This window comes from Arachis hypogaea, chromosome 20 (assembly GCF_003086295.3).
Source record: "Arachis hypogaea cultivar Tifrunner chromosome 20, arahy.Tifrunner.gnm2.J5K5, whole genome shotgun sequence".
In the NCBI taxonomy this organism is placed as follows: Eukaryota; Viridiplantae; Streptophyta; class Magnoliopsida; order Fabales; family Fabaceae; genus Arachis; species Arachis hypogaea.
In genome coordinates this window covers 61,613,733-61,685,821 of record NC_092055.1, presented here as the reverse complement: position 1 = coordinate 61,685,821, position 72,089 = coordinate 61,613,733, and the positions used below count along the sequence as shown (strand labels likewise).

Sequence of the window (72,089 nt, the reverse complement as noted above, 5' to 3'; positions counted from 1 at the left end):
TCTTAATTGGTCTAACTTCTGCCACGCATCACAATCCATACAATAGACAGAGCTCCTAACTTTAACAGTGGAGGTTTAGCTGCTCATGGTTCAGAGAGAAAACTAGGATTCAGTAAAAACGGTAAAGTGCGGAATGAGCCCTGAGAGAAGAGATTGGCTCGAAGGGCTGAATCTTTTCCCTTTTATATCTAATCCTATAATGTAAAAATTTATTTTTTAAAACTAAATAATATCTTTTCCAAATTCTAAATAAAATAAAAGTTTAAATCAAAATTTAATAATTTATTCGTGCAAGCCTTTGGACGAATGGGGAACCACCTAGTTTGTAAGGGTTGGCGCCAATCTTGAGTAAACTCAAGTTTGGCTTGAAGTTGTATGCATGCATTCTTTGGAAGTCTTGGTTGTGGCGCCAAACCTGAGCTTCCTCAGGTTTGGTGTGAAGTGGTCCGAATGCATTCCTTGGAGGTCTTGATTATGGCGGCAAACTTGAGCTTCCTCAAGTTTGGTGTGAAGTCGTCTGCAAGTACTCCTGGGAAATTCCTTGCTGGTGCCAAACTTGAGCTTTCTCAAGTTTGGCTTGGATGAGCCCGTGTGCAACCCCTTGAGTGTAATGAGTGTGGCGCAAAACTTGAGCTTCTTCAAGTTTGGCACTATTGAGGCCGAAGGCAATAGAACTTGTAGTGCTTCCTGGCGCCAAACTTGGAGAGTCCAAGTTTGGCTTCAAGTCCTTATTCTGCTGTAGCTTCGTTTCTTCACGAAAACTCTGTCAAATTTGTCCAAAATGCTACCTGAAATAAATAGAATTGCATAAGACTCAAAGTAGTGTTCATAGTGGCTAAAACATATTTAAATCTTGATTAAACTTAACAATTCAAATGTAAATTTAGTAGGAAAAGATAGAGAACATGCTCACACATCACAACACCAAACTTGAATTGTTGCTTGTCCTCAAGCAACCAAAATTAATACATAATTAAGATGTGAATTTGCATGAGAAGTGAGAGTTTAATTAGGCTCATGTCTCTTCTTGAAGTGGGATTTATCTATTGTAATACTGAACAGTTTTGGCATTTCACTCTCTTTTGAATAAGAGGAATGACACTGTTATTCGGAATTAGAATCCAGATAATATTATGAATTCTCTGATCTTTATACTTCAGTTTAATCCTTGAACACAGCAGATATCCTTTAATTCTCTTTTAATTGGTGCTTTGTACCTTGAGCCTAGCCGTGACTTTAAATGTTCTGTCTCAAGGGTTAATTGACACAAGAATACCACTAGCACTTAACTGGAGAACTCTCTTGAAGTTCTGATCTTTTTTTCAGCTATTCCCAGACAGTGGTGCTCATTGCTCAAAGCCTTTGTCATACTCTGCTAAATGCACTTGGTCTTGACTCTAAGTGTTCTGTCTCAAGGATCACTTGACACAAAAATACCACAAGCATATGACTAGGGAAACAACTCTTTGAGCTTTTAATCATGTCTGACCTCCCTATTCATTGATGCTCAGAGCCTTGGACCTTGTTTTTTATTTTTCCTTTGCTGTTTTTTTTTTCTTCAAGGATTAGGCTTTCACTAATTTTAGAGAATTCATAATAGTTCTCTAAATTCCTGTTCCTTATACATCAACATCCCTTGATTCAAATTCAAATATGCACAGTTCATGTCATGCATTCAGAATCACAAAGAATACCACCACATTTCGGTAATTAAGACTACTCTTTGTTATAACTCTTTTTCTCATGCAATACATCTTTTTCTTCTTCCTTTTTCTTTTGAATTCAAACTCAGTGAGCAATACATGAGACCTTTTTATAAATAAAGACAAATAACAGAATCAAAGCAAAAAATTAAACTAAAACATAGGAATTGAAATAACAAATGATCATGCAATAACTAAAACAAAACAGCAGAAAATAGGAACCTAATCCTAAAAATAGCAGAATAATATGGAAAGTGAAAAGGAACTAAGCCACCTTAGTCTCCTTGGCGGGGATCTCTCTCCTTAAGCTGTGCTCCGTATGGTCCTCTCAAGCGGCTATAATCCTGTCTCAACTGATGAATTTCCTACCTCTGAAAGTCCTGAACAGCTCTCATCTCATCAAGGGTGGTACAAAGATGCTCCCAACGGCTGTTCTGTTTTGCCCTCATCTCCTTTATAGACGTAGTGTACTGCTGCCAGCGGCTATTCTGCGTGATCCTCATCTGCTCAATGGAGGAGGTGAGCTGCTACCAATATTCTTGCGGTGGGAAGTAGTATCCTTGAGGTAGTGGTGGCTACTCCTGTTGAGCTTCTTCTTCAGCCTGTTCAATTCTGGGGAGTCTCTGATATTCCCTGATCAGTTCGATAGTCTTCTTTGTGATAGGTTTCTTGACTGGAATAGGGAAATCATTCTCTATCTTGACCATGGTGGCCTCACAGAGGCGGTAGATGAGATGTGGAAAACCCAACCTGGCATTCGGAATGGTGCTAGTGGCGACATGATAGATCTGCTAGGCAATGACTTCCTCCACCTCCATTACCTCTCCTCTCATAATACAGTGAATCCCAGTCCACAGTGCATTTGGACCGGTTACTTGTGGGCATGATAGACCGGCGAATAAAGTGGAGCCATCCCCTAGCCAAAGGAGTCAAGTCACTGCTCTAGAGATGGCACGGTGATGAACGGATTTTTGACTGTATAGAATTCACAATAAATTCTCATTGTAAGTATAGTTTCCAAACCAACAAATAATCCTTTCATACAAAAATTTGGTTGTCACAAGTCACAAACCCCTAAAAATAATAACCGAAGTATTCAAACCTCGGGTCGTTCTCCCTAGGAATTGCAATAAAGTGTTCTTGTTATTGGCTATGAAGTATGTTTTGGGGTTTTTGAATTAAGAGACAAGAAATGTAAATGGAAAAAGAAATAAACTAACAACTAGAAAAGCTCTTGGCAAGGTGTGAGAACTAGAAGTCCTATCCTAGCTATCCTTATCAATTGTGATGAGAATTGTCCATTGCTCCCACTTAGTTAACCTCTAACCATGGAGGAAAGTCAAGTGGATGGATCAACTTGATTCCACAAGTCCTAGCCTAATCATAATGAAAGACTGGCTTTAGTGGCATTCAAGTTAATTAGCAACTTCTAATTATCAATCAACAAAAGAATTAGATAACTCAAGAGCCACTAATTACTCCACCTAGGCCAAGAGGAACAAAATCTATACTAAAATCCAACCAAGCATTTTATCAAACACTTAGAAGGCATAAAAGGAAAGTAAAATCAAATTGCAAGAAAAGTAAATCTACACTAAAGCAAATCAACAATAAAGAATTAAATGCTAAACAAAAGTGCATCAACATAAAAGTAGAGAATTACAAGAATTAAATGCTAAACTAGAGAGAAGAGAAGTAGAGGAACAAGAATTGATAAAGGAAAAGTAAATCAAAGCATGAAATTAACCTAGATCTAAGAAATCCTAATCTACCTCTAACCTAATACTAGAGAGAAGAGAGAGCTTCTCTTACTAGAAACTAACTTTCCCTCCAAAACTTAAACTAAACTAAACTAAGACTAAAACTCTTATGTGTGTTAACTCCCCCTTGAATTCTGCCTTAAATAGGCTTAGAATTGAGTTGGATCTGGGTCTGGGAAGCCCAGAATTCGCCGTTAGCATTTTGCCTTTAAGTGAGTCACGTGCGAGTATTGACGCGTATGCGCCATGCACGCGAACGCGTCGCTTGACAATTTCCTATCAATGCGTACGCGTTAGGTACGCGTACATGTCGCCATGCGACGTCACATTCCACGTGTGCACATTTGCTGCGCGTGTGCGTCGATCTCAGCATCCCAAATCCTTGTTACTTCATCAGTTCTCTTGATAAACCACTATTTTATGATTTATCTTGTGCTCAATTGAGTGATTTTTATCAAATCTTTGCTCACTTATTCACATTATTTGCATGGTTTTACAATTCCTTCCTTATTCTGTGATATATGTGAAAACATGTTTCCTAGGCCTTAAAACTGTTGATTTTAATTATCCTTTATTACCATTCGATGCCGTGATCTGTGGATCAAGTATTTTTCAGGCTTTATAGGACAGGAATGGCTTAGACGTCAGAAAGTAAACATGCAAAAATGGAAGGAACGCGAGAAAATGATGTTTTGAGAAACTAGCAATGACACCCATGCATGGACGACGGAGACGCGTGCCTCGCGTAGAACACAAGCAACGCGTACGCGTGACTGACACGTATGCGTGGGAAGAAAAATCGCCAAATGACGCGCACGCGTGACAGGCACCACATGCTGAAAGTTGCAGAAAATTCTCTCAGCGATTTCTGGGCCCTTTTTCGGCCCAAATCCAACCCCAGAAACACAGAATAGAGGATGGAGAATGAGGGAATCAAATCATTCATCAATCATACATTCATAATTCAGAATTTTAGGTTTTAGATGTAGTTTTCTAGAGAGGGAGGCTCTCTCCTCTCTCTTAGGTTTTAGGATTAGGATTTCTCTTAGGTTAGGTTTTCTTCTTCTTTATTCTAGGTTCAATGTTCCTTTAACTTCAGTTTTTCTTCTACTTTTATTTATTCTATGACTTTAGTTTGTCTATTTTCCCAATTTGATTTATGAACTCCATGTTAGATTTGATTTCTTTATTTAATGCAATTTGAGGTATTTTAGATTTATGATTGTTTTCTTCTATTTATGATATAAAAAATTTGGATTTTTCCCCTTTTGACTTTGGTTGAGTAATTAGTGACACTTGAGTTATCAAACTCCTTGTTGATTGAAAATTGGAATTTGTTTATTGATTTGGATCCCTCTAAAGCTAGTCTTTCCGTAGCAATTGACTAGGACTTGAGGATTCAAATTGATTAGTCCAATTGAGTTTCCTTTATTTAGTAAGGGTTAACTAAGTGGGAGCAATATACAATTCTCATCATAATTGATAAGGATAACCAGGATAGGATTTCCAGTTCTCATACCTTGCCAAGAGTTTTTCATGATAATTAATTTACTTTCTTGCCAATTTATTTCTTTGTTCCCTATTTTGAAAACCCAAAAAGATACTTTTTTCATAACCAATAATAAATCATACTTCCCTGCAATTCCTTGAGAGACGACCCGAGGTTTAAATACTTCGGTTATAAATTTTATTGGGTTTTGTTACTTGTGACAACCAAACTTTTGTACGAAAGGATTCTCTGTTGGTTTAGAAACTATACCTATAACGTGATTATTTTTATAAAGTTCTTTACTATCAGAAAATCCAATCGTCAAAATGGCGCCATTGCCAGGGTGTTGCAATTGTGTTCCTTATTATTGGTTATTGTAAATATTTGCTTTTTGCTTGTTTATTTGTTTTTATTTTTGTTTTTAATTTTTATTAGCTACTACGAATTCTCACCCCTGTCGCTTTGAGTTTGGTTCCAATGTTGTTGTAAGGAATGGAAGCTATAACAGGAACATGCATCAAGGTCGAAATAATCAAAGATGGAAGGAGCCACGAGGATTTGATCAACCCTTTCAGCAACAACGCCTTCCAAAAGTACCATGGACAATGACCATTCTACGATGCATTCCAAGACAATAGTTATGGTAGACCTTTTTGTGACAACCAACCTCCACCAAATTACTATGGTCAAGAGCCATTTCGAGGTGTGTGCCAAGATGATAGATATGGTGGACCCCCTTGTAGTTACCAACAAGCTCCATCATATGCCTATGAACCACCTCCTCAACATAGCTTTAAACTACCATACTCACAAGCCACCCACAACCATCCACTTCCATATGACCCTAACCCTTATCCACCCCAATTCCAATCCCATTACTCCCAAGAACCACCACTTCCATATGCACTATGCCCATACCCAATAGAACAAGAATCAAACGATTGTCTCAAGGAAACAGTAGATCAATTTCATGTAATCCTTCATCAATTGGAGCAAGTGATAAATCGATTAGCCCCCAGTACGAAGGAGACACTAGAAGCTCCGGTGGACAGTAAGGAGCATGACTTTGTACTGGAACAAGTGGAGGAAGCTGGAATTATCGAAGAAGAAGAATTGGTTGAAGACTTAGGAGACGCTGAACCTCTATGGGAATCAAGAGTTATAGAGGATTCCACCAAGAAATTTGCAATTGATGCTGAGGAGGATAGTGCACAACCCCCAAAGCATGTACCTTATGAAGAATTGGATGGAACAGATAAAGAAGCAAGTTTCCTTGGTAATGATGATCATGAATCAAGCTCTCCTAATGATGAACTTGCATCTGCAATTGAATTCTTTGACATTGAAGAACCTTCCCCAAGTGAATATGAAGAGGATGTGGAGGTAGACTTTTCTCAAACTCCAACTTATGACCTGAGTGATGAGGAAGAAATCGAAGACTTTGATCAAGACGTGGTTGCAATTGAAGAGGTTTGTAAGGAAGTGAAAGAATTCACAGAAGAATATAAGGGAGTGGAGCCTGATAGATCACTGGAAACACCTCTCCCAAGGCCATTACCACCCAATACAAACTTCAAGTAGGTAAAATCCTTAGCCTTTATCTTCACCTTCCCACTTGAATATGGTTTACTTGAAACCGATGGCTAGGTTAGAGCTCTTTGTGGCTTTAAGAGTAAGAGGGAGATGGTTAGCAATAGGAGTCGGCATCCAAGGTTCAATACGGTTCCACGCTCCAAATTGAAGTGCAAGGATTGGTATAGAGCTCAATTCAATGGATTTCAAAAGATGTTTAGGTGTCTCAGTGAAAATACAGGTTGTGTACTGCCCGGTTGGAACAATATAGATCAAGACGAAGACGGATACAAATGCAAGGTTTGGGATCCCGGAATTTACTCTGATAATCAACACCCCTGGAGCCTAATCACCTGCTTTAACTTACTCAAAGGATTTGCGTGCCTAGTTTGGGACCCCAGAGGCTATTGGAATTGCAAGCATTGGTGGAGATATCTGGATGAGTTCAAACACAAGCCACCATAACAAGGAGCTCATCAATTGTCCAACTTAAGGACTTTAACTAAAAGTGCTAGGTGGGAGACAACCAACCGTGGTATGATCGTTCTTTTTTAGTATTTGTTCAATTTTTCTTTTGCTTTATTCTTATTTTATTATTCTTTTTTTCTTAGTGTTCATACATAGCATCAGCATCTGCATTTTGCATTCTGAAAAAAAATGGTTCATACCACGCGGGCCCGTAGGCCACGCGTGGGCGTCGATTCCAAATCGGCGTCACTATCCAACGCCCAGAAAGTTGGGCTGGAATCGTGTGACTGGTGTGCGTTAGGCACAATTTAGCCTACGCGTGCGAATCCATGACACGTTCGCGTCAATTACATTCTGGCACATCACGCGTGGGAGTGGGCGACGTGCACGCGTCGCTTGAAAATTTTTGCCTCCTCAAATAAAATAGAGAATTGCGCCAAAACGACGCTACATTCGTGCGTTTAGCACGATTCTGGTCGACGCGTACACGTGCTTCAGCATACGCGTCATCTCTTCACGCGTTCGCGTCAATGATGCTTCCGTGTCGTTTCAATTTTACCTCATCGACGCGCACCCGTGACCCACGCGTACGCGTGGATTTAAATTCACTAAAGCCAGATGACACCGAAACCCTAGCTCCAGTGTCATTTTTTCCCCCACCCTTCCTTAACTTTCCATCTCCACTCTCCTTCCCTCCCTTTCCCCCAAACCCGCCGCAACCCACCGCCACCACCACAGCACCGCCGTCGCCGCTCTTAGCCGCACCGCCCTCACTCTCCCCTCTTCCCCCTTCTCTTCCTCTTCACCTCCTACCCCCCTCCTTCACCCACTGCCCCGTAGCCAACCCCAAACCCGCCGCCATGCCACCACAGAATCACCGGCCACCACCACCCCAATGCCACCACTAGCGCCGCCACACCGCCACCACCAACGCCACCATACACCCCCTCCTCTTGATTTCAAATTCTTTTACTGCGCACCCCAGGTTTCACTACGCTCCAATTTCTTTTCTGTTCAAGTTAGTTAGTTTGCATATTTCAATTCTGTTCAATTTAGGCTAGTTAGATATGCATGTTCGTAGTAGATTCTAGGTGGTTAGATAGCTAGGATGTGGTTAGTGGATTTAGGTCTGATTAGTGCTCTGTTCCTCCTATTTGAATTTTCTGATTTTCAATTTGCTTGGCTGCCGATATTGATGCTATTCCAATCCTATTTAATGCTGCTCTGCTTAATGCCATCATTTCATATGCGTTGCAATTATTACTACTAGTTGCATTTGTTGCTCTGAGTTCTTATCACATGTTGATTGCTTTATTCTTTTCTGAACCGCTTTGACTCCATGAGAACTTATTTGTTGCTTGTTCTAATTTGGGAACGCCTGATTTACTACCAAGATGCTGCTAAATTTTCAAAAAAAGTTTTTGATGCTAAGTTATTCAACCGTGAATTATGAGTTGAATCTGGCACTGTTTTTACCTTGTACCCATTTCTTTTAGCCCAGTTCAATTCATATTTCATTAGACCAGCATCTCCGTCCTACTTTTGGTTCCCTCTCATGTGCATTCATCATTACCAGGATCAAGGAACTAATTGACAAAATTCTGAGTCAATTAGCCCCTTGTTGACCAACCTTTGCTGCATCAATGCCATGTTTCAACCATTAATTTGTTCATCGCTCAAGGAAAGCTTGCTGCATGTGTTTAATTGTTTATTGAATTATTACTTATGGCTACTTTCTTGGCTCAATTATTTAATTCTTAGGAAGTTACATATGGTTTTCGTGTTTTTCATTGTTGATAAATTCTTAGAAAACCCAAATTGTGTTTTTGCTTAATGTTACCTGCATCATGAGACTTACCATGTTCTTCATGATAATTTCCAACTGCTGCACTACAAATGAATTTGACTTGTTGATTCTGCTATTTGTTTTTCCCGGGAACGTTCCTTTTACTGCCGGAATGCTGCCCGATTTTTCTGCAAATTGTTTCACTCAACTCCCATTCATGAATTGGCTTTGGTACTTTTGAATTCTGCACTAATTGGTTTCAACCAAGCCAATTCATGGACGGATGGGCTAGCATTCCTACTCCCTCTGGTTCCCTTCTTAGTTAAATCACATTATTGATGATTTTGTTCATTTTTTGCGCTTCTTTTATCACACGGTTTATCATCAATAATCTGCATTGTATGCTTGAATGTGAGCCTGCTTGTTCCTAAACCTTTTGCACTTCTAGGAACTACATTATCCTACCACTAATTCTAACCTACTTCTTTGGTCTTTAACTTAACTGACTATTAAACTAACTGACTTTTAACCCCTTTCAAGGCAAGTTAATTGTTGTTTCCTGACAAACAAGCATTCTGCATCTTATAGTTTTTGGATTGTAATTTTTAATTAAATTTTATGAATTTTCTCTTGCATTCAGTCCAATATTCTATATCTTTCTGACTTATTTTATGCTTATATTGCTATTTTATTCCTATTCTGCACATCTATGCTTATATTGCTTGAATCCTATTTGCCTTCTTATTTTCCTGCTTTAAGTTGATAAATTATATATCCTAGGAACTCTATTTTTCAGGATGTCTGACCCTAAAGGGTAAGGAAAAGCTAAAGCAAGCACGGGTAAAAGGAAAAGAGGAGAGCCCTCTATGGCTCTGTTAGATATACTGCATGATGATTCCTGGTGTGAGAAGAACTTTACTCCACAGGAAAAAGCAAATCAATTAGTGCCTGCAACTGATCCACTCAAGTTGCAAATCGATACTATGAACTAAAATATCCGGTCTTTGCAAATACAAGACACCTATATCTAGAAAAAACCCTCAAAATTCCGGCTGAATTACAACAGTACACCACCGAGCAGATCAAACAAAGAGGCTGGTTCTTTCTGGAAAGGAATTTGACTGAGATTAATGCATCCTGGGACAGGGAATTCTACTGCAACTATTATAAGATGACCCTGGATGTAGTACAACTCAGAGGGAAATAGATTTTAGTTACTGAGGAGGCCATTGAGGATATCCTCAATTTCCAGTCTAAATCAGATCAGCCAGATGGCTACTAGCATGCTGAAGAAGATATGAGGTTTATGCATTTTGATTGGGAAGCAGTGAAGCACACCATAGCTATCGATCCTGCTGTCCCATGGGTTATGGATAAGTCGACAGTAAACCCTAAAGGCATCAAGATCATTTATCTGAATGATGAGGCTCGGCTATGGCAATAAATTCTGAGCAACTATATGATGCCGAGCACTAACTAGACTGAGGTGCCAGCTGCCACGATAACCCTCGTCTGGTATGTTATGGAAGGCAAGGACCTGTACCTTCCACGGTTCATCAGGCACTCCATGGCTAAAGTTCATGTTAGAGGCACTCTGCCATTCCCTTATCTGATTACCTAGTTGGGCCGCCGAGCTGAGGCACCCTCGGAGCTTATGGATGAGAAGCCACCAGCCGCCGACTACAAAAAGATCATCCCACATGGTAGGAAGTTCGCGGCTCTGGGCTACAGACCACCTTCCCTTACTGCCTCCGCTGACGCAGCCACATCTTCTGCTACCCCTTCAGCTCCTGCTGCACCACCCACACCCAATGCACCCACACCCGCTTCCCAGCCCATCTACCACCTAGTGCACTGACTCTTTGAGCGCTAGGATCAGATAGAGCACCGCAACAAGCGGCGTTATGAGCATCTGAAGCTGATGATCCGGTCAGGACACACTGACAACCCTTCCGAGCCTGACACACCATCGGAGCCATCTGAGAAGGAGGAGGATGAGCAGGAGCAGGACGCACAGGCAGGATCCTAGCAGGAAGAGCCCCGGCAGGCAACACCTCAGCAGGCAGAGCCCCAGCACGAGATGCCTCAGCAAACACAGCCAGCAGATCCCCAGGCCCCCATACAGGTAGACCTTTAGGCACCTTTACAGCTAGAGCCCATAGAGACAGCATCAGTACACCCTTCAGGAGGTGACAACACTTCACACCCAGCTTGACTGAGCATCGAGGACGATGCTATTATATAAGTGTGGGGAGGTCGCCATCCCTGGCAGACGTTATTTTGGTGAACTATTTTCAAACCCTTTTATCCTATCTTTGCTTTATTTGGTACTTTTGTTTTATTTTATTTTATTTTATTTTATTTTGCCTTTTCGTACTTGCACATTTTCTTTTACTGTACTTTTGCTTATTTATACTTTATCACATTTTGCACTTTGGGCTATATATATCTTAGATATTTAGCTTGATTTACACTCTTAGCTTAGTAGTTATGATATAGAAACATATGGATTATTAAGTTTAGTTTACCCCTTTTCATTCTATATGTCCACTATTTGGTGTATTTACATGCTTGCATATGATTGAGGCCATTACTTGTTTTTGCTCACTTATCCTAAATAAGCCTACCCTTGTATGTCACCCTTGTTAGCCACTTTGAGCCTTTTAATCCCCTTCTGTTCAATAACCACATCACTAGCCTTAAGCAGATAAACAAATTAAATACCCCAAATTGGATCTTTGGTTATCTTAAGATAGAGATTGTGTATCCGCTAAGTGTGGGGAAACTATGGGAACAATGGTTGATAGGAAGGTATTAAATTGATAAATTATTTAAAATTTGGGTGCATGCTCATGTGAGACCAAAATAATTAAAATACCATGTGCATTGATATGTTGTGTTTATCTTTCTAAAATAAATAAATAAATAAATAAATAAATAAATAAATAAATAAATAAGGGGACGAAATTACCCCAATATTAAATTTAGAAAAAGATCAATGCACATGTGATGAAATTAAAGATAACTTGGTACATGAGTATGTGATACAAAAGTGGAAGAATTGGGAAGCCAGACATATGATACGTAAAAAAAATTTTATTTCACGTAATTGCTGGCAAGTATACCGGGTCATATCAAGTAATAAAACTCACTAAGAGTGAGGTCGATCCCACGGAGATTGGTAGATTAAGAAACTTTAGTTAAATGGTAGATTTAGTCAAGCAAACATGATTTTGATTTCATGAGATTTGTGATTTTTGAACATAATTGCAAAAATTTAAATGGCAAGGAATTTAAAGAACTAGAAGAGAGAAAGAAGATGAAAGTAAATAACTGAAACTTAAAATGCAAGAAACTTAAATGATATTAAAGATAAATTGCAAGAAAGTAAAGATTGCAGAATTTTAAAGAGCATAAGAGTAAATAGCAAGAAATATAGAAACAGAATGTAAATGACAAGAATAATGAATTGCAAGAATATAGAAGGGAATTGGGTAATGGGTATTCAAACAACTAAAGAGCAAAAGAAATGAGAATTAATGATGGAAAGGATCATTAAGGATCGGAGATGCAAATTCTCATGAATTGATGTTGATCAATTTCTTCTCAATCATGGGTATAGATCCATGGCAAATTGTGGGTAATTGAGTCCCAATCTCTTGGTAACTCAATTTCTCTCAACACAACCAATTGCCACTCTCGTGATCTAATTGTTCATGAGAAGAGATGAAGTTCAATTTCTAATCCAAGCCACACAACTTCCAGAATCTCAACTATGGGAGGTTATATCTCACATACCAACCAAAGTGTATTGATTAAGGAAATCATGAAAGGATGAACTCTAAACTGAATTATGTGACTCATTTGTCAAACTCACCACATAATTCATATAGATTAATCCCTCTCTCGATGGTGATTGAATCTGTGAAGAACAAGAGTTTTCTCTTAGATGAACTACTTGAATTGAGAAGGAAAAGAAAAGTAATCAATCCATTCAAATGAGCAGAGCTCCTCCCCCTAATGAAAATGGGGTTTAGTGAGTCATAGCTCCAATTTCAACAAAAATTGTAAAGATAAAAATTAAACTAAGTGTAGAGAAGAATCAAGAAGAAGAAGAAGAAGAAGAAGAAGAAGAAGAAGAAGAAGAAGAAGAAGAAGAAGAAGTTCTTAAAACTGAAATTCAAAGTTGCTAGAAGAAAACAAAATAGAATATGGTTGAGAAGTAGTGAAGAATAGAAAATGCTCTAAGTGTAAAAGTAAAAGTGTCTAAGAGTAAAAATTGCTAAAAAAATAAAAATCAAAAGTCCCCTCAAAGTACCAAACTCTTCTCTATTTATACTACTCCTAAAACTCCTTCAGAGATCTTTAATTTGGGCTAGCAATGTGGGCTTTCTCTTTGTTGAATTTCTGGTTCAATTGAAGAAGTGTTGCTAAACATGGAAGGAGGAGTTCATTCATAATGCTTCTGGCCCAATGACTTGGTGTTTTTGCCAATAAATATAGCCTTAATGCACGTTGGCAACGTGCATGGCATTTTCCTGGAAGTGGGCATTGGTGTTTGGGCGTTGTTGGCCCAAGTTATTGCTAACAACTTGCTTTTCTTTTTCTTGACTCTTCTTTCATGCTTAATGTTGCCCAGAATTTGAGTGTCAATCCTCTGCTTTAATATGGACTATCCTACATCATTGGAAATGTCAGAGTGTCTTCTTTCTAATGCACTTGGAATCATCTCAATTGGATTTTTCTAGCTCAAGTTATGCTTCCTCAAAGAAGGTAAGGTCAAGCTGCCAAGTTGTTGCTAAACACGCCCCTTTCTTCTCAAGTTGGCAACGTGCCAAGCCTCCCAAGGCTAAAACATGGGGCTGGCGTTGTCCTCAAACACGCCCCCTTGTTGGCACGTTGGCAACGTGCTCGTGCTCCCCTCCAGGGCTCATTCATGCTTCCTTAAATTGCAACCTCATTTTCTTGTTTTTGGAGCCTAAAGATGACTCTGATTCGAGCTTCCATTTCATGCTCCACTATAGACTATTGTATATGGTTGGAAAGCTCTGAATGTCAGCTTTCTAATGCAACTGGAAGCACTCAATTTGGATCTCTACAACTCAAGTTATACTCCATTGAAGGAGGTAAGGTCAGGCTGCCAAGCTCGCTGGAGTTGTTGCTGAACACGCCCCTGTATCTCCAAGTTGGCAACGTTGGCTTCCTTTCCTGGATAGCCTCCATGCTTGGGTGTTGTCACCAAACACTCCAACTCTTCCTGGAGTTGGCAACGTGCTCGAGCCTTCCTCAAGGCTCCATGCTTGTTGCTTGGCGTTGTCATTGAACACGCCTATGTTTCCTGGCGTTGGCAACGCCAGCTTCTCCTCTTCCTAGGCCAACCTTGCTTGTGTGCGTTGCCAAGGAACACGTCCCTTGTTCCTGGCGTTGGCAACGCCAGCTTCCCCTCCTCCTGGGCCAAGCCTTGCTTGTGTGCGTTGCTAAGGAACACTCCAGTGAAGCAGCACGTTGGCAACGTGCTCGAGCTTCTTCTCTGGGCAAAATCTTCTAGCTCAGCATTGCCTTGAATAACGCTTCTTCATTCCCATGTTGGCAACGCCCTCGAGCTCCTCCCTGGCCCAATTCCTTGCTTGCCTGCGTTGCCATCAAACACTCACCCCTTTCTCCAAGTTGGCAACGCCCAAATGTGCTCTCCAGGCCTGCCTTGCGTTGCCATCAAACACTCACCTCTTTCTCCAAGTTGGCAATGCCCAAATGTGCTCTCCAAGGCTGCCTTACATTGTTGGGCGTTGTTGATGAACACTCTAGTTGAAGTGCAAGTTGGCAACGTGCAACTCCTCTTTGTTCACTCTCCAGGGCTGCCTGGCGATGCCTAGGAATACGCCTATGGTTCCTGGCGTTGGCAACGCCAGCAACTCCTCTTCTTCTTACCCAACTTGCTTCTTGAGTTATTTCCAAGCACTCCAATGTAACTCCAAGTTAGCAACGTGCATAGTTCTCACAGGAGACCACTTTTTTGCAAGGTTGTTTGTGCTCTTCTTCAAGTAAGGCTTCATTGGCGTTGCCAACTTGAATCCCAAGTTAGCAACGTGCACATTGCTATTCTTGAAGGAGTTGTTAGCCACTTGCTTGCTTCATTCTTGCTTCAATGCTTTATTGTTTCATCACTTATCATTGACAAGGGAAATTGCTTCAAAGTCTTACCAATTCATGCAATCGATTTCATGAGATTCATTCATACTCATTCATTTACGCATTCCTTGAATCATTTGCATGAATTTGGCTACAATTAACATGGTCCTTGGTATTCTTATGCATGAAAACAAAACTCATCAGAATACTTGTTTAATTCAAAGAAAAATGAGTGAAACTAAGCTAAAACTAACTAAATAGACTAGCTAATGTAGCAAATATGTGAATGCATCAGCATAATGTTAGATTTGTATAGAGTATGTATATGTTAGATGAGATCTTAGACTAATCAAAAATTCAATTTATAGCTCACCTAGCCTTATATATATGCCCTCACCTTTACCTTAGCCCCATTACAACCTTGAAAAGACATCATGGTGTTTGCATGTGTACATTAAATATTTGTTGATTGGTTAGATGAAGAACAAAGTTTTAGAAAGCATAACTAGAGAAAAGTAGAGTGATTATCCCAAAATATTGTGTGATTAGAATTTATACACAAATCCAGTGAGGGTTCAATAGCTCAATTCCATATATCCATGTTTGATCGTTGCTGTCTTGCAAGTTTGTGTACTCTTTTGATTAACTCAACTCAATTGTGAACATATTTTAATAAGGCTTGGCCCTTGGTTGTGCATATATGATTCCTTGAAATTTTGACTCAATATAACCACATGTAAGCTCTATGTGTATATAGGTGGATAGTAATTAGAATTGCATGAGTCATTTAGGTAGTTTGCATTTAGAAAGACTGCATTGCATAGATTCCACCATTCATCCTTCACTCTTTTCCAGTTTTTCTTGAGATAAGAAGGAGGACATGCTAATGTTTAAGTATGGGGAGGTTGATAAACCACTATTTTATGATTTATCTTGTACTCAACTGAGTGGTTTTTATCAAATCTTTGCTCACTTATTCACATTATTTGCATGGTTTTACAATTCCATCCTTATTCTGTGATATATGTGAAAACATGTTTCCTAGGCCTTAAAACTGTTGATTTTAATTATTCTTTATTACCATTCGATGCCGTGATCTATGTTTTAAGTATTTTTCAGGCTTTATAGGGCAGGAATGGCTTAGAAGACAGAAAGAAAACATGCAAAAGTGGAAGGAACGCGAGAAAATGAAGTTTTGAGAAACTGGCAGCGACGCGCACACATAGACGCCGCGGACGCATGCCTCACGTAGAACACAAGCGACGCGTACACGTGATTGACACGTATGCGTGAGAAGAAAAATTGCCAAATAACGCGCACGCGTGACCCACACGCACGCGTGACAGATGCCACATGCAGAAAGTTGTAGAAAATGCCCTCAGCGATTTCTGGGCCCCTTTTCGGCCCAAATCCAAGCCCAGAAACACAGAATAGAGGCTGGGGAATGAGGGAATCAAATCATTCATCAATCATACATTCATAATTCAGAATTTTAAGTTTTAGATGTAGTTTTCTAGAGAGGGAGGCTCTCTCCTCTCTCTTAGGTTTTAGGATTAGGATTTCTCTTAGGTTAGGTTTACTTCTTCTTTATTCCAGGTTCAATGTTCCTTTAATTTAAGTTTCTCTTCTACTTCTATTTATTTTATGACTTTAGTTTGTTTATTTCCCAATTTGATTTATGAACCCCATGTTAGATTTAACTTCTTTATTTAATGCAATTTGAGATATTTCAGATTTATGATTGTTTTCTTCTATTTATGATATAAATAATTTGGATTTTTCCCCTTTTGGCTTTGGTTGAGTAATTGGTGACACTTGAGTTATCAAACTCCTTTGTTGATTAATATTTGAAGTTTGCTGGTTGATTTGGATCCCTCTAAAGCTAGTCTTTCCTTAGGAGTTGACTAGGACTTGAGGAATCAAATTGATTAGTCCACTTGACTTTCCTTTATTTAGTAAGGGTTAACTAAGTGGGAGCAACGGACAATTTTCATCACAATTGATAAGGATAACTAGGATAGGATTTCTAGTTCTCATACCTTGCCAAGAGTTTTTCTAGTTATTAATTTACTTTCCTGCTATTTAATTTCCCTGTTCAACCTTTCAAAAAACCCCAAAAAGATACAATCTCATAACCAATAATAATTACACCTCCCTACAATTCCTTGAGAGACGACCCGAGGTTTAAATACTTCGGTTATAAATTTTATTGGGTTTACCTTAGTGACAAACAAGTTTTTGTACGAAAGGATTCTTTGTTGGTTTAGAAACTATACCTACAACGTGATTATTTTTATAAAGTTCTTTACTAGCGGAAAGTTTTCTCGTCAAAATGGCGCCGTTAGTATTTAAGCTTAGTGAAACAAGGCCTCAATCACATAAGTGCATGCATACATTAAACAATGGAAATATAGAATCAATCAAGACAAAGATCACAATTTTAGAGAGAACAACACACATAAAAAAAATAAAATATTGGTTGATAAGATGTAACCAATCAAGTAGGCTCAAAATCTCACTTGTTTTGTGTGTTCGAGCTTTAAAACCATGTTCCAAATTAAAATTTCTTCAAACAAGTTTTTCAAAAAGTTTAATTCCAATTAGTGAAATGCTATAAAAAGTTTCTTGAAAAAGAAAATATTACTTCAACCAAGTGGTAAAATATGCACAAAATCAAGCAAACATGCAAATGCAACAACTAATTTAACAAAAAAAAGTTAAACATTGGTGTTGATTCAGGAAGTACTAACCCGCGGAAGTCGGTATCGACCTCCCCACACTTAAAGATTGCGCCATCCTCAGTGCATGCAGAGGTGTACAAGTGGACGGGTGGCTCCAACGGATGCTTTTTCTCCAAAGATTGTGTGGCAGACTTGTTTATTGCTCCAGTTAGAAACTTTTCCTTTTCCCTCGCGGGGGCCAGCCAGAAAAGAGAGTAAAGAAAGGTAACATGCAATTCAAAGGGATAGAGCAAGGAAGAGGATGGTACAAGTGATAATCAATGCCAAGGTAAAGAAGGATTTCGTTAACACATGGTCGCGATTTCATGTAATTAGGACATCAACGGAAATATAGCAAGAAATATGAAGGCAATTAGATGCAAGATGTTTATTAGCATGCCGGCAAAGGCATGAGTAGCATAGATCAGGCATTAATTGCTAAAATGTATTATCACTCGCAACAAACCAACAATCACGTTTGTATTGACAATTATAATTAATTCATAAAATATAGGAAGGGTTTTGTGAAAAGCAGGCATTAGAGTAGAAGAGTAGAATAATTAAAAATGCACAATGCTATACGGGCTTATTCACAAACACTTGGTATGCATGTTTAATATGATAGGGAAAGTATTAAATTTGAACATGCAAATGACCCAAAAATAATAATTAGTGATAATTGTTAAATAACTCCCTAATAATCCACAAGCAAATATGGAAGAAAACAATCACCCAATTAGATTTCTAAGACCAAGTAAAATAATGCAAAAATAGATAAATAATAAAAAGAAGAAGAAAAAGAAAATAGAAAGAAAGAACCTTGAGAAGAAGGTGATAAAGAGGGGTAATGAAGAACGTGAGGTGAAGAAAATATGATGGAAGGGAAAAGAAGAAGAAAAGAGTAACGAAAGAGAAAGAATGGAAAAAGATGGGAGAATAAAGAAGAAATAAAAGAAAAAAGAAAGAAGAAGAAAGAAATTAGGATTTAGAAAGATAAGATATGAAAAACAGGGCTGCGCAGGGTTCAGGTGCGGATTCGCGAATGACGCGTACGCGTACACCACGCGTACGCATGGGTCGGCACTGAGGGGGGCGACGCGTAGGCTCGGTCACGCGTACGCGTCACCATGTTTGTTCTATTCGCGCGAGGGCATCGTGGCGCTCGCACAACCCTCTGTTCGTTTTGGGATATGTGCCAAAATGTCATATGACGTGTGCGCGTTAGGCACGCGCACGCGTGGAAGTGCAAAAGTGGAAAATGACGCCCACGCATTAACAACGTGTATACGTGGGTGGGTTTGTGCTTCTAGCACAATTCCAGCACCAAGCCAGCATAACTTTCCAATACACCTTTTACGTCGAATTCGCAAGGTCACGCGTGCGCGTCATTAACGCATACGCGTGAAGTGCCAAATTCTCAGATGAGGCATACGCGTGAAGGACGCGTACGCGTGGTGATGCTTGTGCGATTGGCACACTTTCTACACTGTTCCCACGCAACTTTCTGTTCATTTTTTTATGCAGATGAAAATGTAGACAATATGCAATACTAATGAGAAGAGTCACTAAAATAAAACTAAGGAGAGAAAAGAAAGAACGATCATACCATGATGGGTTGTCTCCCACCTAGCACTTTTAGTTAAAGTCCTTAAGTTGGACATTTGGTGAGCTCCTTGTCATGGTGGCTTGTGCTGGAACTCGTCTTGAAACTTCCACCAATGCTTGGACTTCCAATAAGCTCTATCAATACCAGGTAAATTCCTTAAGCTTTGATGGAGTTCTGCACAAGCTTTGAGCTCCCAAAGTCGATCCTCATGTATGCCTGGATCCCAAATCTTGTTTCTGTACCCGTCTTCAAGTGGAACATGATGATTCCATCCGGGTGGTAAGCAATTCGAATTCTCACTAAGGCATCCAAACAGCTTCCTAGATCCATTTACTCGAGCTCTACACCAACCCTTGCATTTAGATTTTAAGCTCCCAACCACAACGAACCTAGGATTGTGTTGCCAACCACTAACCATCTCCCTCTTACTCTTAAAGCCACAAAGAGCTCTAAGCTGACCATCTGTCTCAAGTAAACCATATTCAAGTGGGAAAGTAAAGGTCAAGGATAAGAATTTTACCCACTTGAATGTTGTGTTGGATGGTAATGGTTTCGGGGGAGAGGTCTCCAACAGCTTTCGCAAGGTAATTTCAAGCTCCATTCCTTCGTGCTTTTCCTTGGCAACTTCCACCTCTTTGCAAGCTTCTTCAGTTTCAACCTCTTCCTCTTGGTAGCTTTCTTCCAATTTAAACTCTTCTTCATGACTTACCAAGGGCATGAGGGGTTGTGCTTCTTCTTCTTTAATCTCCATCTCTTGATCAACCTCTTCAAGGTCTTCAACCAGGATATTCCTTGGAGGTTGTACACTCTCCTCGACATCAACATCAAGCATCTTGGAAGGAGGCTCTATGACTGGACTTTCCCATGGAGGTTCTGCATCTCCTAAGTCTTTAACCACTTCCTTTTCTTTGATAATTTTGGCCTTCTCCACTTGCTCTAATACAAAATCAGACTCCTCCTTGATGTCTTCCTTCACTAATTCTTCAATCACTCCTTCGCCTTCAAGGGTCTCTGCTACCGCTACCCTTAGGGCTTCCTCTAGCTTCTTATGAAGTATGGATTCACAAAGATGATTCCTTCTTTCTTGTTCCATATCAATAGCATAATTGTGATCATCTTGCTCTTAGATTGATGGATGTGGGTGTTCTTCCATGGAGGATGGTGATGGGATGGAAAGATCATTATGTGGTTGAAAAGGAAGTGCACTAGAGCTTGAGGGTTGAATATTGGAGGTAGAGGGTTGGTTCATGCGGGATATAAAATTTTGGAGTGTAGAGGTGAGATCAATGATGTTAGAGATGAGTGTGTTGTTATCCAATGGAGGTTGGGGTGGATAGGAGGGTTCATTTGTTGGGAGAGAGGGCTCATAATACGGAGGTGGTTCTGGGTGTGGTTCATATGGTAGTTGGTGTGGTGGATAAGGATTAGGATCATATGGAGGTGAATGGTTGTAGGTGGCTTGTGAGTATGGTGGTTCAAAGCTATGTTGAGGAGGTGGTTCATCTGCATATAGCGGGGCTTGTTGGTAACTACAAGGGGGTCCACCATATTCATCATCTTGATATGCACCCTGGAATGGCTCTTGACCATAGTAATTTGGTGGAGGTGGTTTGTCATGAAAAGGGTCCACCATAATAATTGTCTTGGTATGCGTCATAGAATGGTTGTTGGTTATAGCGCATTGGAGGGGGTTGTTGCCAAGAGGGTTGATCAAATCCTTGTGGCTCCTCCCATATAAATAAGGGGAAACTCTTTATTTCTACTTGCATGATGTACATAACTGATATAGGGTTTGCGAGCCAAAGAACACACAACCCGTGAGTTTTTGAGCTTAATTACATGGTTACATTATTTAACCATAAATATTTTTTTCTTGTGTGTTTTATTCTCTATAACTGCAATCTTTGCTTTGTTTCATTCTATATGTCCACTATTTGGTGTATTTACATACTTGCATATGATTGAGGCCATTACTTGTTTTTGCTCACTTATCCCAAATAAGCCTACCTTTTTATGTCACCCTTGTTAGCCACTTTGAGCCTTTTAATCCCCTTCTGTTCTATAACAACATCACTAGCCTTAATCAGAAAAACAAATTAAATACCCCAAATTGGATCTTTGGTTAACCTAAGATAGAGATTGTGTATCCACTAAGTGTGGGGAAACTGTGGGAACAATGGTTGATAGGAAGGTATTAAATTGATAAATTATTTAAAATTTGGGTGCATGCTCATGTGAGACCAAAATAATTAAAATACCATATGCATTGATATATCGTGTTTATCTTTTAAAAAAAGAAAACAAATAAATAAGGGGACAAAATTACCCCAATATTAAATTTAGAAAAAGATCAATGCACATGTGATGAAATTAAAGATAACTTGGTACATGAGTATGTGATACAAAAGTGGAAGAATTAGGAAGCCAGGCATAATGTTAGATTTGTATAGAGTATGTATATGTTAGGTGACATCTTAGACTAATCAAAGATTCAATTTATAGCTCACTTAGCCTTATATATATGCCCTCACCTTTACCTTAGCCCCATTACAACTTTGAAAAGACCTCATGATGTTTGCATGTGTACATTAAATATTTGTTGATTGGTTAGATGAAGAACAAAGTTTTAGAAAGCATGACTAGAGAAAAGTAGAGTGATTAATCCCAAACACTGAGTGATTAGAGTGTATACACAAATCCAGTGAGGGTTCAATAGCTCAATTCCATATATCCATGTTTGATCATTGCTGTCTTGCAAGTTTGTGAACTCTTTTGATTAACTCAACTCAATTGTGAACATATTTTAATAAGGCTTGGCCCTTGGTTGTGCATATATGATTCCTTGAAAATTTGACTAAATATAACCACATGTAAGCTCTATGTGTATATAGGTGGATAGTAATTAGAATTGCATGAGTCATTTAGGTTACATGCATTTAGATAGATTACATTGTATAGATTACACCATTCTGCCTTCACTCTTTTCCAGTTTTTCTTGAGCTAAGCATGAGGACATGCTAATGTTTAAGTGTGGAGAGGATGATAAACCACTATTTTATGATTTATCTTGTGCTCAACTAAGTGGTTTTTATCAAATCTTTGCTCACTTATTCACATTATTTGCATGGTTTTATAATTCCTTCCTTATTCTGTGATATATATGAAAACATGTTTCTTAGGCCTTAAAACTGTTGATTTTAATTATCCTTTATTACCATTCGATGCCGTGATCTGTGTGCTATGTATTTTTCAGGCTTTATAGGGCAAGAAAGGCTTAGAGGACAAAAAGGAAACATGCAAAATAGAAGGAACGCGAGAAAATGAAGTTTTGAGAAACTGGCAGCGACGCGCACGCATGGACGACGCAGACGCATGCCTCGCGCAAAACACAAGCGACGCGTACGCGTGACTAACGCGTATGTATGGGAATAAAAATCGCCAAATGACGCGCACGCGTAACCCACGCACACGCGTGACAGACGCCACGTGCAGAAAGTTGCAGAAAAACGCCCTCAGCGATTTCTGGGCCCCTTTTCGGTCCAAATCCAAGCCCAGAAACACAGAATAGAGGCTGGAGAATGAGGGAATCAAATTATTCATCAATCATACATTCATAATTCAGATTTTTAGGTTTTAGATGTAGTTTTCTAGAGAGGGAAGCTCTCTCCTCTCTCTTAGGTTTTAGGATTAGGATTTCTCTTAGGTTAGGTTTACTTCTTCTTTATTCCAGGTTCAATGTTCCTTTAATTTCAGTTTCTTTTTTACTTCTATTTATTCTATGACTTTAGTTTGTTTATTTTCCCAATTTGATTTATGAACTCTATGTTAGATTTAATTTCTTTATTTAATGCAAGTTGAGGTATTTCAGATTTATGATTGTTTTCTTCTATTTATGATATAAATATTTTAGATTTTTCCCTTTTTGGCTTTGGTTGAGTAATTGGTGACACTTGAGTTATCAAACTCCTTGTTGATTGAAAATTAGAATTTGCTGATTGATTTGGATCCCTCTAAAGCTAATCTTTCCATAGGAGTTGACTAGGACTTGAGGATTCAAATTGATTAGTCCACTTGACTTTCCTTTATTTAGTAAGGGTTAACTAAGTGGGAGCAATAAAGAATTCTCATCACAATTGATAAGGATAACTAGGATAGGATTTCCAGTTCTCATACCTTGCCAAGAGTTATTCATGATAATTAATTTACTTTCTTGCCAATTTATTTCCTTGTTCCCTATTTTGAAAACCCAAAAAGTATCTTTTTCCATAACCTGATAAATCATACTTCCCTGTAATTCCTTGAGAGATGACCCGAGGTTTAAATAATTCGGTTATAAATTTTATTGGGTTTTGTTACTTGTGGCAACCAAACTTTTGTACGAAAGAATTCTCTGTTGGTTTAGAAACTATACCTATAATGTGATTATTTTTATAAAGTTCTTTACTATCAGAAAATCCAATCGTCATCTCTACTTGCATGCTTTTCCTGTTCATCCCTTTGATCCATTCCTAGCCTTTCCAATTTGAATTCACTAACAAACATATCAAGGCATCTAGTGGAATGAAAGGTGAATCAAAATTAGCAATTAAGGGCCTAAAAAGCATGTTTTCACTCTTAAGCACAAATTAGGAGACAATCATGAAACCATGCTATTTCATTGAATAAATGTGGATAAAAGGTCATAAAATCCTCCAAATTAAGCACAAGATAAACCCTAAAAATGGGGTTTATCAACCTCTCCACACTTAAACCATAGCATGTCCTCATGTTATATCAAGAAGGAAACAAAGGGTATCAACATTTATTCAATGTAACAACTAACTAAATGCATCCTATCTAAATGCAACTATCTATATGAACGCAACTACTTAGTCAAATTAAATCAATTCCCAAGAGAACATGGTGCACAAAATTGTGATCACACTTTTCACAACTCCGCATAACTAACTAGCAAGTGCACTTGGTCGTCCAAGTAATACCTTACGTGAGAAAGGGTCGATCCCACGGAGATTGTCGGCTTGAAGCAAAATATGGTCATCCTGTAAATCTTAGTCAGGCAGATTCAAATGGTTATGAGATTTTGATAATTAAATGATAAATAAAACATAGAATAAGATAAAGATAATTATGTAATTCATTGGTGGGAATTTCAGATAAGCGTTTGGAGAAGCTTTATTGTTTCTGAACCTCTGCTTTCCTATTGTTTCCTTCCAATCATGGGTGTTCCCTTCCATGGCAAGCTGTATGATCCTCTCGGATGAAAAATACTAGGTACGGTTTTCGCACGGCTAATCAACTGTCGGATTTCTCGTCTCGGATGAAAAATACCATGTACAGCAACCGCACAGCTAATCATCTGTCGGTTCTCACTAGCGTCGGAATAGGATCTCTCTATCCTTTTGCACACTGTCACTGCACCCAACATTCGCAAGTTTGAAGCTCGTCACAGTCATCCCTTCCCAGATCCTACTCGGAATACCACAGACAAGGTTTAGACTTTCTGGATCTCAGGAATGCTGCCAATTGGTTCTAGCCTATACCACAAAGGTTCTAATCTCACGGATTCGGATGCTCTGTTGTCAGGAGAGGTGATACAAATCGTGGATTAGAGACCCAAGAGATTATACTCCGGCTGTCATCCAATGACTACGTTGAACATCATGTAGACCGCTTGTGGTTGTCAGGCATGCGGATATTGGCTAAGCGAGTAATGAAGATAGTGGGTGATTGTCACGGGTCACCCCTTCATTCTAACTTAACTAAATTAAGTACGAGAGTATATCTTGGAAAAGAAGTAAGCATGAATTGAAAGAGAAACAATAGTACTTGCATTAATTCATGAAGAACAGCAGAGCTCCGCACCTTATTCTATGAGGTGTAGAAACTCCACCATAGAAAATACATAAGAGAAAAATGTCTAGGCATGGCTGAATGGCCAGCCTCCAAGTCCAATGATGATCAAAAGTCTCAAAAGTTCTGAATACAATGGTAAAAAGTGCTATTTATACTAAACTAGTTACTAGGGATTACAGAAAATGAGTAACTAAATGCAGATAGTGCAGAAATCCACTTCCGGGGCCCACTGGGTGTGTGCTTGGGCTCAGCATTGAGCTTTACACGTGCATAGGTCATTTCTAGAGTTAAACGCCAGCTTGGATGCTAGTTTGGGCGTTTAACTCCAGTTCTGGTGCCAGTTCTGGCGTTTTACACCAGAAAAGGGTCTCTGGTGGGCATTTGAACGCCAGTTTGGGCCATCAAATCTCGGGAAAAGTATGGACTATTATATATTTCTGGAAAGCCCAAGATGTCTACTTTCCAAAGCAATTGAGAGTGCGCCAATTGGGTATCTACGGCCCCAGAGAATCTACTTCGAGTGCAGGAGGGTCAGAATCCAGCAGCATCTGCAGTCCTTTCTCAGCCTCTGAATCAGACTTTTGTTCAGATCCCTCAATTTCAGCCAGAAAATACCTGAAATTATAGAAAAACACACAAACTCATAGTAAAGTCCAGAAATGTGATTTTTGCATAAAAACTAATAAAAATATAATAAGAAGTAACTAAAACATACTAAAAACTATGTAAAAATAATGCCAAAAAGGGTATAAATTATCCGTTCATCACAACACCAAACTTAAATTGTTGCTTATCCCCAAGCAACTAAAAACAAAATAGGATAAAAAGAAGAGAATATACAATAAATTTCAAAATTATCAATGAAGATTAGCTTCAATTAGATGAGTGGAACTAGTAGCTTTTTGCTTCTAAACAGTTTTGGCATCTCACTTTATCCTTTGAAGTTTAGAATGATTGGCATCCATAGGAACTCAGAATTCAGATAGTGTTATTGATTCTCCTTCTCCTAGTTTAGTATGTTGATTCTTGAACACAACTACTTTATGAGTCTTGGCCGTGACCCTAAGCATTTTGTTTACCAGTATTACCACCGGATACATAAATGCCACAGACACATAACTAGGTGAACCTTTTCAGATTGTGACTCAGCTTTGCTAGAGTCCCTAGTTAGAGGTGCCCAGAATTCTTAAGCACACTCTTTTGCTTTGGACCACGACCTTAACCGCTCAGTCTCAAGCTTTTCACTTGACACCTTCACGCCACAAGCACATGGTTAAGGACAGCTTGATTTAGCCGCTTAGGCCATGATTTTATTCCTTTGGGCCCTCCTATCCATTAATGCTCAAAGCCTTGGATCCTTTTTACCCTTACTTTTTAGTTTAAAGGGTTATTGGCTTTTTGCTCTTGCCTTTTGGTTTAAAGAGCTGTTGGCCTTTTCTGCTTGCTTTTTCTTTTTCTTTTTTTTTCTTTATTATTCGCCCCTTTTTTCGCAAACTTTGTGTTTTTCACCGCTTTTCTTGCTTCAAGAATCAATTTTATGATTTTTTAGATTATCAATAACATTTCTCTTTTTTCATTATTCTTTCAAGAGCCAACAATTTTAAGATTTATAAACTTCACTATAAAAAATATGCACTGTTCAAGCTTTCATTCAGACAACAAAAAGTATTGCCACCACATCAAAATAATTAAACTATTTTCAAGATAGAATTCGAAATTCATGTACTTCTTTTTCTTTTTCAGAAAAAATTTTTCATTTTAAGAAAGGTGAAAGATTCATTGAATCATTCATAGCTTTAAGACATAGATACTAAACACTAATGATCATGTAATAAAGACAAAAACATAGATAGAACAAAAAATAGAAAAATAAGAACAAGGGAATTAAAGAACGGGTCTACCTTAGTGACGGCGGCTAGTTCTTCCTCTTGAAGATTCTATGGAGTGCTTGAGCTCCTCAATATCTCTTCCTTGCATTTGTTGCTCTTCCCTCCTAGCTCTTTTATTTTCTCCATCCTCTTTCTTGTGATGGGCTTTTGAGATGAATCTTTCCATCTCCCATGACTCGGAGTTGGAAGTAACTGCCTTCCCTTTCTTCTTCCTAGAGGTTTCTCCGGCCTTAGGTACCATTAATGGTTATGGAAAAACAAAAAGCTGAGCTTTTCCACACCAAACTTAAAAGCTTTGCTCATCCTCGAGCAAAATAAGACAGAAGGGAGTAGAAGAAGAATGATGCAATTAATTTTGAAAACTTATTAATGTGTACAAGAAAAATTAAAAAGAGTTGAGAAGAATTTGAAAATGTTTTGGAAGGAATTGAAAAGAAATAAGAAAAGAGAATTAAAAAGGATTGGAAAGATTATTAATATTTGAAAATAGAAATTGAAAGATGAACGTTTAAAATATGTTTGATACAAGAAATTATGAATTAAAACATGAAAAATTAAAAAAATCGAATTGGAAACAAAATTACCTCCCTTGTGTCATCCTGGCATTAAACGCCCAGAATGCTATACATTCTGGCATTTAACGCCCACTTGACTGCCTCTTTGGGCGTTTAACACCCAGCTAGATACCCTGGCTGGCGTTAAACGCCAGGAATCCTTCTTTACTGGTGGTGTGCGAAATCGTGATCATTGCTTCCTTGGTAACGGCGCTAAAAACTCAATATGCACGTTCATGATCTTAATTCTATTTCACAACTTCGCACAACTAAACAGCAAGTGCACTGGGTCATCCAAGTAATACCTTACGTGAGTAAGGGTCGAATCCCACGGAGATTGTTGGTATGAAGCAAGCTATGGTCATCTTGTAAATCTCAGTCAGGCGGATTAAATTGTTTTAAGAAATTATAGTGGATGAAAATAAATAAAATATAAAATAGGATAGTGGTACTTATGTAATTCATTGGTGAGAATTTCAGATAAGCGTATAGAGATGATTTCGTTCCTCTGAACCTCTGCTTTCCTGCTGTCTTCATCCAAGCAATCCTACACCTTTCCATGGCAAGCTTTGTGTAGGGGATCACCGTACTCAATGGCTACTTCCCATCCTCTCTGTGAAAATGGTCCGATGCGCTGTCACTGCATGGCTAATCATCTAGAGGTTCTCGATCATACTGGAATAGGATTCACCCACCTTTTGCGTCTGTCACTACGCCCAGTACTCGCGAGTTTGAAGTTTGTCACAGCCATCCCTTCCCGGATCCTACTCGGAATACCACAGACAAAGTTTAGACTTTCCGGATCTCAGGAATGGCCATCCATGGGTTCTAACTTATACTACGAAGATTCCAATATCTCGGACTCGGTCCTCTGTATTAGATATCCAAGAGATACTCATTCTAGCTTGTTTGCATGTAGAACGGACGTGTTTGTCAGGCACGCGTTCATAAGTGAGAATGATGATGAGCGTCACATAATCATCACATTCATCATGTTCTTGGGTGCGAATGGATATCTTAGAAGCGGAAGAAGTTGAATTGAATAGAAAAACAGTAGTATTTTGTATTAATTCATGAGGAACAGCAGAGCTCCACACCTTAATCTATGGTGTGTAGAAACTCTACCATTGAAAATACATAAGTGATAAGGTCCAGGCATGGCCGAATGGCCAGCCCCATGATCTAAGAACTAAACGTTCCAACATTATCAAATACAATAGTAAAAAGTCCTATTTATACTAGACTAGCTACTAGGGTTTACAGAAGTAAGTAATTGATGCAGAAATCCACTTTCGGGGCCCACTTGGTGTGTGCTTGGGCTGAGCATGAAGCTTTCACGTGGAGAGGTCAATTTTGGAGTTGAACGCCAGTTTGTAACGTGTTTCTGGCGTTGAACTCCACTTTGCAACTTGTTTCTGGCGCTGAACGCCAGACTGCAACATGGAACTGGCGTTCAACGCCCGTTTGCGTCGTCTAAACTCGGGAAAAGTATGGACTATTATATATTTATGGAAAGCCCTGGATGTCTACTTTCCAACGCAAATGGAAGCGTGCCATTTGGAGTTTTGTATCTCCAGAAAATCCACTTTGAGTGCAGGGAGGTCAGAATCCAACAGCATCTGCAGTCCTTCTTCAACCTCTGAATATGATTTTTGCTCAGGTCCCTCAATTTCAGCCAGAAAATACCTGAAATCATAGAAAAACACACAAACTCATAGTAAAGTCTAGAAATGTGATTTTTAATTAAAAACTAATAAAAATATACTAAAAACTAACTAAATCATACTGAAAACTATGTAAAAACAACGCCAAAAAGCGTATAAATTATCCACTCATCACAACACCAAACTTAAATTGTTGCTTGTTCCCAAGCAACTGAAAATCAAATAGGATAAAAAGAAGAGAATATACTATAAAATTCAAACTATCAATGAAACATAGCTCCAATCAGATGAGCGGGACTTATAGCTTTTTGCCTCTTGAATAGTTTTGGCATCTCACTTTATTCATTGAAGTTCAGAATAATTGGCATCTATAGGAACTCAGAGTTCAGATAGTGTTATTGATTCTCCTAGTTCAGTATGTTGATTCTTGAACATAGCTACTTTATGAGTCTTGGCCGTGTCCCTAAGCACTTTGTTTTCCAGTATTACCACCGGATACATAAATGCCACAGACACATAACTGGGTGAACCTTTTCAGATTGTGACTCAGCTTTGGTAAAGTCCCCAATTAGAGGTGTCCAGGGTTCTTAAGCATACTTGATGAGCGGATAATTTATACGCTTTTTGGCATTATTTTTAGTTTGTTTTCAGTATGATTTAGTTAGTTTTTAGTATATTTTTATTATTTTTTAATTAAAAATCACATTTCTGGACTTTACTATGAGTTTGTGTGTTTTTCTTTGATTTTAGGTATTTTCTGGCTGAAATTGAGGGACCTGAGCAAAAATCAGATTCAGAGGTTGAAGAAGGACTGCAGATGCTGTTGGATTCTGACCTCCCTGCACTCAAAGTGGATTTTCTAGAGCTACAGAATTCCAAATGGCGCGCTTCTAATTGCGTTCGAAAGTAGACATCCAGGGCTTTCCAGCAATATATAATAGTCCATACTTTGAATAAGTATTGATGACATAAACTGGCGTTCAACGCCAGTTCTATGCTGCATTCTGGAGTCAAACGCCAGAAACAAGTTGCAAAGTGGAGTTCAATGCCAGAAACACGTTACAAACTGGCGATCAACTCCAAGAATGATCTATCCACGTGTAAACTTCAAGCTCAGCCCAAGCACACAGCAAGTGGGCCCCAGAAGTGGATTTCTGCATCATTTACTCAATTCTGTAAACCCTAGTAACTAGTTTAGTATAAATAGGACTTTTTACTATTATCTTTACATCTTTAGTTTCATCTTTAGATCCCGTTTGGGGCTGGCCATTCGGCCATGCCTGAACCTTTCACTTATGTATTTTTCCACGGTAGAGTTTCTACACACCATAGATTAAGGTGTGGAGCTCTACTGTTCCTCAAAGATTAATGGAAAGTACTACTGTTTTTCTATTCAATTCAACTTATTCCGCTTCTAAGATATTCATTCGCACTTCAACATGAATGTGATGATCATGACAAAGTCATCATCATTCCCCTATGAACGCGTGCCTGACAACCACTTTCGTTCTACCTTCGATTGAATGGATATCTCTTGGATATCTAATACAGGGGACCGAGTCCGAGTTATTAGCGTCTTCGTGGTATAAGTTAGAACCCATGGATGGCAATTCCTGAGATCCAGAAAGTCTAAACCTTGTCTGTGGTATTTCGAGTAGGATCTGGGAAGGGATGGCTATGACGAGCTTCAAACTCGCGAATGCTGGGTGTAGTGACTAACGCAAAAGGATAGTAAATCCTATTCCAGTATGATCGAGAACCGACAGATGATTAGCCATGCAGTGACAGCGCATTGGACCATTTTCACAGGAGGATGGGATGTAGCCATTGACAATGGTGATGCCCTACATAAAGCTTGCCATGGAAAGGAGTAGGATTGATTGGATGAAGACAACAGGAAAGCAGAGATCAGAGGAACGAAAGCATCTCTATACGCTTATCTGAAATTCTCACCAATGAATTACATAAGTACCACTATCTTATTTTATATTTTATTTAATTTTCATCCATTATAATTTCTTAAAACTATTTGAATCCGCCGAACTGAGATTTACAAGGTGACCATAGCTTGGTTCAAGCCGACAATCTCCGTGGGATTGACCCTTACTCACGTAAGGTTTATTACTTGGACGACCCAGTGCACTTGCTGGTTAGTTGTATGAAGTTGTGAAACAGATATAAGATCATGAACGTGCGTATTGAGTTTTTAGTGCCGTTACCAAGGAATGGAATGATCACGATTTCGCACAGCAAGTTTTTAGGTAATTTTTTTTTTCGTTTTATTTTCAAAAATAAATAAATAAATAAATAAATTATTTTCAAAAATCTTTCAAAAAAAAATTTTCTTTTCCTTTTGTTTTCGAAAATTATTCTAAATTTTTAAGAATGAATTCTAAAGTTTCAAAATGGTATGCTGAAGTTTGGCTGGCCATCAAGCTTTAGACTAACCTGGTATGATTCCTGAAATCTTGATTGAGGACTTTGAATTCATTGCTTCCTTTTCCCTATAGGTTTTCAAAAAAATAAAAATATACAAAAATCCAAAAAATTAATAAAATCATAAAATCAAAAATATTTTTTGTTTCTTGTTTGAGTCTAGAGTCAATTTTTAAGTTTGGTGTCAATTGCATTTTTTCTAAAAAAAATTTATGCATTTTTTGAAAATTCATGCATTCATAGTGTTCTTCATGATCTTCAAGTTGTTCTTGGTAAGTCTTCTTGTTTGATCTTCATATTTTCTTGTTTTGTGTATTTTCTTGTTTTTCATATGCATTTTTAATTTGTTAGTTTCTGAAGTTTGAAAATTTCTAAGTTTGGTGTCTTGCGTGTTCTTCTTTCATTAAAAATTTTCAAAAATAAGTCTTGATGTTCATCTTGATCTTCAAAGTATTCTTGGTGTTCATCTTGACATTCATAGTGTTCTTGCATGCATTGTGTGTTTTGATTCATAATTTTTATGTTATGAGTCTTTTTCATGTTTTTCTCTTTCTTCATTAAAAATTCAAAAATAAAAAAATATCTTTTCCTTATTTTATTCAAAATTTTCGAAAATATGATTTGATTTAGTCAAAAAGTTTTTAAATTTAATTGTTTCTTATGAATCAAATCAAATTTTCAATTTAAAAATCTTATCTTTTCAAAATCTTTTTCAAAAATCAAATCTTTTTCAAAATTTCTTTCTAATATTTTCGGAAATTTTTCAAATTAATTTTCAAAAATCTTTTTCTTAATTTTAGTTCATGATTTTCGAATTAGTTACTAACATTTAATGTGATTGATTCAAAAATATTAAGTTGTTACTTACCTAGTAGGAAAGGTTCAGTCTTTAAACTCTAGAATCATATCTTTTTAGTTTCTTGTTAGTCAAGTAATCAACTTTAGTTTTCAAAATCAAATCTTTTTAATTTTCTTTTCAAATCTTTTTCAAATTAAAATTTCAATCATATCTTTTTCAAATTCAATTTCAAAATCTTTTCCAACTTTTTATCTTTTTAAAATTGATTTTCAAATCATATCTTTTTGTTTCAATCATATCTTTTTAAATTTCAATCATATCTTTTTCAAAAACAAATTTCAAAACTTTTTCAATCAATCTTATCTTTTTGTTTCAATCATACCTTTTTCAAAACTACCTAACTAATCCTCTCTCTTATTTTCGAAAATTCCCTCTCCCCTTTTTCAAAATTTCTTTTTAATTAATTAATTGTTTTAAATTTTAATTTGAATTTTATTCTTCCTTTAATTTTTGAAAATCATCAACTCCATTTTAAAATTTATTTTCGAAATCTAACTTTCAAATTTAATTTTTATTTTAATTAAATTTCGAAATTCTCTCTCTCATCTCCTTCTATTTATTTATTCATCTACTAACACTTCTCTTCCATCCAAAAATTCGAACACCACCTCCCTCTCTGTGTTCGAGTTTTCCCACTTCTCTTCTTTACATTACATTCTTTTCTTCTTCTACTCACACAAAGGAATCTCTATACTGTGACATAGAGGATTCCATATTTTCTTTGTTATTCACTTCTTTGTCATATGAGCAGGAGCAAGGACAAGAACATTCTTGTTGAAGCAGATCCTGTACCTGAAAGGACTCTGAAAAGGAAACTAAGAGAAGTTAAAATACAACAATCCAGAGACAACCTTACAGGAATTTTCGAACAAGAAGAGGAGATGGCAGCCAAAAATAATAATAATGCAAGGAGGATACTTGGTGACTTTACTGCACCTAATTCCAATTTACATGGAAGAAGCATCTCCATTCCTGCCATTGGAGCAAACAATTTTGAGCTGAAACCTCAATTAGTTTCTCTGATGCAACAGAACTGCAAGTTTCATGGACTTCCATCTGAAGATCCTTTTCAGTTCTTAACTGAGTTCTTGCAAATCTGTGATACTGTTAAGACCAATGGGGTTGACCCTGAGGTCTACAGGCTTATGCTTTTCCCGTTTGCTGTAAGAGACAGAGCTAGAGTGTGGTTGGACTCTCAACCCAAAGATAGCCTGAACTCTTGGGATAAGCTGGTCACGGCTTTCTTAGCCAAGTTCTTTCCTCCTCAAAAGCTGAGCAAGCTTAGAGTGGATGTTCAAACCTTCAGACAGAAAGAAGGTGAATCCCTCTATGAAGCTTGGGAGAGATATAAGCAGCTGACCAAAAAGTGTCCTTCTGACATGCTTTCAGAATGGACCATCCTGGATATATTCTATGATGGTCTGTCTGAATTAGCTAAGATGTCATTGGATACTTCTGCAGGTGGATCCATTCACCTAAAGAAAACGCCTGCAGAAGCTCAAGAACTCATTGACATGGTTGCTAATAACCAGTTCATGTACACTTCTGAGAGGAATCCTGTGAGTAATGGGATGCCTCAGAAGAAGGGAGTTCTTGAAATTGATACTCTGAATGCCATATTGGCTCAAAATAAAATATTGACTCAGTAAGTCAATATGATTTCTCAGAGTCTGAATGGAATGCAAGCTGCATCCAACAGTACTCAAGAGGCATCTTCTGAAGAAGAAGCTTATGATCATGAGAACCCTGCAATAGCAGAGGTGAATTATATGGGTGAACCCTATGGAAACACCTACAATCCCTCATGGAGAAATCACCCAAATCTCTCATGGAAAGATCAACAAAAGCCTCAACAAGGCTTTAATAATGGTGGAAGAAACAGGTTTAGCAATAGCAAGCCTTTTCCATCATCCACTCAGCAAAAGACAGAGAGTTCTGAGCAGACTCCATCTAGCTTGGCAAATATAGTCTCTGATCTATCTAAGGCCACTCTAAGTTTCATGAATGAAACAAGATCCTTCATTAGAAATCTGGAAGCACAAGTGGGCCAGCTGAGTAAAAGGATCACTGAAACCCCTCCTAGTACTCTCCCAAGCAATACAGAAGAAAATCCAAAAGGAGAGTGCAAGGCCATTGAAATGACCATCATGGCCGAAACCACAAAAGAGGAGGAGGACGTGAATCCCAGTGAGGAAGACCTCCTAGGACGTCCAGAGATCAATAAGGAGTTTCCCTCTGAGGAACCAAAGGACTCTGAGGCTCATCTAGAGACCATAGAGATTCCATTAAACCTCCTTATGCCATTCATGAGCTCTGATGAGTATTCTTCTTCTGAAGAGAATGAAGATGTTACTGAAGAGCAAGTTTCCAAGTACCTTGGTGCTATCATGAAGCTGAATGCAAAATTATTTGGTAATGAGACTTGGGAAGATGAACCTCCCTTGCTCACCAATGAACTGAGTGATCTGGATCAACTGAGATTGCCTCAGAAGAAACAGGATCCTAGAAAGTTCCTAATACCTTGTACCATAGGCACCATGACCTTTGAGAAGGCTCTATGTGACCTTGGGTCAGGGATAAACCTCATGCCCTTCTCTGTAATGGAGAAACTGGGAATCTTTGAGGTACAAGCTGCCAGAATCTCACTAGAGATGGCAGACAACTCAAGAAAGTAGGCTTATGGACTAGTAGAGGACATGTTAGTAAAGGTTGAAGACCTTTACATCCCTGCTGATTTCATAATCCTGGATACTGGGAAGGAGGAGGATGAATCCATCATCCTTGGAAGACCCTTCCTAGCCACAGCAAGAGCTGTGATTGATGTGGACAGAGGAGAATTGATCCTTCAACTAAATGAGGATAACCTTATGTTTAAAACTCAAGGATCTCCTTCTATAACCATGGAGAGGAAGCATGAAAAGCTTCTCTCACTGTAGAGTCAACCAAAGCCCCCACAGTCAAACTCTAAGTTTGGTGTTGGGAGGCCTCAACCAAACTCTAAGTTTGGTGTTGGGAGTCTAAAAAATTGACCTGATCACCTGTGTGGCTCCATGAGAGCCCACTGTCAAGCTATTGACATTAAAGAAGTGCTTGTTGGGAGGCAACCCAATGTTATTTAATCATTTTTATTTTCTCTTTGTTATTTCATGTTTTATTAGGTTGATGATCATGTGGAGTCACAAAAACTACTGAAAAATCAAAAACAAAATGAAAAACAGCATTGAAAATAGAACACCCTGGAGGAAGGGCTTACTGGCGTTTAAACACCAGTAAGGAGCATCTGGCTGGTGTTTAACGCCAGAACAGAGCATGAAACTGGCGTTAAACGCCAGAAACAAGCAGCAGTCTGGCGTTTAAACACCAGGATTGCACCCAGAGGAAAGCTGGCGTTAAATGCCAGAAACAAGCATCAGATTGGCGTTTAACGCCAGAAACATGCTGCAGACTGGCGTTGAACGCCCAAAACAAGCATGGAAGTGGCGTTTAACGCCAGAAACATGCTGCAGTCTGGCATTAAACGCCAGGGTTGCCTACAGAGGGTGTTTACACGCCTAATTGGAGCAGTGATGATTAAAGTCCTTGGCCCCACTGGATCTGTGAACCCCACAGGATCTCCTAAGGATCTATGGACCCCACAGGAGCCCCACCTACTTCTTCTCTCCTCTTCACACCTTTTCATAACTCTCTTCTCCAAATACCCCTCACCAATCAACTCAATCACTCTTTCTCATCACCTCTTCACCACTCACATCCATCCTCTCTTCCCCAAAAACCCCACCTACCTTTAAATTCAAAATAATTTCCCTCCCAAACCCAACCCTAAATGGCTGAACCCTAACCCCTCCCTACTCCTATATAAACCCCTCATTCCCTCTTCATTTTCACACAACACAACCCTCTCTTCACCCCTTGGCCGAAACCAACTCTCTCTTCCTCTCCTCTATTTCTCTTCTTCTTCTACTTCTTTCTCTCTTCTTTTGCTCGGGGACGAGCAAACATTTTAAGTTTGGTGTGGTAAAAAGCATTGCTTTTTATTTTTCCATAACAATTCATGGCACCAAATGCCAAAGAAACCTCTAGAAAGAGGAAAGGGAAGGCAATTACTTCCACCTCTGAGTCATGGAAGATGGAGAGATTCATCTCTAAGGTCCATCAAGACCATTTCTATGAAGTTGTGGCCAAGAAGAAAGTGATCCCTGAGGTTCCTTTCAAACTAAAAAAGAATGAGTATCCGGAGATCCGACTTGAAATCCAAAGAAGAGGTTGGGAAGTCCTCACCAACCCCATTCAACAAGTCGGGATCTTAATGGTTCAAGAGTTCTATGCAAACGCATGGGTCACTAGAAACCATGATCAAAGTGTGAACCCGAACCCAAGGCATTGGCTCACTATGGTTCGGGAGAAATACTTAGATTTCAGTCCGGAAAATGTAAGGTTGGCATTTAACCTACCAATGATAGAAGAGAACACACGCCCCTATACTAGAAGAGTCAACTTTGATCAAAGTTTGGACCAAGTCCTCATGGACATATGTGTGGAAGGAGCTCAATAGAAAATTGACTCAAAAGGTAAGCCGGTTCAACTAAGAAGGCTTGACCTCAAACCAGTAGCTAGAGGATGGTTGGAGTTCATTCAACGCTCAATCATTCCTACTAGCAACCGGTCTGAAGTTACTATAGACCAGGCCATCATGATCCATAGCATCATGATTGGGGAGAAAGTGGAGGTTCATGAGATTATACCTCAAGAACTCTACAAGGTGGCTGACAAGTCCTCCAATTTGGCAAGGTTAGCCTTTCCTCACCTCATTTGCCACCTCTGCAATTCGGCTGGGATTGACATAGAGGGAGACATCCTCATTGAAGAGGACAAGCCCATCACTAAGAAAAGGATGGAGCAAACAAGAGAGCATGGACCTCAACATGAGCATGAGGAAATTCTTCACCATGAAATCCTTGAGATGCCTCAAGGGATGCACTTTTCTCCACAAAACTATTGGGAACAAATCAACACTTCCCTAGGTGAATTAAGTTCCAACATGGGACAATTAAGGGTGGAACATCAAGAGCACTCCATCATCCTCCATGAAATTAGAGAAGATCAAAGAGCTATGAGGGAGGAGCAAGAAAGACAAGGAAGAGATATAGAAGAGCTCAAAAGCACCATTGGTTCTTCAAGAAGAGGAAGACGCCACCCTCACTAAGGTGGACTCATTCCTTAATCTCCTTATTTATTTATTTTCCTGTTTTTCGATTTTTATGCTTTATGTTTGTTTATGTTTTTGTCTTCATGATCACTAGTATTTAAGTGTCTATGCCTTAAAGTTATGAATGTCCTATGAATCCATCACCTCTCTTGAATAAAAAAATGTTTTAATTACAAAAGAACAAGAAGTACATGGTTTCGAATTCATCCTTGAAACTAGTTTAATTATTTTAATGTGGTGACAATACTTTTTGTTTTCTGAATGAATGCTTGAACAGTGCATATGTCTTTTGAAGTTGTTGTTTAAGAATGTTAAATATGTTGGCTCTTGAAAGAATGATGATAAGGAGAAATGTTATTTGATAATCTAAAAAATCATAAAATTGATTCTTGAAGCAAGAAAAAGCAGTGAATACAAAAGCTTGCAGAAAAAAAAAAGAGAAAAAAATATATATAGCGAAAAAAAAAAGAAGCAAGCAGAAAAAGCCAAAAGCTCTTAAAACCAAAAGGCAAGAGCAAAAAGCCAATAACCCTTAAAACCAAAAGGAAAGGGTAAATAAAAAGGATCCCAAGGCTTTGAGCATCAGTGGATAGGAGGGCCTAAAGGAATAAAATCCTAGCCTAAGCGGCTAAACCAAGCTGTCCCTAATCATGTGCTTGTGGCGTGAAGGTGTCAAGTGAAAACCTGAGACTGAGCGGTTAAAGTCAAGGTCCAAAGCAAAAAAAGAGTGTGCTTAAGAACCCTGGACACCTCCAATTGGGGACTTTAGCAAAGCTGAGTCACAATCTCTAAAGGTTCACCCAGTTATGTGTCTGTGGCATTTATGTATCCGGTGGTAATACTGGAAAACAAAGTGCTTAGGGCCACGGCCAAGACTCATAAAGTAGCTGTGTTCAAGAATCAACATACTAAACTAGGAGAGTCAATAACACTATCTGAACTCTGAGTTCCTATAGATGCAAATCATTCTGAACTTCAATAGATAAAGTGAGTGCCAAAACTATTCAAGAGGCAAAAAGCTACAAGTCTCGCTCATCTGATTGGAGCTATGTTTCATTGATATTTTTGAATTTATAGTATATTCTCTTCTTTTTATCCTATTTGATTTTCAGTTGCTTGGGGACAAGCAACAATTTAAGTTTGGTGTTGTGATGAGCGGATAATTTATACGCTTTTTGGCATTGTTTTTAGTATGTTTTCAGTATGATTTAGTTAGTTTTTAGTATATTTTTATTAGTTTTTAATTAAAAATCACATTTCTAGACTTTACTATGAGTTTCTGTGTTTTTCTGTGATTTCAGGTATTTTCTGGCTGAAATTGAGGGACCTGAGCAAAAATCAGATTCAGAGGTTGAAGAAGGACTACAGATGTTGTTGGATTCTGATCTCCCTGCACTCAAAGTGGATTTTCTGGAGCTACAGAACTCCAAATGGCGCGCTTCTAATTGCGTTGGAAAGTAGACATCCAAGGCTTTCCAGAAATATATAATAGTCCATACTTTGAATAATGATTGATGACGTAAACTGGCGTTCAACACTAGTTCCATGCTGCATTCTAGAGTCAAAAGCCAGAAACAAGTTGCAAAGTGGAGTTCAACGCCAGAAACACGTTACAAACTGGCGTTCAACTCCAAGAATGACCTCTCCACGTGTAAACTTCAATCTCAGCCCAAGCACACACCAAGTGGGCCCCAGAAGTGGATTTCTGCATCATTTACTCAATTCTGTAAACCCTAGTAACTAGTTTAGTAAAAATAGGACCTTTTACTATTATGTTTACATCTTTAGTTTCATCTTTAGATCACGTTTGGGGGCTGGCCATTCGGCCATGCCTGAACCTTTCACTTATATATTTTTCCATGGTAGAGTTTCTACACACCATAGATTAAGGTGTGGAGCTCTGCTATTCCTCAAAGATTAATGCAAAGTACTACTGTTTTTCTATTCAATTCAACTTATTCCGCTTCTAAGATATTCATTTGCACTTCAACATGAATGTGATGATCGTGACAAAGTCATCATCATTCCCCTATGAACGCGTGCCTGACAACCACCTTCGTTCTACCTTCGATTGAATGGATATCTCTTGGATATCTAATACAGGGGACCGAGTCCGAGTTATTAGCGTCTTCGTGGTATAAGTTAGAACCCATGGATGGCCATTCCTAAGATCCGGAAAGTCTAAACCTTGTCTGTGGTATTCCGAGTAGGATCTGGGAAGGGATGGCTGTGACGAGCTTCAAACTCGCGAATTCTAGGCGTAGTGACAGACACAAAAGGATAGTAAATCCTATTCCAGTATGATCGAGAACCGACAGATGATTAGCCATGCAGTGACAGCGCATTGGACCATTTTCACAGCAGGATGGGATGTAGCCATTGACAACGGTGATGCCTTACATAAAGCTTGCCATGGAAAGGAGTAGGATTGATTGGATGAAGACAGCAGGAAAGCAGAGATCAGAGGAACGAAAGCATCTCTATACGCTTATCTGAAATTCTCACCAATGAATTACATAAGTACAACTATCCTATTTTATATTTTATTTAATTTTCATCCACTATAATTTCTTAAAACTATTTGAATCCGCCTAACTGAGATTTACAAGGTGACCATAGCTTGCTTCAAGCCGACAATCTCCGTGGGATCGACCCTTACTCACGTAAGGTTTATTACTTGGATGACCCAGTGCACTTGCTGGTTAGTTGTACAAAGTTGTGAAACAAATATAAGATCATGAACGTGCGTATTGAGTTTTTAGCGCTGTTACCAAGGAATGGAATGATCATGATTTCGCACACCAACACTCTTCTTTTTGCTTTGGATCTTGACTTTAACCGCTCAGTCTGAAGTTTTCACTTGACACTTTCACGCCACAAGCACATGGTTAGGGACAGCTTGGTTTAGCCGCTTAGGCCAGGATTTTATTCCTTTAGGCCCTCCTATCCACTGATGCTCAAAGCCTTTGATCCTTTTTATTTACCCTTGCCTTTTGGTTTTAAGGGCTATTGGCTTTTTCTGCTTGCTTTTTCTTTTTCTTTTTCTCTTTTTTTTTTCTGCAAGCTTTTTGTATTCACTGCTTTTTCTTGCTTCAAGAATCATTTTTATGATTTTTAAGATTATCAAATAACATTTCTCCTTTTCATCATTCTTTCAAGAGCCAACATATTTAACATTCATAAACAACAACTTCAAAAGGCATATGCACTGTTCAAGCATACATTCAGAAAACAAAAAGTGTTGCCACCACATCAAAATAATTAAACTAGTTTCAAGGATGAATTCGAAACCATGTACTTCTTGTTCTTTTTTAATTAAAACATTTTTCATTTAAGAGAGGTGATGGATTCATATTCACTACTTTAAGGCATAGACACTTGGATACTAATGATCATGTAATAAAGACACAAACATAGATAAACATTTAACATAAGAAAATGAAAAACAGAAAATTTAAGAACAAGGAATGAGTCCACCTTAGTGATGGTGGCGTTTCCTTCTTGAGGAACCAATGATGTCCTTGAGATCTTCTATGTCTCTTCCTTGTCTTTGTTGCTCCTCCCTCATTGCTCTTTGATCTTTTCTAATTTCATGAAGCATGATGGAGTGATCTTGATGTTCCACCCTTAGTTGTCCCCAATAATTGTGTGGAGGAAAATGTATCCCCTAAGGTATCTCAGGGATCTCTTGATTTGCAGTCAAATGTTCTACCACTGAGCTATAGACCCTTGAGACGAATCTATCCATCTCCTATGACTCGAAGGTGGAAGCTTTTGTCTTCTCTTTCCTCTTTCTAGAGGTTTCTCTGGCCTTAGGTGCCATCAATGGTTATGGAAAAACAAAAAAGCTTATGCTTTTACCACACCAAACTTAAAATTTTTGCTCGTCCTCGAGTAAAAGAAGAAAGAAGGGAGGAGAAGAAGAAGAGATGGATGTGTGTTGATGGTTTAAATTTGAGTGGGTGGGTGGGTTATATGATGGTTTTAGGAGAGTAATGGATGTGAGTGGTGAAGGGTTCTTGGAAAAGGGTGATATAGGATTATAAGGAGGGAAGGTGAGTGGAGGTATGTGGGGATCCTGTGGGGTCCACAGATCTTGAGGTGTCAAGGATTTGCATCCCTGCACCAGTTAGGCATGTAAAACGCCTTTGCATGCAATTCTGGCGTTTAAACGCTGAAATGATGCTTGTTCTGGGCGTTCAACGTCCAGATGCAGCATGTTTTTGGCGTTGAACACCAGTTCTATGCTTGTTTCTGGCGTTCAACGCCAGATCCATGCTCTGTTCTGACGTTGAACGCCAGCCAGATGCTCCTTACTGGCGTTTAAACGCCAGTAAATCCTTCCTCCATGGTGTTCTGTTTTCAATACTGTTTTTCATTCTGTTTTTGAATTTTTTTGTAGTTTTTGTGACTCCACATGATCATGATCCTAATAAAACATGAAAGAACAATGAAAATAAAAATAAAATTAGATAAATAAAAATTGGGTTGCCTCCCAACAAGCGCTTCTTTAATGTCAATAGCTTGACAGTGGGCTCTCATGGAGCCACACAGGTGATCAGGTCAATTTTATAGACTCCCAATAACAAACTTAGAGTTTGGATATGGGAGTTCAACACCAAACTTAGAGTTTGGCTGAGGCCTCCCAACACCAAACTTAGAGTTTGACTGTGGGGGCTTTAGTTGACTCTGTACCGAGAGAAGCTTTTCATACTTCTTCTCCATTGTTATAGAAGGAGATCCTTGAGTTTTAAACACAAGGTTGTCCTTATTCAGTTGAAGGACCAACTCTCCTCTGTCCACATCAATCACAGATCTTGTTGTGGCTAGGAAAGGTCTTCCAAGGATGATGCATTCATCCTCATCCTTTCCAGTGTCTAGGATTATGAAATCAGCAGGGATGTAAAGTCCTTCAACCTTTACTAACACGTCCTCTACTTGTCCATAAGCCTGTTTCATGGATTTGTCTGCCATCTCTAATAAGAATTTGGCAGCCTGTACCTCAAAGATTCCCAATTTCTCCATTACAGAGAGTGGCATGAGGTTTATTCCTGACCGAAGGTCACATAGAGCATTCTCAAAGGTCATGGTGCCTATGGTACAAGGTATTAAGAACTTTCCAGGATCCTGTTTCTTCTGAGGTAATGTCAGTTGATCCAGATCACTCAGTTCATTGATGAGGAAGGGAGGTTCATCTTCCCAAGTCTCATTACCAAATAATTTGGCATTCAGCTTCATGATTGCACCAAGGTACTTGGCAACTTGCTCTTCAGTAACATCCTCATTCTCTTCAGAAGAAGAATACTCATCAGAGCTCATGAAGGGCATAAGGAGGTTTAATGGAATCTCTATGGTCTCTAGATGAGCCTCAGATTCCTTTGGTTCCTCAGAGGGAAACTCCTTGTTAATCACTGGACGTCCCAGGAGGTCTTCCTCACTGGGATTCACATCCTCCTCCTCCCTTGTGGGTTCGGCCATGATTGATATATCAATGGCCTTGCACTCTCTCTTTGGATTCTCTTCTGTATTGCTTGGGAGAGTACTAGGAGGTGTTTCAGTGATTTTCTTACTCAGCTGGCCCACTTGTGCCTCCAAATTTCTTATGGAGGACCTTGTTTCACTCATAAAACTTAGAGTAGCCTTGGATAGATCAGAGACTAAGTTTGATAAATTAGAGGTATTTTGTTCAGAGTTCTCTATCTGTTGCTGAGAAGATGATGGAAAAGGCTTGCTATTGCTAAACCTGTTTCTTCCACCATTATTAAAGCCTTGTTGAGGCTTTTGTTGATCCTTCCATGAGAGATTTGGATGATTTCTCCATGAGGGGTTATAGGTGTTTCCATAAGGTTCACCCTTATAATTTACCTCTGCTATTGCAGGGTTCTCAGGATCATAAGCTTCTTCTTCAGAAGATGCCTCTTGAGTACTGTTGGATGCAGCTTGCATTCCATTCAGACTCTGAGAAATCATATTGACTTGCTAAGTCAATAGTTTGTTCTGAGCCAATATGGCATTCAGAGCATCAATTTCAAAAACTCCCTTCTTCTGAGGCGTCCCATTATTCACAGAATTTCTCTCATAAGTATACATGAATTGATTATTTGCAACCATGTCAATAAGTTCTTGAGCTTCTGTAGGCGTTTTCTTTAGGTGAATGGATCCACCTGCAGAATGGTCCAATAACATCTTGGAGAACTCAGACAGACCATAATAAAAGATATCCAAAATGGTCCATTCTGAAAGCATGTCAGGAGGACACCTTTTGGTCATCTGCTTGTATCTTTCCCAAGCTTCATAGAGGGATTCACCATCTTTTTGCTTGAAGGTCTGAACATCCACTCTAAGCTTGCTCAGCTTTTAAGGAGGAAAGAACTTAGCCAAGAAGGCCGTGACCAGCTTATCCCCAGAGTTCAGGCTATCTTTAGGTTATGAGTCCAACCATGTTCTAGCTCTGTCTCTTATAGCAAACGGTAAAAGCATAAGCCTATAGACCTCGGGATCAACCCCATTGATCTTAACAGTATCACAGATCTGCAAGAATTCAGTTAAGAACTGAAAAGGATCTTCAGATGGAAGTCCATGAAACTTGCAGTTCTGCTGCATCAGAGAAACTAATTGAGGTTTCAGCTCAAAGTTGTTTGCTCCAATGGCAGGGATGGATATTCTTCTTCCATGTAAATTGGAATTAGGTGCAGTAAAGTCACCAAGCATCCTCCTTGCATTATTATTATTTTCGGCTGCCATCTCCTCTTCCTGTTCGAAAATTCTTATAAGGTTGTCTCTGGATTGTTATATTTTAGCTTCTCTTAGTTTCCTTTTCAGAGTCCTTTTAGGTTCAGGATCTGCTTCAACAAGAATGTTCTTGTCCTTGCTCCTGCTCATATGAAAAAGAAGAAAACAGAAAATAATATGGATCCTCTTTGCCTCAGTAGAGAGAGGTTCCTTTGTGTGAGTAGAAGAAGAAAAGAATGTAATGTAAAGAAGAGAAGAGGAAAAACTCGAACACAGAGAGGGAGGTGGTGTTCGAATTTTAGATGGGAGAGAAGTGTTAGTAGATGAATAAATAAATAGAATGAGATGAGAGAGAGAATTTCGAAATTTAAGTAAAATAAAAATTAAAATTGAAAGTTAGATTTCGAAAATTAAAGTTGAAATTAAATTAAAATTAAAATAATTAGTTAATTAAAAAGGAGTTTTGAAAAAGGAGAGAGGGAATTTTCGAAAATAAGAGAGAGAGGATTAGTTAGGTAGTTTTGAAAAAAGATATGATTGAAACAAAAAGATAAGATTGATTGAAAAAGATTTGAAAATCAATTAAGAGGTTAGGAAAGAAGTTAGAAAAGATTTTGAAATTGATTTTGAAATAGATATGATTGAAATTAAAAAAAAAGATATGATTGAAACAAAAAGATATGATTGATTGAAACTTATTTTGAAAAAGATTTGAAAAAGAAATTTAAAAAGATTTGAATTTTTTTAAAATTAAAGTTGATTACTTGACTAACAGGAAACAAAAAGATATGATTTTAAAAATTAAAGATTAATCTTTTCTTAAAAGGCAAGTAACAACTTGAAATTTTTCAATCAATCATATTAAATGTTAGTATTAATTTCGAAAATCATGGAATAAAGATAAGAAAAAGATTTTTGAAATTTAATTTTAAAAAAAAATCAAAATTATTAAGAAAAATTTGAAAAAGATTTGATTTTGTTGAAAAAGTTTTGAAAAAGATAGGATTTTTAAATTGAAAATTTGATTTGACTCATAAGAAACAACTAGATTTTTTTTTTTAATTTTGAAAAAGTCAATCCAAATTTTCGAAATTTTAAGAGAGAAAAAGGGAAAGATATTTTTTTTTATTTTTGAATTTTTAATGAAGAAAAAGAAAAACATGAAAAAGACTCATAACATAAAAATTATGAATCAAAACACACAATGCATGCAAGAACACTATGAATGTCAAGATGAACACCAAGAACACTTTGAAGATCAAGATGAACATCAAGACTTATTTTTGAAAATTTTTAAGAAAAGAAAAACATGCAAGACACCAAACTTAGAAATTTTCAATAATTAGACACTAACAAATTAAAAATGCATATGAAAAACAAGAAAAGTCAAAAAACAAGAAAATATGAAGATCAAACAAGAAGACTGGCCAGGAACAACTTGAAGATCATGAAGAACATATGATGAATTTTCGAAAATTCTTGAGAAAAAAGAAACACATGCAAGACACCAAACATAAATCTTGACTCTAGACTCAAACAAGAAACACAAAAATTATTTTTGATTTTATGATTTTAAAAACTTTTTTGGATTTTTTTCGAAAATTAATTGGGAAAAACGAAAAAGAAGAAAATATTTTCTTTTTTTTTTTATTTTTTTCAAAAATAAGAATAATAAAATCAAAAAGGTTAAAATTAAAATAAAGTTACCTAATCTGAGCAACAAGATGAACCGTCAGTTGTCCAAACTCGAACAATCCCTGGCAACGGCGCCAAAAACTTGGTGTGCGAAATCGTGATCATTGCTTCCTTGGTAACGGCGCTAAAAACTCAATACGCACGTTCATGATCTTAATTCTATTTCACAACTTCGTACAACTAACCAGCAAGTGCACTGGGTCGTCCAAGTAATACCTTACGTGAGTAAGGGTCGAATCCCACGGAGATTGTTGGTATGAAGCAAGCTATGGTCATCTTGTAAATCTCAGTCAGGCGGATTAAATTGTTTTAAGAAATTATAGTGGATGAAAATAAATAAAATATAAAATAGGATAGTGGTACTTATGTAATTCATTGGTGAGAATTTCAGATAAGCGTATAGAGATGCTTTCGTTCCTCTGAACCTCTGCTTTCCTGCTGTCTTCATCCAAGCAATCCTACTTCTTTCCATGGCAAGCTTTGTGTAGGGCATCACCGTTGTCAATGGCTACTTCCCATCCTCTCTGTGAAAATGGTCCGATGCGCTGTCACTGCATGGCTAATCATCTGGAGGTTCTCAGTCATACTGGAATAGGATTCACCCTCCTTTTGCGTCTGTCACTACGCCCAGTACTCGCGAGTTTGAAGTTCGTCACAGCCATCCCTTCCCGGATCCTACTCGGAATACCACAGACAAGGTTTAGACTTTCCGAATCTCAGGAATGGCCATCCATGGGTTCTAACTTATACCACGAAGATTCCAATATCTCGGACTCGGTCCTCTGTATTAGATATCCAAGAGATACTCATTCTAGATTGTTTGCATGTAGAACGGACGTGTTTATCAGGCACGCATTCATAAGTGAGAATGATTATGAGCGTCACATAATCATCACATTCATCATGTTCTTGGGTGCGAATGGATATCTTAGAAGCGGAATAAGTTGAATTGAATAGAAAAATAGTAGTACTTTGTATTAATTCATGAGGAACAGCAGAGCTCCACACCTTAATCTATGGTGTGTAGAAACTCTACTATTGAAAATACATAAGTGATAAGGTCCAGGCATGGCCGAATGGCCAGCCCCATGATCTAAGAACTAAACATCCCAAGATTATCAAATACAATAGTAAAAAGTCCTATTTATACTAGACTAGCTACTAGGGTTTACAGAAGTAAGTAATTGATGCAGAAATCTACTTCCGGGGCCCACTTGGTGTGTGCTTGGGCTGAGCATGAAGCTTTCACGTGGAGAGGTCAATTTTGGAGTTGAACGCCAGTTTGTAACGTGTTTCTGGCGTTGAACTCCACTTTGCAACTTGTTTCTGGCGCTGAACGCCAGACTGCAACATGGAACTGGCATTCAACACCAGTTTGCATCGTCTAAACTCGGGCAAAGTATGGACTATTATATATTGCTGGAAAGCCCTAGATGTCTACTTTCCAACGCAATTAAAAGCTTGCCATTTGGAGTTCTGTAACTCCAGAAAATCCACTTTGAGTGCTGGGAGGTCAGAATCCAATAGCATCTGCAGTCCTTCTTCAACCTCTGAATCTGATTTTTGCTCAGGTCCCTCAATTTCAGCCAGAAAATACCTGAAATCACAGAAAAACACACAAACTCATAGTAAAATCTAGAAATGTGATTTTTAATTAAAAACTAATAAAAATATACTAAAAACTAACTAAATCATACTGAAAACTATGTAAAAACAATGCCAAAAAGCATATAAATTATCCGCTCATCAACTGGGCATTTTTTGAACGCCCAGAATGCTGCCGTTTCTGGCGTTAAACGCCCAGAATGCTGCCTGCATGGGCGTTAAATGCCCATTCTGCTATCTTTACTGGCGTTTAAACGCCAATAAGCCTGTCCTACAGGGTGTGCTATTTTTGATGCTGTTTTTAATTTTACTTTAATTCTGTAGCTGTTTTTATGATTCCACATTATCATCAACCTAAAGAAAACATAACATGACAATGGAAAACAAATGTCTATAAAATAAATATAATTAAATAACATCGGGTTGCCTCCCAATAAGCGCTTCTTTAATGTCAATAGCTTGACAGTGAGCTCTTACAGAGTTTCACAAAGACTCGAAGCTTAATGGTGGCCTCCCAACACCAAACTTAGAAGTTGAGTGTGGGGGCTCAGTTTGACTCTGTATTGAGAGAAGCTTTTCATGCTTCCTCTCCATGGTTACAAAAGAAGATCCTTGAGCCTTAAACACAAGGTAGTCCTCATTTAATTGAAGGACTAACTCTCCTCTGTCCACATCAATCACAGCCCTTGATGTGGCTAGGAAGGGTCTTCCAAGGATAATGGATTCATCCTCATCCTTCTCAGTGTCTAGGATTATGAAGTTAGCAAGGATGTATAGGCTTTCAACCTTCACTAAGACATCCTCTACAAGTCCATAAGCCTGTTTAATTGATTTATCTGCCATCTTTAGTGAGATTCTTGCAGCTTGTACCTCAAAGATCCCTAGTTTCTCCATTACAGAGAGTGGCATGAGGTTTATTCCTGGCCCCAAGTCACACAGAGCCTTCTCAAAGGTCATGGTGCCTATGGTACAAGGTATTAAGAACTTTTCGGGATCCAGTTTCTTCTGAGGTAATTTCAGTTGAACCAAAGCATTCAGTTTCATAATTGCTCCTAGATACCGAGCTACTTGCTCTTCAACAATATCTTCATCCTCATCAGAGGAAGAATCTTCATCAGAACTCATGAACTGCAGCATTAAGTTCCTTGGAATCTCTATGGTCTCTATATGAGCCTCAAATTCCTTTGGTTCATCATTAGGGAAATCCTTAGTGGTCAGTAGATGTCCATTGAGGTCTTCCTCACTGGAAATCACTGCCTTTTTACTCTCTTCAAGTTTGGCCACTTTGGATATAGTTATGGCCTTGCACTCTCTCTTTGGATTCTCTTCTGTATTGCTTAGGAGAGTACTAGGAGGAGTTTCAGTAACTCTTTTACTCAGCTGACCCACTTGTGCCTCCAAATTTCTGATGGAGGACCTTATTTCAGTCATGAAACTGTGAGTGGTCTTAGTTAGATTAGAGACTATGGTTGCTAAGTTAGAGAAGCTCTGCCTAGAATTCTCTGTCTGTTGTTGAGACGATGATGTAAAAGGTTTGCCAATCCCAAACCGAATTCTCCCACCATTATTATTATTGAAGGCTTGATTAGGCTTCTACTGATCCTTCCATGAGAAGTTAGGATGATTCTTCCATGAAGGATTGTAAGTGTTTCCATAGGATTCTCCCATGTAATTCACTTCTTCCATTCCAGGATTCTCAAGGTCATAAGCTTCTCCTTCAGAGGAGGCTTCTTTAGTACTGCCGGATGTAGCTTACATTCCAGTCAGATTCTGAGAAATCATCTTGACTTGCTGAGTCAATATTTTATTCTGAACCAATATGGCATTCAGAGTATCAATCTCAAGAGCTCCTTTCTTCTGAGTCATCCCATTATTTGCAACCATCTCAATGAGTTTCTGGGCTTCTGCAGGTGTTTTCTTCAGATGAAGAGATCCACCAGCAGAGTGGTCCAATGACATCTTGGAAATTCAGACAGACCATCATAGAATATACATAAGATGCTCCATTCTAAAAGCATGTCAGAAGGACACCTTCTGTTCAATTGCTTGTATCTTTCCCAAGCTTCACAGAAGGATTCAGCTTCCTTCTGTCTGAAGGTTTGGACTTCCACTCTAAGCTTGCTCATCTGTTAAGGTGGAAAGAATTTGGCCAAGAAAGCATTGACCAACTTTTTCCAAGAGTTTAGGCTTTCTTTAGGTTGTGAATCCAACCATATCTTAGCTCTGTCTCTTACAGCAAAGGGGAAAAGCATAAGTCTGTAAACCTCGGGATTAACCCTATTGGTCTTAATAATGTCACAGATTTGCAAAAATTCAGCTAAAAAATGATAAGGATCTTCCAATGGAAGTCCATGAAACTTGCAATTCTGCTGTATTAGAGAAATTAATCAAGGCTTAAGCTCAAAGTTTTTTGCTCCAATTGCAGGAATTGAGATGCTTCTTCCATAGAAGTCGGAAGATGGTGCAGTGAAATCACCAAGCATCTTCCTTGCATTTCCACCATTGTTGTTGGGTTCGGCTGCGATGTCTGTTTCTTTTTCGAAAATTTCTATAAGGTCCTCTCCAGAGTGTTGTGCTTTAGCTTCTCTTAGCTTCTTCTTCAGAGTCCTTTCAAGTTCAGGATCGGCTTCAACAAGGATGTCTTTATCCCTGTTCCTACTCATATGAAAAGAAGAGAACAGAAAAGAGGAGGAATCCTCTATGTCACAGTATAGAGATTCCTTTATGTGAGTAGAAGAATAGAAGAATAGAAGAATGAGGTAGAGAGAGAATAAGAAGAATTTGAACATAGAGAGAGGGAGAGGGTTTGAATTATTAGATAAATAGAAGAGAAGTGTTAGTAAATAAATAAAATAAATAGAAAGAGATGAGAGAGAGAATTCGAATATTAATTAAGAGAAAAGAAAAATATTTTTGTTTTTATTTTAATTATAAGTTAGAATTCGAAATTTAAGAAAAGAAATAAAAGCAAATTGAAAACTAAATAATTAATTAATTAAAAAGATTTTTGAAAAACTTGTTAGTTAATTTTCGAAACTAATGAGAGAGAAAAGTAGTTAGGTGGTTTTGAAAGAGATAAGAAATAGTAAACTTTTTAAAATTAAACAAAAAGTCAAGTAGTTAATTGAAAAATATCTGAAAATAAATTTTGAAAAGATAAGAAGTTAGAAAAAGATTTTGAAATTAAATTTTGAAAAAGATATGATTGAAATTTATTTTGAAAAAGATTTGAAAAGAAAATTAGAAATATTTGATTTTTAAAATTAAAATTGATGACTTGACTAACAAGAAACTAAAAGATATGATTCTAGAATTTAAAGGTTAAACCTTTCTTAACAAGAAAGTAACAAACTTGAAATTTTTGAATCAAAACATTAATTGTTAGTAAAGTTTTCGAAAATATGAAATAAAAATAACAAAAAGATTTTGAAAATTTATTTAAGAAATTCGAAAATGTTAAGAAGGAAAATGAAAAAGATTTGATTTTTGAAAAAGATTTGAAAAGATAGAATTTTTAAATTGAAATTTTGACTTGACTAACAAGAAACAACTAAATTTTAAAAAAAAATTTGACTAAGTCAACCCAAAATTTCGAAATTTATGAGTAAAATAAGGGAAAGATATTATTTTTCAATTTTGAATTAATGAAGAAAGGGAAAAACAACAAAATGACACAAGACATAAGGATTTAAGATCAAAACAAATAATGCATGCAAGAACACTTTGACTGTCAAGATGAACACCAAGAACACTTTGAAGATCATGATGAACATCAAGAACATATTTTTGAAAAATTTTTAAGAAAAGAAAGACATGTAAGACACCAAACTTAGAAATTTTTAAACTTTAAACACTAATAATTCGAAAATGCATATGAAAAATAAGAAAAGACACAAAACAAGAAAATCACAAGATTAAACAAAGAAAATCATCAAGAACAACTTGTAGATCAAGAGAGAACACATGATGAATTTTTGAAAATCTAAGAAAAATAAAAAACATGCAGTTGACACCAAACTTAAAATTTCACACTAGACTCAAACAAGAAACACAATTTTTTTTGGTTTTATGATTTTATTAATTTTGTTTTTGTATTTTATTTTTTTTCGAAAATAAAGATAATAAAAACTTAACATAAAATAAAATTACCCAATCTAAGCAACAAGATGAACCGTCAATTGTCCAAACTCGAACAATCCCCAGCAACGCCGCCAAAAACTTGGTGCACGAAATTGTGATCACACTTTTTACAACTCCGCACAACTAACCAACAAGTGCACTGGGTCGTCCAAGTAATACCTTACGTGAGCAAGGGTCGATCCCACGGAGATTGTCGGCTTGAAGCAAGTTATGGTCATCCTGTAAATCTTAGTCAGGCGGATTCAACTGGTTATGAAGTTTTGATAATTAAAAGATAAATAAAACATAGAATAAGATAAAGATACTTATGTAATTTATTGGTGGGAATTTCAAATAAGCGTTTGGAGATGCTTTGTTGTTTCTGAACCTCTGCTTTCCTATTGTCTCCTTCCAATCATTCATGCTCCCTTCCATGGCAAGCTGTATGATCCTCTCGGATGAAAATAAATCCATATGCGCTATCACCGCACGGCTAATTATCTGTCGGTTCCCGCTAGCATCGGAATAGGACCATTGTCCTTTTGCACACTGTCACTGTACCAACATTCACATGTTTGGATCTCGTCACAGTCATCCCTTCCCAGATCCTACTCGAAATACCATAGACAAGGTTTAGACTTTCCGGAGCTCAGGAATGGCTACCAATAATTCTAGCCTATACCACGAAGATACTAATCTCACAGACTTGGTCCGTGTATTAGATATCCAAGAGAGTATACTCCAGCTGTCGTCCAATGACTACGTTGAACATCATGTAGATCTCTTTGTGGTTGTCAGGCACGCGATCTTGGCTAAGCGAGTAACGAAGATTGGGTGATTGTCACGGGTCACCCCTTCATTCTGACTTAATTGAATTAAGAACAAGAGTACTTGCATTAATTCATGAAGAACAGCAGAGCTCCACAACTTAATCTATGGGGTGTAGAAACTCCACCGTAGAAAATACTTAAATGAAAAAGGCCTAGGCATGGCCGTGAGGCCAGCCTCCAAACGTAACATCAAGTGATCAAAAGATAAGAGACTCCTCTAAAATAAACCTTTAAAAGTAGTTTTTATACTAAACTAGTAACTAGGGTTTACAGAAAATAAGTAACTAAGTGCAGATAGTGCAGAAATCCACTTCTGGGGCCCACTTGGTGTGTGCTTGGGCTGAGCATTGAAGCTTTTTCGTGCATAGGCTGTTTCTGGAGTTAAACGCCATCTTTGGTGCCAGTTTGGGCGTTTAACTCCAATTCTGGTGCCAGTTTGGGCGTTTTACGCCAAAATGTTTTAGGCTGACTTTGAATGCCAGTTTGGGCCATCAAATCTCGGGCAAAGTCTGGACTATTATATATTTCCTGAAAGCCCAAGATGTCTAATTTCCAACGCAATTATAAGCGCGCCAATTGGGCTTCTGTAGCTCTAGAAAATCCACTTCGAGTGTAGGGAGGTCAGAATCCAACAGCATCTGCAGTCCTTTTTCAACCTCTGAATCAGATTTTTGCTCAGGTCCCTCAATTTCAGCCAAAAAATACCAAAAATCATAGAAAAACACACAAACTCATAGTGAAGTCCAGAAATGTGATTTTTGAATAAAAGCTAATAAAAGTATAATAAAAAGTAATTAAAATATACTAAAAACTATATAAAAACAATGCCAAAAAGGGTATAAATTATCCGCTCATCACAACACCAAACTTAAATTGTTGCTTGTCCCCAATCAACTAAAAACAAAATAGGATAAAAAGAAGAGAAAATACAATGAATTCCAATTATCAATGAAGCTTAGTTCTAATTAGATGAGCGGTGCTTATGGCCTTTTTGCTTCTGAACAGTTTTGGCATCTCACTTTATACTTTGAAGTTCAGAATGATTGGCATCTATAGGAACTCAGAATTCAGATAGTGTTATTGATTCTCCTAGTTCAGTATGTTGATTCTTGAACACAGTTACTTTATGAGTCTTGGCCGTGACCCTAAGCATTTTGTTTTCAGTATTACCACCGGATACATAAATGCCACAGACACATACTGGGTGAACCTTTTCAGATTGTGACTCAGCTTTGCTAGAATCCCCAGTTAGAGGTGTCCAGAGCTCTTAAGCACACTCTCTTTTGCTTTGGACCATGACCTTAACCGCTCAGTCTCAAGCTTTTCACTTGACACCTTCACGCCACAAGCACATGGTTCAGCTTGGTTTAGCCACTTATGCCAGGATTTTATTCCTGTAGGCCCTCCTATCCATTAATGCTCAAAGCCTTGGAACCTTTTTACCCTTGCCTTTTGGTTTAAAGGGCTATTGGCTTTTTTTGCTTGGTTTTTCTTTTTTTCTTTTTTTATTTCTTTTTTTTTTGCCATTTTTTTTTCTGCAAGCTTTTCACTGCTTTTTCTTGCTTCAAGAATCAATTATATGATTTTTCAGATTATCAATAACATTCTCCTTTTTCATCATTCTTTCAAAAGCCAACAATTTTAACATTCATAAACAACAAATTCAAAAATATTCACTGTTCAAGCATTCATTCAGAAAGCAAAAGGTATTGCCACCACATCAAAATAATTAAACTAATTTCAAAATAGAATTTGAAATCATGTACTTCTTGTTCTTTTGCAATTAAAAATATTTTTCATTTAAGAAAGGTGATGGATTCATAGGACATTCATAGCTTTAAGACATAGACACTAGACACTAATGATCATATAATAAAGACACAAACATAAATAAAACATAAGGCATAAGAAACGAAAAACAGAGAATAAAGAACAAGGAAATTAAAGAACGGGTCCACCTTACTGATGGCGGCTAGTTCTTCCTCTTGAAGATCTTATGGAGTGCTTGAGCTCCTCTATGTCTCTTCCTTGCCTTTGTTGCTCCTCCCTCATGGCTCTTTAGTCTTCTCTAATTTCATGGAGGAGGATGGAATGCTCTTGGTGCTCCATCCTTAGTTGTCCCATGTTGGAACTCAATTTTCTTAGGGAGGTGTTGATTTGCTCTCAATAGTTTTGTGGAGGAAATTGCATCCCTTGAGGCATCTTAGGAATTTCTTGGTGAGGAATTTCCTCATGCTCTTGTTGAGGTCCACGAGTGGGCTCTCTTGTTTGCTCCATCCTTTTCTTAGTGATGGGCTTGTCCTCTTCAATGAGGATATCCTTCTCTATGACAATTCCAGCTGAATTGCATAGGTGACAAATGAGATGAGGGAAGGCTAGCCTTGCCAAAGTGGAAGACTTGTCCGCCACCTTGTAGAGTTCTAGGGATATAATCTCATGAACTTCTACTTCCTCTTCATTCATGATACTATGGATCATGATAGCCCGGTCTACAGTAACTTCAGACCGGTTGCTAGTAAGAATTATAGAGCGTTGGATAAACTCCAACCATCCCCTAGCCACGGGTTTGAGGTCAAGCCTTCTTAGTTGAACTGGCTTGTCTCCTGAATCTCTCTTCCATTGGGCGCCTTACACACAAATGTCCCTAAGGACTTGGTCCAACCTTTGATCAAAGTTGACCCTTCTAGTGAAAGGGTGAGGATCTCCTTGCATCATTGGCAAGTTGAATGCTAACCTCACATTTTTCGAGCTAAAATCCAAGTAATTCCCCCGAACCATTGTGAGCCAATTCTTTGGGTTCGGGTTCACACTTTGGTCATGGTTCTTAGTAATCCATGCATTGGCATAGAACTCTTGAACCATTAATATCCTAACTTGTTGAATGGGGTTGGTGAGGATTTCCTAACCTCTTCTTCGAACTTCATGTCGGATCTCCGGATATTCACTCTTTTTGAGCTTGAAGGGGACCTCGGGGATCACCTTTTTCTTGGCCATAACTTCATAGAAGTGGTCTTGATAGACCTTTGAGATGAATCTCTCCATCTCCCATGACTCAGAGGTGGAAGCAATTGCCTTCCCTTTTCCTCTTTCTAGAGGTTTCTCTGGCCTTAGGTGCCATTAATGGTTATGGAAAAACAAAAAGCTTAAGCTTTTCCCTCACCAAACTTAGAAGGTTTGCTCGTCCTCGAGCAAAAGAAGAAAGAAAGGAGTAGAAGAAGAAGAAATGGAGGAGATAGAGGTGAGGAGAGGGTTCGGCCAAGGGGGTAGTAGTGTGTATGTTGTGTGAAGATGAAGGTGGTAAGGAGGGGTATTTATAGTGTAGGAGAGAGGGGGAATTCGTGTGAGAGTGCGTGGGTTTAGAAGGGAATTGGTTTGAATTTGAATGGTGAGGTAGGTGGTGTTTATGATGGATAGATGTGAGTAGTGAAGAGGATATGGAGAAGAGGGTAGGATTTGATAGGTGAGGGGTATTTGGAGAAGAGGTTTTGATGGGATTGGTCAAGGGTGTTTGGGGAAGAGTGTTATGGAAAGGTGTGAAGAGGAGAGAAGAAGAGGTGGGGTAGGTGGGGATCCTGTGGGGTCCACAGATCCTGAGGTGTCAAGGAATTCTGCTCCCTGCACCATTCTGGCGTTCAAATGCCCATTGTGTGCCAAATCTGGCATTTAACGCTAGCTCTACTACCTTTCCTGGCATTAAACGCCACTCTGCTGCCCATTTCTGGCGTTAAACGCCAGTCTGTTGCCCATTTCTGGTGTTTAACGCCAGCTAGATGCTAGACAGCCCTTTCTGGCGTTAAACGCTCAGAGTGCTGCCCATTCTGGTGTTTAACACCCAGAATGCTGCCAGGCTGGGCGTTAAACGCCCATTCTGCTATCCTTACTGGTGTTTAAATCCCAGTAAGCCTGTCCTCCAGGGTGTTCTATTTTTAATGCTATTTTTTATTTTGTTTTTTATTTTTTAGTTGTTTTTGTGACTTCACATGATCATCAACCTAAAGAAAACAAAAAATAACAATGGAAAATAAATAAATATAATAAAATAACATTGGGTTACCTCCCAACAAGTGCTTTTTTAATGTCAATAGCTTGACAGTGAGCTCTTAGAGAGCTTCACAGAGACTTAGAGCTTGATGATGGCCTCCCAACACCAAACATAGAAGTTGAGTGTGGAAGCTCTATTTGACTTTGTGTTGAGAGAAGCTTTTCATGCTTCCTCTCTATGGTTACAGAAGAAGATCCTTGAGCCTTAAACACAAGGTAGTCCTCATTCAATTGAAGGACTAACTCTCCTCTGTCCACATCAATCACAGCTCTTGCTGTGGCTATGAAGGGTCTTCCAAAGATGATGGATTCATCCTCATCCTTCCCAGTGTCTAGGATTATGAAATCAGCAGGGATGTACAAGCCTTCAACATTCACCAAGACATCCTCTACAAGTCCATAAGCCTATTTCCTTGAATTGTTTGCCATCTCTAGTGAGATTGTTGCAACTTACACTTCAAAGATCCCTAGTTTCTCCATTACAGAGAGGGGCATGAGGTTTATCCCTGACGCCAGGTCACACAGAGCCTTCTCAAAGGTCATGGTGCCTATGGTACAAGGTATTAAGAACTTTCCAGGATCCTGTTTCTTCTGAGGTAATTTCAGTTGAACCAGATCATTCAGTTTATTGATGAGCAATAGATGTTCATCCTTCCAAGTCTCATTACAAAATAACTTGGCATTCAGCTTCATAATTGCTCCTAGATAGTGAGCAACTTGCTTTTCAGAGGAAGAATACTCATCAGAGCTCATGAAAGGCAACAGTAAATTCAGTGGAATCTCTATGGTCTCTATATGAGCCTCAGATTCCTTTGGTTCCTCAATAGGGAACTCCTTAGTGGTCAGTGGACGTCCATTGAGGTCTTCCTCACTGGAATTCACTGCCTTTTGACTCTCTCTAGGTTCGGCCATGTTGGTTATATTTACGGCCTTGCACTCTCCTTTTGGATTCTCTTTTGTATTTCTTAGGAGAGTAATAGGAGGGAGTTCACCTCTGCCATTGTAGGATTTTCAGGGTCATAGGCTTCTTCTTCAGAGGAAGCCTCCTTAGTACTGCCTGGTGCAGCTTGCATTCCAGACAGACTTTGAGAAATCATATTGACTTGTTGAGTAAATATTTTATTCTGAGCCAATATGACATTCAGAGTATCAATCTCAAGAACTCTTTTCTTCTGAGTTGTCCCATTATCACAAGATTTCTTCAATGAGTTCCTGGGCTTCTGCAGACGTCTTCTTCAGATGAAGAGACCCTCCAATAGAGTAGTCCAATGACATCTTGGACAATTCAGACAGACCATCATAGAATATACATATGATGCTCCATTCTAAAAACATGTCAGAAGGACACCTTTTGATCAATTGCTTATATCTTTTCCAAGCTTCATAGAGGGATTCACCTTCCTTCTGTCTGAAGGTTTGGACTTCCACTCTAAGCTTGCTCAACTTTTGAGGTGGAAAGAATTTGGCCAAGAAAGCATTGACCAACTTCTTCCAAGAGTTCAGGTTATCTTTAGGTTGTGAGTCCAACCATGTCCTAGCTTTGTTTCTTACAGCAAAGGGGAAAAGCATAAGTCTGTAGACCTCAGGATTAACCCCATTGGTCTTAATAGTGTTATATATTTGCAAGAATTCAGCTAAGAACTGATGAGGATCTTCCAATGGAAGTCCACGAAACTTGCAATTCTGCTGCATCAGAGAAACTAGTTGAGGCTTAAGCTCAAAGTTATTTGCTCCAATTACAGGAATTGAGATGCTCCTTCCACAGAAGTCAAAAGAGGGTGCAATAAAGTCACCAAGCATCTTTCTTGCATCTCCACCATTGTTGTTGGGTTCGACCATCTGGTCTTCTTTTTCAAAAAATTCTGTCAGGTCCTCTCCAGAGTGTTGTACTTTAGCTTCTCTTAATTTCCTCTTTTGAGTCCTTTCAGGTTTCGGATCAGCTTCAACAAGAATGTTCTTATCCTTGCTCCTGCTCATATGAAAAAGAAGAGAATAGAAAAGAATAGGAATCCTCTATGTCATAGTATAGAGATTCCTTTATGTGAGTAGAAGAATAGAAGAGTAGAATAAAGAAGAGAGAAGATGAAGAATTCGAACACATAGAGGGAGAGAGAGTTCAAATTATAAGAAGAAGAGAAGTGTTAGTAAATAAATAAATAAATAGAAAGAGATGAGAGAGAGAATTCGAATTTTAAATTAAAATAAAAGGAAAATATTTTTGATTTTATTTTAATTATTGGTTAGTTTTCGAAATTTAAGAGAAGAGATAAAATAAAAATTGAAAACTAAATAAATTAATTAATTAAAAAGATTTTTGAAAAAGTGGTTAGTGATTTTCGAAAATTGGAGAGAGAAAAGTAGTCAGGTGGTTTTGAAAAAGATAAGAAATAGTAAAACAAACAAAAAGTCAAGTAATTAATTGAAAAAGATTTGAAAATCAATTTTAAAAAGATAAGAGGTTACAAAAGGATTTTGAAATTTAATTTTGAAAAAGATATGATTGAAATTAAAAAGATTTGAAAAGGAAATTAAAAAGATTTGACTTTTGAAATTAAAGTTGATTATTTGGTTAACAAGAAACTAATAGATATGATTCTAGTGTTTAAAGATTGATCCTTTCTTAATAGGCAAGTAACAACTTGAAAATTTTTGAATCTAAACATTAATTGTTAGCATTAATTATGAAATAAAAGTAAGAAAAAGATTTTGAAAATCAAATTTTTAAGTTTTCTAAAATTAATAAAAAAATGAAAAAAATATTTGATTTTTGAAAAATTTTTGAAAAAAATAAAGTTTTTAAATTGAAATTTTGACTTAACTAACAAGAAACAACTAAATTTTAAAACTTTTTGACTTAATCAAATTAAAATTTTGAATTTTATGAGGAAAAAAAAGGAAAGATATATTTTTTATTTTTGAATTTTTAATGAGGAGAGAGAAAAACATAATAATGATGCAAAACATAAAAATTCAAAATCAAAACAATAAATGCATGCATGAACACTTTGAATGTCAACATGAACACGAAGAACACTTTGAAGATCATGATAAACATCAAGAACATATTTTTGAAAATTTTTAACAAAAGAAAAACATGCAAGACTCCAAACTTAAAAATTTTTAATATCTAGACTCTATGAATTCAACAATGCATATGAAATACAAGAAAAGACACAAAACAAGAAAATGTTAAGATCAAATAAGGAAAATCATCAAGAACAACTTGAAGATTATGAAGAACAAAACTGAATGCATGAATTTTCGAAAATTTTAGTGAGAATTAAAAATATGCAATTGACACCAAACTTAAAATTTGACACAAGACTCAAACAAGAAACACAAAATTCTTTTTGGTTTTATGATTTTATTAATTTTTTGTATTTTTTGAAAAATTATTTTGGAAAAAGAAAATAAAGAAATTCAAAATTTTCAATAGAAATTCCAGGAATCTTGCAATGTTAGTCTAAAGCTTCGGTCCAAAAATTTAGACATGGCCAATGGCCATCCAAGCTTCAGCAGAGCATTACATACAACAACTAAATTGATGAGAAATCCAAAGAAGCTCTTGTAAAGATAAGCGGAAACCTCGGTCCAAAAGATTAGACATGGCTTAACAACCAGCCAGGATTCAACATATCTCATAAAACTCTAGAATTTATTCTTAAAAATTCTGAAGAACAAAATTTTTTTTTTGAAAATAAAAATAAAATAAAATTACCTAATCTGAGCAACAAGATGAACCGTCAGTTGTCCAAACTCGAACAAATCCCGGCAACAGCGCCAAAAACTTGGTACACGAATTGTTTGTTCTCCAGCAACGGCGCCAAAAACTTGGTTCGCGTAACATGATCTCAACACTTCTTCACAACTCCGCGTAAATAACCAGCAAGTGCACTGGGGTCATCCAAGTAATACCTTACGTGAGTAAGGGCGATCCCACGGAGATTGTCGGCTTGAAGCAAGCTATGGTCATCCTTGTAAATCTCAGTCAGGCAGATTCAAATGGTTATGAGGTTTTGATAATTAAAATATAAATAAAATATAAAATAAGATAAAGTTACTTATGTAATCCACTGGTGGGAATTTCAGATAAACGTTTAGAGATGCTTTGTTGCTTCTAAACCTCTGCTTTCCTATTGCCTTCTTCCAACCATGCTTTACCTCCTTCCATGGCAAGCTGTATGATCCTCTCGGATGAAAACAAATCCATATACACTGTCACCGCACGACTAATCATCTGTCGGTTCTCACTAGCATTGGAATAGGACCATTGTCCTTTTGCACACTGTCACTGCGCTTAACATTCGCAAGTTTGAAGCTCGTCATAGTCATCCCTTCCCAAATCCTACTTGGAATACCACAGACAAGGTTTAGACTTTCCGGATCTTAGAAATGGCTGCCAATAATTCTAGCCTGTACCACGAAGATACTAATCTCACGGACTCAGTCCGTGTATTAGATATCCAAGAGAGTATACTCCAGCTGTCGTCCAATGACTACGTTGAACATCATGTAGATCGCTTTGTGGTTGTTAGGCACGCGATCTTAGCTAAGTGAGTAATGAAGATTGGGTGATTGTCACGGGTCACCCCTTCATTCTGACTTAACTGAATTAAGAACAAGAGTATATCTTGGAGAAGAAGTTGGCGTGAATTGAAGGAAAAACAATAGTACTTACATTAATTCATGAAGAACAGCAGAGCTCCACACCTTAATCTATGGGGTGTAGAAACTCCACCGTAGAAAATATATAAGTGAAAAAGGTCTAGGCATGGCCGTGAGGCCAGCCTCCAAACGTAATATCAAGTGATCAAAAGATAAGAGACTCCTCTAAAATAAACCTCTAAAAGTAGTTTTTATACTAAACTAGTAACTAGGGTTTACAGAAAATGAGTAACTAAGTGCAGAAAGTGCAGAAATCCACTTTCGAGGCCCACATGGTGTGTGCTTGGGCTGAACATTGAAGCTTTTTTCGTGAATAGGCTGTTCCTGGAGTTAAACGCCAGCTTTGGTGCCAGTTTGGGCGTTTAACTCCAATTCTGGTGCCAGTTTGGGCGTTTTACGCCAACATATTTTAGGCTGACTTTGAACGCCAGTTTGGGCCATCAAATCTCGGACAAAGTATGGACTATTATATTTCTGGAAAGCCCAGGATATCTACTTTCCAACGCAATTGAGAGCACGCCAATTGGGCTTCTGTAGCTCCAGAAAATCCACTTCGACTACAGGGAGATCAGAATCCAACAGCATCTGCAGTCCCTTTTCAGCCTCTGGATCAGATTTTTGCTCAGGTCCCTCAATTTCAGCCAGAAAATACCTGAAATCACAGAAAAACACACAAACTCATAGTAAAGTCCAGAAATGTGATTTTTTAATAAAAACTATTAAAAATATAATAAAAAGTAATTAAAATATACTAAAAACTATGTAAAAACAATGACAAAAATGGTATAAATTATCCGCTCATCAGTGCCTCAAGCACAACGTTCGTGCAGTGTAGGAGCAAATCTCTGTAAAATGGCTGGAGGTGGAATTTTGGAATCCACGCGTATGTGTTGATGGCTCGTGCGCGTGGACTAGAGAAAATGCTTAAGCCACGCGTACGCGTGAGGCACGCGTACGCGTGGGTTGGTGCTCTATTTGTCAAAATTTTTCTATGTTTTTGCACCAAACCAAGCATTCCTACCCCCCAAACAGCTACCAAAACTCCTTAAAACCTTATTCAACATACTAAACTACCAAATAAACTCAACAAACTAATTAAACTTGAAATTAAACCTATTTTACCAATATTTACAAAAGAGAAAATGAAAAGATTTTACCATAGTGAGGTGTCTCCCACCTAGCATTTTTATTTATTGTCCTTAAGTTGGACTAATGGGGAGCTCCTCTCAAGGTGGCTTGTGCTTAAATTCTTCTTGGAACTTGATGAGCGGAATTCACACCCCATTATAAAATTTGTGAATCCGTTCTTTTGGCAAGCACACCAAAATTATCGTCAAGTAATAACCCACAGTAGAGTAGGATCGTATCCACAGAGATTGGTAGATTTGAGCAACTTTAATCAATTGGTGAATTAGTCAAGCTAAGCAGAATAGATTGTGACTGCAGAATTGTAACAGTGCAGAATTGTAAATGACTCAAAAGTAAATGAAAGTAGTAAATGGCAGAATTAGAAATGGCAGGAAAGTAAAGAGCAGAAACTTAAATGACTTAATAGTAAATGGGAATGGGGAATTGCAAAATGTAAAGAAAACAATAAAGAAAGTGGAAGATAAGAATGAGGGGATTCATTGAGATTAGGAGATATTGTCTCTTTGGATTAAATCCAGCTCATATCCTCTTCAATCATGCAACACATTGACCTCTTGGCAATCATGATTGATTGAGCCCCAATCCCTTGGTGAATCAATGACGATTAGATTTCTGCTAGTAAAGAAATTCACAAATATAATCGCATTGTAAATATAGTTTCTAAACTAACAAAAATCCTTTCGTACAAAAGTTTTGGTTGTCACTTAAGCAAACCCAATAAAATTGATAACCGAGTATTTAAACCTCGGGTCGTCTTCTCAAGGAACTGCAGGGAAGTATGACTTATTATTGGTTATGGAAAAAGGTATATTTTTGGGTTTTAATGTATAAGATAAAAAGCAAGAATAGCAATGGCAGAGGAAATAAAATAATAACAATAAAAAGCCTTGATTAGGAGAGATTAATCGGAAGTTCTATTCTTGTTGGATTTTTTTTCAAGATCAATTGATAATTGAAGGTTACTTCTACTTAGTTATCCTTTACCAAGTAAAGTAAAAGAAAGTCAAGTAAGTTGGAAGTCTACTTCTATTCACAAGTTCTAATCCTCTCCCTTGGGAAGGATTAGCGTTAGTGACTAGAGAGCCACCCAACAATAAACCCAATTACAATTTAACTCTTGAGTAATTCAACTCAAGGGTCTCCAAATATCAATCAACTCCAAAATCAAGTTAGGATCTAACTTAAAACATCAATTAATAACAAACAATAGAAGAAGTGATAAATCTGAAATACCTCAATTGCATTAATAAAATAAAATCAATCTAAACATAAAGAGTTCATAAACTAAATTGATAAAATAAATAAAAAGAACATTAAACCTGGAAATTGAGAAGAAATAATCCTAAATCCTCTAAGAGGAATCCTAATCTTAAATCTTAAGAGAGAGGAGAGAACCTCTCTCTCTAAAAACTACATCTACTCCTAAAATTATGAATGAATGTTGTATGTATTATTCTCTCATGAATGGATGCGTTTCCCTACTTTATAGCCTCTAATCTGTGTTTTCTGGGCCGAGAACTGGGTCAGAAATAGCCCAGAATTCACGTGGAGTGCACATTCACATCACCTAGCGTCATGGCAACTACGGCATATTAATTATCAAATTGAAACCCCGGACGTTAGCTTTCCAACGCAACTGGAACCACGTCGTTTGGACCTCTGTAGCTAAAGTTATAGCCGTTTGAGTGCGAAGAGGTCAGGCTGGACAACTTAGCAATTTCTCCAACTTCTTGTATTCCTTCCACTTTTGCATGCTTCCTTTCCATCCTCTGAGCCATTCCTACCCTGTAATCTCTGAAATCACTTAACACACATATAAAGGTATCTAATGGTAATAAGAGAGGATTAGACATAGAGAACTTAAGGCCAAAGAAGCATATTTTCAATCAAAGCACATAATTAGGAAGGCAAATGTAAAACCATGCAAATAGTATGAATAAATAGGTAAAGAGTTAATAAAAACCACTCTATTGAGCACAAGATAAACTATAAAATAGTGGTTTATCACTCAATCTCTCAGATCTTGATCAATAGCCAATTCCTTGGTCTAATTGCTCATGAAGAGAGATATGCTTGGTCCATGATTATACCACACATCATAGGTCCAAGTAGAGGAAGGATTTTATGTCACTATATCCAAACACCAAAACCCAGATCCTACTCAAGTGTGAGAACGGATTTCTAGCATGATTTCATGTTTCCTTTTCCAAGGCTCCCATAAAACCCATTTTGTATTCAACCGCTTTTCCAAGGTGATTGAACACTAGCATGAAGAACGAAATTCCTTCTAGCAAATCAAAGATAAGATGATGAGAAGAAGAAATTCAGTATCATTAATCCATCAAGTACCACAGAGCTCACTCTCTCAATGAGAGGGAATTTAGCTACTCATAGCTCAAGAAAAAGTAAAAGATGGAAAAAGTGAATCTAACTATCCTTCAACTAATAGCTCAACTGCTTAACCCCTTATTCAGTACTTCCATGGGGTATATATACTACACCTAGCAATAGCAAATAAAGAAAAATACAAAAGTGAAAGTAAAATTATATTTTGGAGGGAAAAGAAACTCATAAAACGTGATCTCCCAGCTGGCGTGTGATTGGCGCTTCAGTGGCATGCCACGCCTTGCCCTGATTCTACCTTGGCGTGCCATGCCTAATCCTCAAGTGGCACGTCTCCCTTCACTGACCACCCTGGCGTGCCACGCCTTCGAGCCCATGTGGCACTTCCAGGGTTCTTTCAAACCTTGGATAGCCTGGCGTGCCACGCCTTCGAGCCCAAGTGGTACGCCCAGGCCTTTTTAAAGCCTTGGTTAGCCTGGCATGCCACGCCTTCGAGCCCAAGTGGCACGCCCAGGCCTTTTCCCTCTCTTTTCTAGCTTCTGGAAATTTGAACTGGCGTGGCATGCCCAGGGTTTGGCATGCCACGCCCATGCTTTGTGCTTGATCTATCTCTCTGGAAAGTTGAACTAACGTGGCACGCCCAGAGTTTGGCGTGCCACGCCCTTCATGTGCTTGGCTCCTCTGCTTGGCGTGCCACGCCCAGAACTCAAGTGGCATACCTAGGTCTTTTCTTGGGTGATTGGTGATGGTGGTGTGCCACGCCTTCGATACCAAGTGGCACGCCCATATGGTTGGCCTTGTTTCTACCTCTATGGAAAGTATAACCAGTGTGCCACGCCCAGGTGTTGGCGTGCCACGCCCATCATTTTCCTTGGTTCTAGTAGCTGGCGTGCCACGCCTAGTATTCAAGTGGCACTCCCAGGTAAGGATCTTGAGCTGGCGCGCCATGCCTTCGACACCAAGTGGCACGCCCAGCCTTTGCTTTGGCCTTCTTTGTACCTTGGCGTGCCACGCCCAAATGCTCAAGTGGCACGCTCAAGTAAGGGTGGAAACTTGGCGTGCCACGCCTTGATGCTCAAGTGACACGCCCAGCCTTTTTAACCTTCAACTTTCTCTCTGGAATTTTGTACCAGCGTGCCATGCCAAGCTGCTCATGTGGCACGCCCATTCATTTGTGTCCTTCTTAGCTTTGGCGTGTGATGACAAGTCATCTTAGCCTAGTTTCACTAGCCTTTTTCTTTTGTTTTCAACTGAATTATGCACTTTCTTGAGCCAAAAGCAAGCCAATTGGGTAGATTTTCATGTTTCCTTTGATTTAATCAACCATGTATGAATTCATGCTATTTCATGAGGTTTTGTGCTATAATTGTCACATATTATGAAAGAATGAATATCTCATGATTTTGAGCATAGCTTTGATGTGTTTGGTTGATTAATGATAGGTGAAGAAAGCATGGAGAAAGGTTGATGCAAGAAGGAAGGGCTAGGAGGAAGAGAGAACAAAAAGTTTGAGCAAAAGTTTGCCCTCAAACTTTAGCTCAAACTTTTGGATTAATTATGAACCAGGAAGTAAAAGCTGGAGCAAAAGTTAGACCCCTAACTTTTTGGCTAACTTTTGGACAAAAGCTGGAGCAAAAGTTAGACCCCTAACTTTTTGGCTAACTTTTGGGTAAAAGCTGGAGCAAAAGTTAGACCCCTAACTTTTTGGCTAACTTTTGGCATGAAAAACACTCCCTGGATGCACAAAAAGTTTGCGCCAACGTTAGTCCCCTAACTTTTTGGCTAACGTTGGCACATGAAAAACACTCCCTGGACTAGCAAAAGTTTGCGCCAACGTTAGCCCCCTAACTTTTTGGCTAACGTTGGCGCCATGAATAACCAAGGGGAGGCCAACGTTGGAGCAAAAGTTAGACCCCTAACTTTTGCCCCAACGTTGGTATCAGCAAAACAAGGGTGCTGATGTGAAAAGTTGGAGCAAAAGTTAGACCCCTAACTTTTACTCCAACTTTTACTCAAGCTTTCATGATTCCAACCCGGTTCAATTCGGTTCTTCTCCAAACTCCAAGAGCAATCAACCAAGGCCTCTCTCAACCCAATTCCACCAAGAGCAAAGGCCCAATTGAAGGCTTGAAGACCATTTGAAGAAAGTGTATAAATAGATTAGAATTTAAGTTTTGAGGGGAGCTTTTCCTTTTAGTTTTCATAGAGAGTTTTCGGTGAGCTTTTGGTGTTGAGTGAATTTTAATTTCTAAGTCTCGGGGAAGGAGAATTGAATTCCCTTCCTCTTAGTTTTCTTGCTTTCAATTTCAATTACAATTGTCTTGGATCTTGGGTTGGAGAATTGAAGGAATTCTATTTCAATCTCATCCTAAGATATCTCTGTTTAATTTTACTGCACAATTGAATTCAGTTTCGGTTAATTACTTTTCATCTACTTTCTTTGCAATTTATATTTTCTTTGCAATTGTTCTTGATTGGATCTAGGAAGGCATTGAGATCTAGACTTGGCTTTCTAGTCTCTTGGGTCCTGAGATTCGGAATTTCCATTTCTCATTCCCTGTTTACTGTTTTCATGCTCATTTACATTTTTGTTTTAAGATCCGGTTCGATTCAAGTCCTTCTTTACTTCTCTGTTTGTTGCAATTTTACATTTCCTTATTTAATTTCTGCAAATCCAACTCCCCATTCCCTTTACAATTCAAGCCATTTACATTTCTTGCACTTTAAGATTTTGCAATTTACATTTCTTGCGTTCTAAGTTTCTGCCATTTAATTTCTTGTTCTTTAAGATTCAGCACTTTAATTCCTGTTCTCTTTAATTTCATGCCAATTACCCATTCCCTTTACTTTCTATGCAATTTAAATTCTGCAAATCACAAATCTCTCAACCAAATCTTGATTTGCTTGACTAAATCAACCAATAAACTAAAATTGCTCAATCCTTCAATCCCTGTGGGATCGACCTCACTCCCGTGAGTTATTATTACTTGATGCGACCCGGTGCACTTGCCGGTTAGATTTGGGTGTTTTGGAGAAAGTTGTTTCTCCGTGAAAATATCCCATCAGCGTGCCATGCCTGGTTCCTCAAGTGGCACGCCCAAGTGATTTTAAAGCTGGTGTGCCACGCCTTCGACACTAAGTGGCACGCCCATGGATTAAGTGGTGAGTTTGGCATGCCACGCCTAGCTTGGCGTGCCACGCCCCTTTGGTGGCCTTCATTGTTGCTCTCTGGAAAGTTGCACTGGCGTGCCATGCCCAGCTCCTGGCGTGCCACGCCCATGTGATTTTGTGGTATTTGCTCTAAATGGCACGCCCGTTTCACACACCCAGCTTCTTTTGTTGTTTTCTCCCCCTTTTTGACGTCTTTTTCTCCTGAAATTCAGCACAAACCCATTTCAAAGCAATATACTGTAATGTTTATCAATTGATGCATGAATTGCAATGATTTAATGAGATTATCCCCTTTTATGATCCTTTTTATGCAAGAAGAAAGGGTAGATGATGCAAGTCATCACAACACCAAACTTAAGCTTTGCTTGTCCCAAGCAAATTAGTGTGAGTAGCCCCTTTTTATGACTTAAGACTTTGACCTTGAATAGATGCAAACATGACTAAGATTAGGACTAAGTGCTTAACACATGCATGAATAATTTTATTTCAATGTCACAAAGGTTCCTAGATCCTTGAGGGCTCCTTCAAGTATAAGCTTCAGAGGTCCTTTTTATTGATTGTCACTTTGAAGTAGCAAGAGTTATTTTTTCTTTTTGTTTGTTCTTTCTTTTCCATTTATTGACCATGACTCTAAGTGTTTTGTCTCAAGACAACCCTTTAATTAGGCTTTCAATTAGCACTCCCAAACCAGTTGGCTTTAGGGTACTAGGTGTTGAAACACCCACAAGAATTTACTTGCCTAGGCCTCTTCTTGACACATCTTCACCACAAGCATCTACTAGGTTCTCCAACTCTTGGGAGCTTCTTAATGCTTCTTTCCATCCTAGTAGTTGACACTCAGAGCCTTGGGTCTTTATTGCTTACTACTTCTTGGTGCTATAGATGTTCAAGGAATACCCCTTAACCTTTACTTGTCATACCTCCTAGGACTAGTTGCCTTTCATGATTTATTTTCCCCTTTTATTCATTCAAGGTTCTACACCTAGTTTCCTATTTCTTAGTTTTTGAATGATCTCTCTTGGTCTTAATTTCTTTTATTCTTGCAACTCACAATAATTCTTATGAAGACAAACTATGCTTTTATTGATATTGTAAAAACTTGAAACACATTGTATTTTCTTTCTTGAAATTAAAAAGGACTCACAAAAGACTTCAAGATAAAAAAAACTAGGCAGTGAAAATAGACTATCCTAATGTTGCAATTATTCAAAAACAGAATTTAAAACAGAGAGAAAAACTTAAAGATGATTCAGAATTTAGAGAGTGTCAATCATGGGACTTAACAACCTTAAGTAGCTTCAACTTCAGTTCATTGGCCCTTTGCCTTTGTCCTTCTTTTTGGAAGGGGAGGAGTCATCTTCATCCATGTTGGAGGATCCTTCTTGTGCTTTCTTGTCCTTAGGCTTCCAAAATCCTAGCCTTCTCATGTAGTTTCTTTCATCCTCCTTATGCTTGGCCAGAATTTCTTCTTGTCTTGCACATAACTCCTTCATCCCTTGCATGAATATTGGGTATCCGGGGTTTAGAGCGGCCACAGCATTACACAAGTGATTCAGTTTTGCTTGTGTGGTGATATCATATTGCCTCCTTGAAATGGTTCTAGCATCATAAAGATGTTTGAACTCAGCGAGGTTCCTTTGTTGCCATTTGCCTTGCTCTACGATTTTGTCAAGTGCACTTTGCATCTCTCCCCAGTCGAACTGTTCTTGCTACTCCTTCCTCATGGGCTCAAAACTCCCTTAGAGTTGTTGTATGCTTTGGTTCACTTGGATCCATTGTTATTGTTGAGTCTCCTTGAGTTGATTGACATCCTCCCTCAGATGGTGTAGGTCTCCCTTCATTTGGTGTACATCTCATTGCAATTGTTCCCAATTGAATCCCTCTAAAAATTGTTGGTACTGTGGTGGTTGGAGTGCTAGGAAATGTGGTTACTCATCTGCCTCTTCTTCTTGTTGTTGTTGTTGCACATGTGGCTCATGAGCATGAGCCCTATGCTCCCTGGCCCTTTGAAGTGGGTTAACAGTCACCACTTTGGCCATCTTCTTGGAAGTTATGGGTTTTTCTTGCTCCACTAGCACTTCATCAATTGTCCTCTCCATCCCTGCTTCATCACACAGCCTTTGGATGATTCTGGGGAATGCCAACCTTGAGCTATCTTTGGGGCTTTTCAGAATTTTGTTGATGTTGTTGGCAATCAATTCCCCAACATTGACATTCTCACCTTTCATGATGTTGTATATGAGCACAGCTCTCTCTTTGGTCACCTCTGAAGTGTTGGATGTAGGGATTAGGGACCTCCTCACAAAATCCAGCCACCCTCTAGCTTGGGGGCTCAAGTTTCTTCTTCTCAGTTGGTTGGGCCTCCCATCCTTATCATTTATCCACTGCACATTCAAAACATAGATTTCATTTAGGATTTCATCAAATCCTAGGTCTTGTTGCTTCATTCTCTCCTCATAGCTCCGGGTGGAGGTTGTCTCCTTTAGCGTCCTCTCAATGTTAGTGGGGCTATAATCAATGGACTTCCCCCTTGCATAGCTAAGATACCCATAAGGTTGTCTTGGCTGAGGCACGGCATTAGCATAGAACTCTCTCACCAAGCTTTCTACTACCTTTCTTAGTGGGTTGCACAAGAGTGCCCAGCCTCTATTATTTATCTCCCTGTTGATCTTAGGGTGCTCATTCCTCCCCAGCTGGAAACCGACCTCTGGGATGATCCCCCTCTCACTCACCCAACCATAAAACTGGTTTTGGTTGAATGAGGAGAGAAACTTGTACTCATTGAAACCTGAACTTGAGGATCCAAAAGTTGGTTCCTTAGTCTTCTTTTTTTTGATGCTGTTGAGGTTTTTGGTGGTGCCATTGGATTGAGGAGGTGTGTTTAAAGATTTGAAGAAGGTATTGGGGAAGGTGCAAAAGAGAGTAAGCAAATCAAAGTTTTGCTCTAACACCAAACTTAGAGCTTGATCGTCCCGATCAAGAAAAAGGTAGGGAAGTAGTGAAAGAAGGCTAAGGGAAACGAAAAAGAGATGAGAAGAAGGAAGACTTTATGGAGTCTTTTTTTCTGTGAGATGTGGTTTAAAGTGTGGGGAGAGGTGGGAAAAGTAGGGGTTTTTATAGGTGTGTAAAGTGGGGTTCAAATGGTGGGAAGTAAAGGAATTCAATGTTTTCCCACTTGGGGAGTGGCGCCTAGCGTGGGAAGAGACAGCAATCCTTATCCCACTTCTCTTCCTACATGTTTTGAGTTCGAAAGTGCAAGTACACTTTGACCTCTTTGCTTTATGTGCTATCAATCATGTGGGTCCCATTCTCTCTCCTAAAAATAAAACTGAAATCTCATTAGTAATGACAAAAGAATCCTCCACATTCCTCTTTGATATGGATGGCTGAATTTGCAACTGATGGGTGTCCTTTGGGGACACCAAACTTAATCCTATTGCATCATAATAAATTGGGTTTATCATTAGGTTTTTAATGTGTTCATAAAGGTAGAATAATTCCAACCTTTTCATATACTTTTGCTTTCATCCTCTATTGAACACATTTAAACCACGTTTTGGCTCTCCTCAATATATTAGATGCTTTCAGATTTAGTAGTATTGGGCTTTACTAGATGGTGGTGTGTGGTGGTGGCCACACCAAACTTAATCTCTGGGCTTACCTTTAATCATAATTTGTTCAAGATTAGTAAGCCTAGATTAAGTAAATTGGTGGCCACACCAAACTTAATCTCTGGGCTTACCTTTAATCATAATTTGTTCAAGATTAGTAAGCCTAGATTAAGTAAATTGGTGGGCACACCAAACTTAGCTTTTTTAGCTAGCTCTCAGTCCAATAGCTCATCATTAGCACAGGTATTCGTCAAATTGCATTTTTAGACCAAAAGAGAACATAATATAAGGGTCTCCTACTATCAAAACAGAAAACAAAATTCTTAATCCACTATCTACAATCTACTTCTTAGAAGGCAAGAAAACATAAATTTTCTATTGAAACTCAAACTATCTAAATAGGCAAATTTTAACTACTTCTAGGAAAGCAATAA

General features: G+C 38.2%; 3 non-coding genes across 3 annotated transcripts; 2 read left to right on the top strand and 1 right to left on the bottom strand.

Moving 5' to 3' along the window:
• Nucleotides 1–33,765: 33,765 nt before the first annotated feature.
• On the bottom strand, nt 33,766–33,873 carry LOC112787774 (small nucleolar RNA R71). The gene has a single exon (XR_003195167.1). It is a non-coding gene; the product is annotated as a small nucleolar RNA R71 (small nucleolar RNA).
• Nucleotides 33,874–43,934: 10,061 nt separating this feature from the next.
• On the top strand, nt 43,935–44,042 carry LOC112787194 (small nucleolar RNA R71). Its single transcript, XR_003194621.1, has one exon. It is a non-coding gene; the product is annotated as a small nucleolar RNA R71 (small nucleolar RNA).
• A 5,696-nt stretch (nt 44,043–49,738) lies between these two features.
• On the top strand, nt 49,739–49,846 carry LOC112788281 (small nucleolar RNA R71). The gene has a single exon (XR_003195651.1). It is a non-coding gene; the product is annotated as a small nucleolar RNA R71 (small nucleolar RNA).
• The last annotated feature ends 22,243 nt before the right edge of the window (nt 49,847–72,089 follow it).